The sequence below is a fragment of the Prenolepis imparis genome, unplaced genomic scaffold, assembly GCF_030444845.1.
Source record: "Prenolepis imparis isolate NDT839.2.m4 unplaced genomic scaffold, iyPreImpa1.0 SCAF_23, whole genome shotgun sequence".
NCBI classification, from domain to species: domain Eukaryota; kingdom Metazoa; phylum Arthropoda; class Insecta; order Hymenoptera; family Formicidae; genus Prenolepis; species Prenolepis imparis.
The window spans coordinates 387,723-459,811 of NW_028141181.1; the positions used below are offsets into that span (position 1 = coordinate 387,723).

Consider the following 72,089-nt stretch of genomic DNA (forward strand, 5'->3'; position numbering starts at 1 on the left):
GTAGACCTTCCAAAAATAGAGCTGTGACGACGGAAAGCCGTACCTCGCGAGAATGGACGATTACGAGTACGGAGAAAATGGAAAGTTCTGCGATATCCGATGGATCAATGGAAAGGGATCTATCGGAGGCTAAGCTTGCATCCTCGTCTCCTGAAAAATCCAGGATGATTACGAGATCCGCTGTTAAGGTTAACGAGGATGTTTCAGCCAAATTCAAAGAGCTTATCACAGAAAGGATGGATAAATTAAACAGGAGTGTTAATAAAAGCCTTCAAGAGATGGATGCATTAAATAGAACATTCACATCTATAATAGATAGTGATTCGCCGGAAAGAGAGCCTGAACTGAGCAAAAAAATTAAAAAAATAAAAGAAAGAACTGTAGAAGAAATTCTAAGGAAGAAACCTATTGGAGAAGAAGAGATGACAGAAGAGGAAGAAATAGAAGACAATAGCGAAGTCACATCAACAGACTCTAAAAAACAAAAAAGAAGAAAAAATGTGAACAAATCTAAAAGAAACAAGAAAAATGAAAAGAGAGCAGAAACATCAACTGTGGAGAGCCAAGAAGAGGAAATTGTGATTTTTTCAGAAAGTAGCGATGATGATGATAATTATAATAAAAAGCGAGACATAAAAAATAAGAATGGAAAAATTAAAACTAGGAAGGAAGAAACGATGACAAGAGAACCTGCAAGAAGATCCCGCGTCAAGAGACACATTCCTGAAGTTGTCCCTAAAGATGATGTGGCAATAGAATTGGGTTATACTAGGGAAGCTTGGTTAAAAGTGGACGGTGCCAAATTAGGAAGTAGAGGTCTAGAATATCTAGCTGAGATAGACAAAGATTTCTATGTGGTTCGCTAGCTGGAAGAGTAGACGGCATGATTAAGAACTGTGTTATTGTTGCTTCGGAAATAACCAGGGCAATCATTGAAAAAATGGAAACAAAGGGTGATGTTTTGTTTTTAAAAACGCAAAATTTGAAACTAACAGAGGAGCTTAACGAATCTAAAAGAAGAGAAGATAGACAGGAAAAAGAAAACTACGATTTAAAAAAAAGAATTATTAATCTAGAAAAGGAAGTACAAGCACTAAAGGAGGGTTGTGGCCCTTACCCAGCTATCAATTCGGTTCCTCCTTCAACAGCAATGGAAAGAAACAAAAAACTTGATAAACAGAAAATAGTTAAAAACCAAATTAACCTAATGGAGGGAGGTACTCCTGGCTGTTCTAAGGACCAGGAGTATATGAATAGAAACGACTGGCAGCCACAAGACGGTGAAACGATGGATTGGGCCGTAACATTGCGACCGACAGGCGCTCACAGCTCGAATATTCCCGTTTCAGCAGCAGAGCCGAGACCTGGCTCTTCCAAGGAGTGAAGCCAAGCAGCAGAGCCGAGACCTGGATCTTCCAAGGAGTGAAGCCAAGGTACCTGTAAATAAAAAGAGAGAAATGTATATAGTTAGTTATAAGTTTATTTAAAATAATAATTATAAAGTTTAAAAGGAAAAAAGAATTATAATTAAAATTATAATTGGAAAAGGAATAAAAAGTTAAATAAAGTTAAAATGTAAAATAATATAAATATTTAAAGGTAGATCAAAATAGACTTAAGTTTTAAAGATAGAGTTTTGAATAAAAGAATAAGTTGTTTTTATTTTGTTTAGCAAACTTTAGGTTTGATAAGATTCTAATTATAGAATGCGCAAGAGCAAAAGTTAATTGAAATAATAAGAGCGCAAAAGCAATAATTAATTTTGATTTAGAATTAAAAGGAAAGATGAACCCGATAGTTATTTTGAGCTGAAACATTAATTATAATATACGCACGATAGAGCGTACGAACAGAGGTTCGTAATATAATTAATAATAATCTTTTAATAATTAGAATAAGTTTGTAACGTTGGAAGAAATTGGAATATATGAAAACAAAATAAAAAGAAAAGAATTAGAGAACGATCCGTATGATCAGTGCGAGGTCAATAAACGAAAGTTGACGAATCGTTATAAAACTCTAACAACGTAACCTTATAAATATTTGAAACACATTCCAATCATTAATTCAGTTAGGAAATTAATTTGAGTTAACGTAATGAAAAACCAATCATAAACAGGTGTTGAAAAATAAAGACACTGATTGGAAATTATTTTATAATTTAAAGCAAGCAGACAGATGCTATTTATTTTTAGTTTTATTAAAATTATTAATTGACGTTATTTTTAGTTGTGAAAAATAATCACGGTTTGTAGTCAATTAATAATATTATTTTATCAGCATTATGTTCAAGGGATGAATGATTGAAGTGTGTAACTATGTAAATATATATGTACAGTTAGTTTTAAGCATTGTAATATACGCGAAGCGTCCGCTAAGAACGCGAAAAGGGAAATGACACGATTGGCTAGCGCGAGCGTGGTGGGGATAACTAGGTGACTACCAAGCGGCGAGCGCGGACCATAACGAGACGCCTGACGCGCTATTGGCGCTGAACGACTGCCAGCGCGGAGGACACGGATTGGCCGGTGACCCAGTAGTGGGGAGACATAGTATAAGAAGCGGCGATCCGAAGACTCGAGAGCTTTAGTCTCAACAACTCCCGACGCGTAAGGATCGCTTGGCGAGGGGGCTTCCGCTCACACCCTCGTACCGCGTAGAAAAAACACGTTCAAGCTCGTTGACGCGAACGCGAAATAACTTGTAACGAAACGTGACGTGATATAAGTGCGAGAATTGTAACTGCGTTATTACCTGCCATAGTAAAACAGCGCGAGCTAATTTAATTGAGATTCCCTGTAACAAATCATAATTTCATTAAATATATATATAACGTATTAGTGACAATAAAAATCAAGTGTTACTTACCTGTGATACTTACCCAATCCTAATCGGTTGAGTTGACCATCCTTGTGAATGGTTGTCCTGTCGATGAATCCGGATCCTACGGGCGGTGCATCGATGTCCAACGGCGACCTGAAACAGAAAAAGAAGGAAGTCCAAATCGAGGAAATAGGGAAATTGGCTCGAAGAAGGATCTTTGGCCAAAGTTGTCCATCGTTACTTACCAAACAACCAAACCTTGGTATTTCCACTGGTTAAAATACCTGGCGACCGATGAAACTTGGCGAAAGCGTTGCAACCTGGGGACTGGTGAGTGATACGTACCACGCGTTACTCTCTAAAGACCGGTCACAACATCTCCTCCGCCTGTGAGCAATAGTAATCTAGACAACAGAAGCACTAATTCTAATATTTATAATAAGAAATTCAGCAATTATCAGGATAAATATACTAACAACCAAAACGATATGCCGTGAACGAGCAAAATTAAAATACTAGAAAATAGACAATTAGTTCCCCCGCACAGCAATAGAAACTTTAGGAATGAAAATCCTTGGGTTACTGTAACAAACAGCGGTAAAGGTAAACCTAGACCCCTAAATAGAACAATTATTAATAAATCGTACATGGTGCAAAATAAAACTCCCAATACATCCGATTCGGGATCAAATAGACGAGATGGCAAGATTAATGTAGTTAGAAATAAAAATATTAATACGATGAAACCGAGTGCGAGATTTATAAGACCTGCGGTAGTGACCATAACTGGAAAACCTGGGGCAAGTTATGCGGAAATACTTAGCAAAGCTAAAGACAGTGTTTCCCTGAAAAATCTGGGAATTGAGAACCCGAGAATGCGCCGTGCGATGAATGGCGCCATCGTAATTGAAATCCCCGACCCCAACGGAAAACAATTAGCAGGAACTCTTCGCTCCAATCTTGAGACGGCTTTACAAGGCGAGGCAAGGGTGAACAATCCGGTTCCAAATGGCGAACTGAGGATAAGAGGTATCGACCCCGCGACATCAAGAGAGGAAATTATGAACGAGATTCAGCGTGTTAGCGGATGTCCTGTCAATGACTTAAAGGTCAGTGCTGTAACTACAATGCGCGACGGAATGGGTATCGTCTGGATACAATGCCCATTGGAGAGTGCGGTCAAAATTGCTGAAATAGGTAACATAACGCTGGGCTGGACCGTAAAGTAAGAATAGAAATGTTAAAGAGGCGTCCTATCCAGTGTTTCCGGTGTTGGAAATTTGGGCACGTCAGAATGAACTGCACATCGGAAACCGATAGAACCGGAATGTGCTTCCGTTGTGGCGGTGTGGGCCACTCTTCCGGCGGTTGTAACTCTCCGCCAAAGTGTCCAGTCTGTCTGGAACTGAATAAAGAATTTAGACACAGACTAGGATCGCTGCGTTGCTTGGAAAACCAGGGATTTCCTAACAGGATTCAGAGGATCAGAAGAAGACCTGGTGAATCGGTTGGAGGAGCCTATCGCGACAACGAGGAACAAACCGACAACTAGAGAACGAATTAAATGAATGTTAAAATTCTCCAATGTAATATTAATAGAAGTTGGTTCGCATACGATCTTCTAAAACAATATGTAGTCGAAGAAAACATCGGATTAGTCATAATCTCGGAACCTCCTAGAAACGTTGTGGAGAGTAGTAACTGGTTTGCGAGTAACGACGGGTTAGCGGCGATTCACTGTAACACGGGGAACTCTAGTGGATACATTTGCAGATTAGCTAGTAGAAAGGGCAACATAGTAGCGAGCAAATTTGGGGACATTGACATAATATCATGTTACATCTCCCCAAATGTAAGAATTGAATTTTTTGAAAAATTGTTAGATGATATCGAAAGCTGCATTGACAATTCAAATGGGCAATTGATCATTGCGGGAGATTTTAACGCTGCATCTGTGCACTGGGGTTCTTCTAGAACAGACCGACGCGGAGAACTCCTAGAAAGACTAATAGCTTCTTACCATCTAAAGCTCTTAAATAGAAACAATAGTTATACCTGCATTAGACCCCAGGGTAGCTCTATCGTAGATCTAACCCTGATATCATCAAGCATGATAGAACGTGTATCTAGATGGGTGGTTCGCAATGATGTGGAGACCCTCTCCGACCACCAATATATAGAATTTACATTACATGGTACGGGCCTGTTTAAAGAAAATCGTATTCCTGTAAATAAGAAATGGATATTTAAAAAAATGGACAAAGAGCTGTACGCAATTACGCTCGAATTCATTTCAGATTCGATAGTATCCGAGGAAATTAAAATCAGTCCAGAATTGTATGCCAAATGGCTTGTCAGGATTATCAAGGATGCTTGCGACGTTTCAACACCTAAAGCGTCATCCAAAAACAAAAAGAGACACGTATATTGGTGGTCGGAGGAGATCTCCAGATTAAGAAAGGATGCGATGAAAATCCGTAGGCGATTAACCAGAAGTAGACGAAGGGGACATGATGTGCTCAATAGGGAGAGAGACTATAGATTTGCAAAAAAGGCCTTAAGAACCGCGATTAAAAAGGCTAAGAACAAGTCGTGGCAAGAACTGATCGCGACAATTGATGAAGATCCTTGGGGTCTTCCATATAAAATTGTTCTGGGCAAGTTGAGGAAATCCAGTCCCACCCTATCCGAAACCCTAGGTAAAGAACAACTTGTCAAATTGCTCGACTCGCTCTTCCCAAACAACATGAGCCTAAAAAAGGTTCCAGCAATTCCTGCGTTGGAAAATTGGGAAGACGAACTAAACGTTAGTTATGCCGAGATAATGGAGTTTGTTAAAAAACGGACGGCGCGTGACGCAGCTCCTGGTCCAGACAATCTCAAGGCTGTTGCCTGGAAAAACTGTCCATATATCATATTCGGACACCTGGCAAGCTTACTTACGCTCTGCATAAAAGAAGGGGTATTTCCAAATTCATGGAAACGCGCTATTTTAGTACTTATTTCCAAGGGTCCGGTTAACTTGACGGGCGAGATTAAAGATCGGCCTATATGCTTATTAGATGAGGTCGGGAAAACGCTTGAGCGTGTTATCGCGTTTAGAATAAATACGTGGCTGGATAATAATCCGGAATTCTCACTCTCTGAGAATCAATTCGGTTTTCGTCGAGCAAGATCTACCGTGGATGCATTAATGCGTGTAAAAAGTTATACACAAGCTGCATTGGAAGAGAGTAAAGTGGCGATAGCGGTGGGGCTGGACATCACCAACGCTTTTAATTCGATCCCTTGGAACGTGATACTTTTAGCGATGGAGAGGTTAAGGATACCACTGTATCTGCGACGTATTGTTGCCAACTACCTTCCATGCAGATCTATAGTCTTTAGAACCACGGAGGGCACATTAGAAGAGAAATCAGTGAGGGCTGGTGTTCCACAGGGGTCGGTCCTAGGACCACTCTTGTGGAACATCGCCTTCGACTCTACCCTGAGACTATTAAAAGAGGACGGATGTGATATAATTTGTTATGCGGACGATACGCTCGTCATCGCGACTTGCGACAGATTATACGGGGCTGTGATAAGCGCAAACATCCAGCTGGCGCGCGTACATCGTCACATAACATCGCTCGGTTTAACGGTTGCTGAGAAAAAGATAGAGGCAGTCGTCTTTATCAATAGATTGCCTGATAGGATGCCTTCGATTAGGGTTGGCGATTCCTCTATCCAGATTGGTGATTCGATGAAATACCTCGGTAATGATCGACAGTAGAGGGAGTTTTAGGACACATTTCAATTACGTAGAGCAAAAAATGTCTAAAGTCTCTAGAGCACTAAGCAGATTAATGCCTAATCTGAGAGGTCCTGGAGAGAGGAAGCGCCAGCTCTACTCGAAGGTTATGTCTTCAGTAGCGATGTACGCGGCGCCAGTTTGGTCGGAGGCCCTGTCAAGGCACAACGATAGAGTGTTAAGATCTCTGCGCAGAATTCAGAGAACAATCGCGATACGAATGATATCGGGATATCGAACCATATCATTTGACGCAGCTACACAATTAGCGCGTATGCCCCCATGGCCTCTGGAGGCGATGTATAGGAAAAGGATATACGATAGGATAGCCGAGCTTAAGCGATGCGAAATATATACAGTGGACGCGAATAAAGAGATTAGAGGTGAGGAAGGTGTTCTATTGACCCGTCAATGGGACATCTTCCTCAACCGGACGGGAGCCTGGGGTCAGCGGACCATTGTTGCAATTATGCCGCACTTTCAACGCTGGTTGGAGAGAAAACACGGCGGCGTGACATACCATATGACGCAAATGTTATCCGGTCATGACAGTTTTGGCCATTTCTTATGGAGAATCGGAAAGAGAGAGGCTTCCGCGTGCTTTCATTGTGTAAATGATGACGACACAATGGAGCACACGTTGATCGATTGTCCGGCGTGGAATAACTTGCGAACCGAACTTGCGAATACTTTACATGTAAATAGAATAGTATTAGAGGTCATAATAGATTGTATACTTAAAACGGACGGTAATTGGTCCGCTTTCGTAGGGTTCTGTGCAAATGTAAAGCCTAGTCTACAATGGCAGTAAGCAGTATAGAGTAAGCAGTAAGCAGTAAGCAGTATGAAATGGGAATTGCCCATTTCGTTACTCCCGGTCTTTACATCCACTAAAAATAGTATACAATGGCAATAACAAGGCTGTAGAATAGAGAGTATACTGTTTTTAGTGGATGTAAAGACCGGGAGTAACGAAATGGGCAATTCCCATTTCATACTGCTTACTGCTTACTGCTTACTCTATACTGCTTACTGCCATTGTAGACTAGGCTTAATGCACAAGAAAGAAGAGGAGGAGAGAAGAAGGGAGAGAGACGAACAATCTCCAATCTCCTCCTAGTTAGTTATTTTAGAAAGGCACTAGAAAAATGCATTAATATTCCTATACCTTCCTTAATTTCCCTATCCTTCCATTAATAATATTAATCTTATAGAGCGATAACCCGCCATGTTTCGGCTTAGGTAGCACAAGCGGGGATGCTTGAGCATACCATTGCACGCGCCAAACATGGCGGGCGAGGACATACTGGCATTGCACAGTGGCGCCGGGATGTCCTCTTATAATTAGTAATTAATAGTTGGCTAACCGGGAACTAGCCCGCCATGGTTAAAGTTATTAGAGAATCTCGACTAGTTAGAGCGCAATGCGCGCAGACGCGAGACAGCCCTCCGGAAGTTATGCGCAAGCGGTTCCCGCAGGGTTGTCGTTAAGCGTTAGGATGCCACCGGTGAGGTTTAGTTGGTAGTCGGTCAGGTCGGCGGATGCGTCACTACCGGAGTCCAACACTACCCAATGCTTCCCCCGAAGCGGCGGGTGTCAATAAAGACTGTGATTCCTCATCGCAAAAAAAAAGGGTTAGCATGGGTGAGTCTCTCGTGTGCGCCGAGCCGTGCGGACGTGTCTTGATGAGCTCCGTATATGAGGAGTATTATTAAATGAAGTTTCGTAGTTTTGGCTAATAAATTGTGTTTCACGGTATATTGGAGTGACTATCTGTCATCTGATACAGATAAAACTTGGGTGCAAGTGTTCTGGCAATTATAAACAGTTGTTAAAATTTATTGTGGTAGTGGACTCTAACTTTCCGTGCCACGTATGAAAGCCACGTGTGCAGAAAAGTGAATCATATGGATTTCTCAGTACATACGGGTATTTTACGGATGGTTCGTGGGTGTTATATGCAGAATAGTATTCTGCATCTTTATATATAGTTTTCTTATGGATTATTAGCAAGGATTATTAATATTTTGTGATAATTCTGCTCTTAAATTGAGCAGAGATTCTGCTTAAGATAACGCGCATGTGCGTTATTGAGCAGGAATTCTGCATTAAGTGGGGCGCATGCACGTCTATGACGGACAGTGGTATTAAGTGAATTAAGGTGGACTATAATGAGATTTAGCCTTTAGACAGACACTTGATAGTGATTTGTGTTCTATACGGAAGGTTTTGCTCCGTTTAAAGTGGTTGTTATGAGGTATTAGTTATACTAATATCTTAAGGAGGAGATACTTAGAAACTAATTAAGCAGAGTTTCTACATGGTGTAGTGCCTGCAGTCATGAGCTGCCTGGAAATTGAGCAGTGATTCTGCTTGGAGTTAGCACATGGGCAGGGACGGAGCTAGCAGTTGTTCTACATGTGACATAGAAGGATGGCTAATCTTTCACTTATGGTGTATTAGCGTGCAGCTACTTATGGTGATGTACAAGCTTTTATGTAGCTATACATGTGTATACTGCATTTCGTAATCTATGCTGTTGGATTCTATTGTAATCTTAACTGGTTGTAATATTTAACTTAACTTTTAACATTTATTCTTTGATAGTAAAATAGTGCCTCATATTATATATATATATATATATATATAAACTCTTAATGATATAGTGACAATTGAAGGATATAATGCCCTACAATCTGTTTTAAATGCACATATTTAATTATTGGCAAGTGTATAAAACTTTTGGGAGAGATTGTACTCTGGCGTAACGGCAATGTTGATACATTGGCGCTGCTGTCTTATGTACCTTCGATGTACTTTTGTTGTACTTCCGGTACTTAGTTTACACTGTAAATTAGCTGGAAGGCATATTGACAGATGTTATTTTGTTGGGTGATCTAATAGCGTTAAAAAGTTAATCGAAACTTGAGTGTGGCTATAATACACTCCTTATTAAGGATTTATATGATTAAGTTGTTGCCCTGGTCAATGTGAGGAGTCGTGTGTGTGCGTGAGCTGATTTTGACTCGAATGGAGATACGGTGCACGTGTGCTTGTGGCTAATTAAGGGGTGCCTTAATTGATTAACTATTGCCTAATTACTATTTAAATCATTAATTTTTCTTTGGTTTGTTATTTACAATTAATATTGGAGTTGATGAACACGTGGTTGTATTCTGCGCACTGTTGTGCGCAGTATCCTGTATATACTGATGAAGGCAGGATCTCGCCTTAATTTGTTGTGCGTCGGAGTGTGCGCGAGTTGATTCTATACGCAGTTGGTAGCTGCGCAGTTCAGAGGCTCACCTTAATTTAATTTTCACTTTAATTTTGACTTGAACTCGAATAGATACAGTGCACGTGTGCTTGTGGTTAATTAAGATGTTGCTTTAATTGATTGACTGATTAACTATTGCCTAATTCTATCTAAATCATTAATTTTTCTTTGGTTTGTTATTTACAATTAATATTGGAGTTGATGAACACGTGGTTGTATTCTGCGCACTGTCGTGCGCAGTATCCGGTATATGCTGATGAAGGCAGAATCTCGCCTTAATTTGTTGTGCGTCGGAGTGTGCGCGAGCTGATTCTATGCGTAGTTGGCAGCTGCGCAGTCCAGAAGCTCACCTTAGTTAACTTTTCACCTTGATTAGAGATACAGTGCACGTGTGTTTGCGTTAATTGATTGATTAATTAATTATTGCCTAATTTTATTTTAGTCATTAATTTTTCTTTTTATTATTATTTACAATTAATATTGGAATTTATGTACATGTGGTCGTATTCTGCGCACTGTTTGTGCGCAGTATCCGGTATTTTGCGCAGTTCTCGTACGCAATGATTAAACTTCGCCTAAGTTAAGGAGATTGTTACTGTTAGATAATAACTAATAATTTTTCATTGTCATGGACGCACAATCCTCGAGTAAAAGTAAAATTTATATCTGTAAGGAGTGCAGCTTTGACTGTAAAAATAAACAGTCTCTCAATAATCATTACTTGAGGAAACATACACAAGGAAAAAATTATGTATGTGATTTGTGTAAGAAGACTTTTAAGACTAAAAGCAATATATATATGCATATTAAGTACAATCATGAGAATGGTGGTGACAAAATTTGTGACTCTTGTGATAAAACTTTCAGGAACTTACTTGCTTTAAAAAAGCATAAGAACCAGAAGCATAATGACTATAAATTTTTCTGTATGGTGTGCAAGAAAAAGTTTGCAACTAAGGAGTCTCTGGAGTCGCATACCGGTCTTCATGTTCGACAGAACAATTTTGCGTGTGAGATTAGTGATAAAACATATAAAAGAAAAGACACATTAGACAGACATATAAAGATCCACTTTTACATAAGGCCGTTCATTTGTAAGACCTGTAAAAAGGCATTTAGGAATAAAAATGCGTTTAAACAGCATTTGCTAATTCACACCCGAGCAAAGCCGTATGCTTGTGATGTGTGTAAAAAGAAGTTTAAGCAAAGAACCGGACTATTAGTGCACAGGAAGAAACACCCTGGACCACTGCCGTTTCTTCCAGTTGTGGTTATAGATGACTTTATTAGACATTTGTTTTGATCTGATTTGTTATTGACTATTTTGTTTATTACTGTTCTATTTTGATTATTCGTAGTGTTAGATTATGTGAATTGTATGCGTGCGGTATGCGGTATCCTTTGCGGTCTCTTTGCAATGGTTGAGCTTTGACTTAATTTTAGTTTGCTATCTGCCTTAATGTTTGATTATTCTGATTTGATTTTGCGATTTATCTATTGCACTATATGAAATTATAGTTATTTGTTTTTTATTATATGAATTGTATGATGTGCTGCTTCTACATAAATTAGAAGTTCACCTTAATTTAAGTTCTAACCTAAAAATTTAGTATTAGCAGTGACATCTGTTAATTAAATCAGAACATCGCCTTTATTTCTATAATACAGAAATCCGCCTTAATAATTTAAGGAGTTTTTCTATATATATTACTGTAAGCTATTGTTAGAATAAGGACGTTTGGTTACAAGTAGATTTTTGACATATGCTCTCTCACTTCTCCCTCATTATATTAATTATTTGAGAATTGTGAATTATAGTGGTATATGGACAACTATAATAGTATCGCTAATAATAATTATAAGAGTGTATATACTCTTGTAGGATAAGTGATTTTGACTTTTATAGTTATATAATAGGTACTGTGCGTAGCTTTTGTGAAAACCAGAAGCTCACCTTAATTTGGTTAAATTGATTTACTCCTCCTTAATCTAAAATATAAAATTGAGGAGGTATTCTATTATTGGATAGTGCAGAAGCCCACCTTAATATTAACTAAAGATTTAGTGAACACGTGTTATAAGAGCATGGTATTTTGAATATATAAGATTCGGGATTTTCTAGTCACTTGGAATCCAGTATAGTGGCAATAATTGTCTATGCTGAGTAATGGCTGAGATCTGCTTTATAGTTATGTTGATCTCTCCTCCTTAATTTGATTCAATCTGTAGTTCTCCGCCTTAATTTTGTGTTCTCCTCCTTAATTGATTTCTTTTGAATTCACTTTGGGGAGACAGGATATCATTATTGTTGGACATTAATTTTAAGAGATATTGTGTTTAGATATTATACTATTTTGTTTTGGGCCTTATTATAAGCACTATTTAAATTGGATCATGATTATATGATTGTAAAATAGCGTTTACTATATAATTATATATTTTACTGCATATTATTTGTATACTTGCCTCATTTATGCTGTGCGATAGCATAAAGGCAATTAGAACTAAGCGTGATCTAAGTAGTAGTTTTTCTATATAGCTATTGTTAAGCTATAATTACTAATTATTATTGTGGCAGTGTCACATTGTTTATTATTGTCATTTGACAATTTTATACTGTAGTGGAGAGTATTTGAGACTCTCTTTTTGCGGCGTAGTGTGTTATTTTTGTTGTTCCTATCCTTCCTTAGGTCGGAGAACTGGAATTTGAGGAGGTACGGCTGTGTAAAAGTTAAATTTTAATTCTAATTTAACTCTATCTGTTCTCTTATTTTCTTTTATTTTATTTTCTTCTTTTCTTTTGTTTTTTCTTTTCTTTTTCTTTATTTAGCCAACACAGTCTAATATACAGGTATATGCAGGTTTGTACAAAACTGTGGTAACTACCGGTAACTTTTACACTTTTTGTCTCTAAAAATCTAAAATATCGTACATAGTAACACGTAGCGATGGGGAATGAATTTTATCCTCCTTAAAGTCACCTCTTTTATACCATTTATAAAACGGGTAGTACTTGTCTTTTTTCGCTTGCGTGTGACTTCATAAATAAGTTTAGGTATATTTAGTAAATTAATATAAGTTTTGATATGATTCTGTGATCTTGGGGGGAGAGTTTGAGTCCTATTTTGTTTTGCATTAACATATTAGTGATCTTGGACCCCTTTCCTTGAGTAAACGGAATTATTATTAATTATACGAGGTTATATGGATTATTTTTCTCTTTCTTTTTCTTTTCTTTTGAGTTTCTTTAAGTTCTTTATATCTATACATTCTGTTTCTTTAATATAAGATACACAATGGCGAGTATTTTAGATATTGAAGAATTAATTACTAGATTAACTAGAGGTAATATAACGCCTGAAGAACTGATTGGTAGAACAATCAGAAACCTATACTCGTTGGAAAGCATGACCAGAAATAACATCGTTACTAGGAATATGATAAGAGCCACAATTGGATATACGAAGGTGATGTATGATTTTGAACAAAACATGTTTCTGGCAAAGCAATATTGGATGCAAAGAGTTAAGGTTCTGAAGGTGAGAGAGGATGATTTAAACCTAGAAGTAAGGACTCTTAGAGAACAATCTTCTTCCTCCTCATCAGCTGGAAAGGTTTCCTTTCTCTCAGCAAAAAACACGAGTGAGGAAAGTAATAGGAAGTCAGTAAATGATAACTCTGTTTTAGAAGTTATTAATGAAACGCAGGCTAAGTTTCTTGAGCTTAGAGAGGAACTGGAAGCTGAGAAACGGGCTCTAATGGATATAAATAATAAAATTGACGGAATAACTTGCAGCCTCGTTATTGGAAATCGAGTTGACGATCATTTGATTGCTGCACCGTCAAATAATGAGAATTTTTACAACCTGAATTCTATAGGAGAGGGGCATTCGTATGTACGAAAAGGCTCTAGGGTTGGGGGGCCCCGAATGAGTCTCCCAAAATATAATAAAACTATGATGATACAGATATAGGAATAGAACTTTCTGAGGGTTCGGATACTCAGAGCGGGCAGGGTCGTGTGCTACCCGGCACCACTAGGTCCTTATTATGCAAGGGGATTTCGTCTGTGGGTGCAGCGTGCGCAGACGGAATTATGGCTACTGCTGTGAAACAAATAGAAGGAGAAAAACAGAATACTCCTGATAATGAGGATAAAGAAAAGTTGGCTGCATTGGTACAGCCTTCTATTCCGACTAAAAGGAAAGCTACATCGTCGCTCTCTCCTCCGGATAGATTGAGAAAAATTGGAGCCTCTGATGAAAAAGAAGAACAGGAGAGTATGGATGCTTCTGTAGAAGAGATTGAAGGTGAAGAGGTTACCGTTGAAGAACAGAATAGCGGAAGGTCTTCTGTAGTGGAGGAAATAGAGGGCGTTGCTCAGAGCTGTAAACTGCCGTCTTCTTCTTCTCCGGAAGATAAGAATGTAATTATTAGAGATGGTAAAAAAAAAGGACGGAAAAATATGGCTACAGTTTCTGAAAAGAATGAAGAAGTTGAAGTTGTGAGTAAATTCTTGCCACTAATGAAGCAGAGGGAGGATAAAGCTATGGGTATAAATAATAAAGAAAGACTGAACAGAGGTATAATTAATGATAGAGATATAGAGAGGTCTCCTGAGAAAAGTGAGAGCAAAGAACCGGCTAGAAGGAGATCTTCAAGACAGATAGTTAAACAGATAACTGAGAATTTAGGTAAATCAGGCTATGGATACTATGAAAGTGAAGAAGAGGATGATGACAAAGAGTCGATAGAAGGTAGTAAAGAGGAGTCATATGATTCGGATATAGGAAGGAAGAGAAACTTGAAAAAGAAACGTAATTGTACACCTGATGTTAAACAATCAGGTGAGGATGATAGTGATAACGAAGAAGGAAAGAGAGAAATCAGGAGAAAGAATAAAGTTAAAAATAAAGATGTTACGGTTAAAAATCCCACGAGTTCAAGGAGAGGAACAAAAATACCAATAGTAGTAGATAAAGAAACTTCAGATACAGAAAAAGCGTATACTATTGAAAGATGGTTAAAAATGAGTGGAGCAGAATTAGGTGAACGAGGTTATGACTATGTTAGAGAGATTGAAAGACAGAGAGGAATTTGCACCAGATTATCCGGCAGGGTTGAAGGAAGGATGAAAGATTGTGCGTATATTATTGGTAAGATATTGGAAGCTTTTACGGAATAAACAGAAACATTAGGTGATTTATCTTATCTGAAGATACAAAATACTAAATTATCTGATGAAGTGGATAAACTTAGGAGACAGATGGATGCAAGAGACCAAGAAATGCAAGAAATGAGACATATTATTGTTGAAGAAGACAGTTGAATGTATTTAAGGAAGGAAATAGTATATATGAGAGAATGACGCCGAATAAGAGAGGAAAAGAGGAGATTCATACAAAGAGGAAGGAAAATAATAGAGGAGGAATCAGTGTTGTGAGAGGGGCCGGGTGTTCTCGCGCATGCGCGGCCATAATGGCTGTTAGCAGTGATGTATCTATCTGTAGTGAAGAGGTGGTAGGAGATAGGGCGCTGACGGTTGACACTCTCGGCGGGAAAACTGAACGGACAACACAGGTTAGGTATTAGTTGATAAGTTAATATTAATATAATTAATATAATATGGATAATGAAATTGGAAAAGGAGTTATTAAAAAACGCAGAATTAGAGACTTCCAAAATTCTTGGTTAGATGAGAATATTTTTAAAGGATGGTTAACTCCTCATCCTACAGATAATAAAGCGCTTTGTATTGCATGCAATAAAACTATCAAATGTTGTAAAACAGATTTAGTTCAGCACTCACAGACGGTCAAACATATAAAAAATTTTAATTCTTCTAATTATAAAGCCACCGATAATAATAATAATAGTACTTTAACGCATAAAAATAAAGTAAAACGCGCGGAAATTAAATTATCAGTTTTTTTGCAGAGCATTATGTAGCTTTTTATACCGCGGATCACCTTATTCCATTGATAAAAGATATTTGTATAGAACCCAAAGTTGTGCAAGATCTTACACTTGGTCGAAATAAGTGTGCAAATATTGTTAAACACGTAATTGCGAAACGCGAAATTGAGAAAATTGTTGAACATTTAAAAACATGTAAATTTTCCATTTTAATTGACGAAAGTACAGACATAACTGATAATAAAGTAATGTGTTTGCTTGTTAAATATGTATCGCCCGTAAATAAAAAAATTATAACACAATTATTAGAATTGTTACCCTTAGATGCTACTGATTGTTCCGCGAGTAAAATTTTCCAAATATTTAAAAATTTTTTAGAAGATAAAGAAATTCCGATTAAAAATATTGTTGGAATGGCGTGCGATAATGCATCCGTTATGATTGGATGTAATAATTCTTTTATGTCTCATCTTAAAGTAGAAGTTCCACACTTAATAACGTTAAATTGTATTTGCCATTCCTCCGCGCTTATTGCTAGCAAAGCTTGTTCTAAATTACCTTCTTCTTGCGAAAGTTTGATTAGAGGAGTTGCCACTTATATTTCGGGCAGTGCAAAAAGATGTGCAATTTTGGGTGAATTTCAAGATTTTTTTGAAGTCCAAAGATGTAAAATATTAAAATTATCAGAAACGAGGTGGCTTTGTTTGCATAAATGTGTTGTCAGACTTCTCGATAACTGGGAAGTTTTGAAAAATTATTTCGTTTTAGCATCAATAGAAGATAAAGTCAAATCTGCCGGACTTCTTTTAGAGTACTTCAATGATAATTCTGTTAAAGCCTATATGCTATTTTTAAAATATTCATTAAATTTTTTCAATAATTTTAATGCCTTATTTCAGTCGCGTAATATATTAATACATAAATTATTTGAAAATAGTCTGCAATTAATTAAACAGATAGCTCAAAATTTTTTAAAAGTTGATCTTTTGAAAGATATTATTAATTTAGATATAAACGATAAAAATAATTATCAAAGTTTAGAAAATGTTTATGTAGGACCCGAATGTGAGAGCTTTTTGGAAACGTTATCTTTGGAATGCGCGGAACAAATTAGAGTCAAATGTTTGGATTTTTACATTACTGCAGTTCGAGAAATGCTTAAACGTTTGCCTTTTAGAGATACACTCTTCCAGCAATTAACTTTTTTGGATCCTAAAGTTGCTTTATATGACGAAAGTAGATTAAAAATTAAAGATTTAACTTTTATCGCGAAACGCATAAATCATGTTGATATTACAAATTTAGCTTTCGAATGGCGAATTTTACCATCAGTTTTTAGTGAAGAACAAAAAAAAGAATTAGCTTGTTTAGAAATAGATGAAATGTGGAAAAATATTGTAGAATTTAGAAATTTTGATGGAAAAAAGATGTTTCCAAATTTAGAATCATTAGTTGAAATAGTTCTTTCTTTTCCTCACTCAAATGCCGAGGCGGAACGAATATTTTCTATCGTAACGGACGTAAAAAATAAAAAAAGAAATCGATTAGCGAATGAAACAGTTTCATCAATTTGTATAATTCGGTCTAGTTTTCAAGCTCAGAATATCAATTCTATTAATTTTGAAATAGATTCTAGACATCTCGAACTGCATAATGCACTAAATTTATATGGAGAAAAACACAAATCTGATAGTGTTTAATATTTGCTTCATTATTTTTACTTTTGCTTTTTATTAATTTTATTTTGCACAATAAGTTTTAATTTCAAGGAAGTCAAGTAGATATTTCATAATGCATGCTATATGTATATATATTTTATTATTAATAATTATTTTTTGTTTCAGATATATCTTATTTGTTGTATAAGATTATAAAAAATGTGCAATATTTTTATTAAGTTTTTTAAATTTTATTATTTAATATTTGTTGTTTTATTTTAATAATTAAAAATTATTTAATTATATAATATTTAAATATAATATAATGTTAAATATAATATAATATAATTGTTGTGTATAGTGATTATTAATTTTATAATACAATACTTTTATTTTTTTTAATAATTATAGATATTTTTTGTTTTATTGTAATATGCGTCTAATTAATGTGTAGTTATTTTATTGTAACATGTGATATTATTTTTTTTTATTTTAATATTAATTAATATGAATTATATTTTAATATTTAATATAAAATTATTTTTTTTTATCTAAAGAAATTTATTTTTAATTTTATAAATATATTTTTGTTTCACGAATACTGATAAGGTTTTTGGCAGTTTTCCTTATCCTTGCAACAAATGTTGGTATTCGTTAATTTTTTCTGCCAAATAAAATATTTTATTTTGTTTATTATTAATTTGGCCTAAAGTTATTTTAGTAACCTTCCCGCATTTACTACACACATACGTAAATACATATAAACATACGTGATTTTATTTGTAATTTGAAGAAAAATATGTAATATATATTTAATAATACAATATATATGTATATATATATATAATTGTGCATATGTATGCTGTATTATTAATTATATATTACAAATTTTTCCTTATATTACAAAATATTTTGCAGAATTATGAAATGTGATCATAGTACATCTTTTTATCTGTACATATACCTCACTGATGCTATGTCCGCCGCGCATGCGCGAGAAAACCCGGCCCGTCTCACAACACTGGGAGGAATTAAAATAACAGCTGAAGAATCAAAAAATGTAGAGATGGAAGTAGATACAACGCCGGGATGTTCATCGGATATAAATTATATGAATAGGTCAAATGAATGGCCGAAAGGAAATGATTCTATGAGTTGGGAGCCTGTACAAGAGAAAGGTGGAAGTCAGGAAATTCAGTATGTAAATCAAGATAAAGATCGAGATCAGGATAATAAATTCAAACAGAAGGTGTATAGATATAATGAACGAGAGGCTAGAATTAGATATGAAAGAAACCTGTAATTAAAATTGTGGATGACAGGCAATTTGTGCCTCCTAGATTAGTGAAAGATAAAGGGTCTAAAGATGGTGATAATGATAATAAAAATTGGATAAACGTTAATAGAGGGGGCAGAAAGCAATCTTTTGCCTCCGGAAAGAATACTTATTTAAATAATGCTTCCCAATTAACGAGAGATGATATTGGTCAATCTAAAGTAAATAGAGATAATCGTAAAAACAGTGTTACTAGAGTAGGTAGTAAAAGACTTAAAAGACCGGCGGTAGTCACGATTATCAATAGGGAAGGTGGACCTTCATACGGGGACATATTAAAGATTGCGAGAGAAAAAGTAGATCTTAAATTGTTAGGAATAGAGGATACTAAAGTAAGATGGGCAATGAGCGGTAGCATGATTATTGAGGTCCCGGGACCTAAAGGTAAAGAGTTAGCAAGTGTATTATGTCGTGAACTAACTGGCGCATTAAATAACGAAGCTAGAGTATTCAACCCGGTGGAAATGGGAGAGATCCGGCTTAGGGGAATTGACCCATCAACATCGCATAAGGAGATCTCCGATGCTTTATTAAAAATTGCGGATTGTTCACCAGCGGATTTAAAGATCAGTGAAATAAGAAGTATGTGTGATAATTTAGGTATAGTATGGGTTCAATGCCCTATGGATGTTGCGGTTAAAATCGCTGAAAAGGAGGTTGTAGCACTGGGCTGGACGAGAGTACGTCTTGAACTTCTAAGGAAGCGTCCGGTTCAGTGCTACAAGTGTTGGAAGTTTGGACACGTTAGGACTAAATGCCAGGCAGAGATTGATAGAATGGGAACATGTTTTAGATGTGGCGGAAAAGGACATAGAGCGAATGATTGCGTGAATGTTCTAAATTGTGTAGTATGTAAAGAAATGGGTAAAGACTGCAGACATCGTATGGGAGCGTTGGTTTGTTTAAATAATCAAGGTTTCCCTGCTGGAGTCCAGAAATTTGGTCAAAGAAAGGTAGATTTTAACAATGATGGAATTTAAGATTGTACAAGCTAATCTAAATAGAAGCTGGTTAGCCTTGGATATGTTTAGACAGTATGTGATAGAGACTAATATTGATATAGGTATCATCTCTGAACCCCCTCGGGGCATAGGAAATGACTCGAGATGGTTTTCCAGAGGGGATAATCTTGCGGCGGTTATGTGGGGTGAAAAAGGTACTGGTAATGCGGTCTGCAAACTCCATTCAAAAGGTGACAATTTTGTGATAGTCAGGGTGTCGGATATTTTCTTTGTGTCGGTTTACATATCGTCGAATATATCAATAGAATCCTTTTAGGATACTCTGGTTGATCTGGGTATTCAAATAAGGAAAATAAGGGGGAAAGTAATCGTTGGGGGCGATTTTAATTCTAAATCTGTTCTTTGGGGTTCAACTCGGACCGATAGAAGGGGAGATCTGTTGGAGGGATGGTCTGTATCTAACGGTTTGTTAATTGTTAATGAGGGAAATGTGCCGACGTGCGTTAGACCTCACGGTGATTCTATAGTCGACCTTACTTGGTCTACTAGTAACTTGATTCGCCAAATAAATGAATGGAAAGTTTTGGAGGATGTTGAGTCGATGTCCGATCACCAATATATTGGCTATAAAATTGGGAACATGGCAGTTGATAAACCAGTTAAAAAGAAAAGATGGAATTTTAAAAAGATTAATGTTGATTTGTTCACAGAGACACTTAATTTTCTTGCAGGGACTAAGAATAGCGAAAGTTACAACCCTATTGAGTACACTGATTGGCTAAATAAAATAATGAAAAACGCGTGTGATGTGTCCATACCTAAGATTACAATAAGTAATATCAAAAGATGTGTATATTGGTGGTCGGATGATATCGCGGGCCTGAGGAGATTGTCCATAAGTGCGAGGCGCGAATGGACGAGATCCAAAAGAAGGTTATACGATGCAGACACAATAGAAAGCAAAAGATTGAGGTATAAAGAGGTGAAAAAGACCCTAAAAACGGCCATTAATAAGGCCAAAAGTGAATCATGGTACGAATTGATTGGATCGATCGAGGAGGATCCCTGGGGTCTTCCGTACAAGCTGGTAATGAGTAAGTTGCGGAGATCTGGTCCTGCCCTATCAGAAACATTAGACAGGAATGATTTGAATAAACTCTTGAACTCGCTATTTCCTAATAGTGGGTTTAGGAGCAAGAATAGTAATTATGCACAAGTTGAATGGTTAGATGAATTCGACGTTACTCCTGGTGAAATCAGGGAACACGTCAAGAAACGTATCGCGAAAAATAAGGCCCCGGGGCCTGATGGGCTTAAGAGTAGGGTATGGAAGATGGTTCCTGAAATTATTATTAAGCATATGGCCGCTATTATGACGGAATGTTTAAGAGCTGGGTGTTTCCCGAGAACTTGGAAGAGGGCTTTATTGGTTCTTATACCAAAAGGAACTATTAAGCCTCCGTTAGAGGTTAAGGCTCGTCCAATTTGCCTATTGGACGAGATAAGTAAAACGTTTGAGAGGGTAATAGCGATGAGGATGAATAGATGGATGGATGGAAATCCGGGGCATGCTCTTTCAGAGAGTCAGTTTGGCTTCAGAAGGGGCATGTCTACCGTGGACGCTCTCTTCCGGGTCCGGGAGATAACTCGTGGGGCCTCTAGGGGTGACGGTTTCGCAGTGGTGGTAGGGCTAGATATCAGCAATGCCTTCAATTCGATTCCGTTTGATGCCATTATGCAGGCGATAAGGGTTAAGCGGTTTCCACTATACCTGAGACGCATAATCAAGGATTATCTTTCTAACAGAGTTATTACGTATCGTAATGCAGACGGGGTCTGAGGAACGAATAGTCAGGGCAGGTGTTCCACAGGGGTCGGTCTTAGGACCACTGCTGTGGAACATAGCCTTTGACCCGGTACTGAAGGTCTTTAGGGAGGAGGGTTGTCACGTCATATGTTATGCCGATGACACCCTCTTGATCGTAGCTTCGGATAGACTCTTTAGTGCGGTTGTCAGAATGAATGTCGTTATCGCGAGAGTTATGCGTGTTATCTCAGAGTTGGGTCTCAAAGTGGCAGAGGAAAAGAGGGAAGCGATGGTGTTTTGCGGTAAACTCCCACAAAGACTGCTTAATGTAAGAGTTGGGAAGACGTTGATCCCTTTGAAGGATCACATGAAGTATTTAGGGATCATGATCGATTCTAGGTGGAAATTTGTCCGACACTTTGACTATGTTATAGTAAAAGTGGCTAAAGTCTCTAGGGCTCTTTGCAGGTTAATGCCTAACCTCAGAGGTCCTAGAGAAAGTAAAAGGAGATTGTATATGAACATTGTGACTTCGGTTATCATGTATGCGGCTCCTGTTTGGAGCGAGGAGTTATCATCCTCGAGGGATAAAATAGTTAGTTCTCTTAAGAGTTGTCAGAGAGTGATTGCCATAAGGGTTGTCGCAGCGTACAGGACTGTTTCATTCAATGCGGCAACCCTTTTGGCTAGAATGCCACCATGGACGCTTGACGCTGCAATGAGAAGAAGTGTTTATGTAAGAGCCGCCGAAGTAAAGAATAGGACGGATTATACAACCAGCGTACTTAAAGAAATTAAGGAGCAGGAAGTACTAATAATGCGTAGACAGTGGTTCATTCAGTTGGATGGGGACAATGTATGGGGACAGAGAACCATCAAAGCGATTATGCCTCAGTGGTACGAGTGGTTAGATAGGAAGTTTGGGGGGCTCTCTTTTAGGGTCACTCAGCTTTTAACGGGACATGGCTGTTTTGGCCATTTTATTCATAGGATAGGTAAACGTGAAATTCCAGAGTGTTTTCACTGTAGCGCGGAAGACGACACTGCCGAACACACGTTAACGCAATGTGTTGCCTGGAATGTAGGACGCGATAAACTAGTGGAAGAATTAGACTATAATAATTTAAATATAGTATTAAGTTTGGAAAACATTGTTAAAACCATGTTAAAAAGTAAGGACAAGTGGAATAGCTTTGTAGTTTTTGCGAATAGTGTGATGTTTAAGAAAGAGGAGGAGGAGCGAAGAAGGGAAGGACTCCCTGATTCTGTAAGCCCTCCACCTCCGGATCCTCCGGATCCTTGAATGATGATACGAATGTAGGAATGTATGTATTTTCTCTTTTGATTTTGCACTTCGCAATTAGTTCGTATAACCCCATACCGACTCTTCAAAGATGAGTGAGCGGGACGTCTCACTGATCATTGCACGAGAAGGGTCTGTATGGGCGAGATGGATCGGCATTGCACGAGGCGCCGATTTCATCTCTAATAGCGAAACGTCCTCCTGAATGAATGGTTTCGTATATACACACATGTATAAACGGACCATTACTTAATGACTATGAGAACTCCAGAGGGTAACTCCTTCTGAGTTCTCAATATTAGTAATGAAATCTTCGAGTCAGTGCGTCTTATACGCGGAGCCTGGAGGTGGTCCGGAAGTTATGCGAAAGCGGTTCCCGGGTCACTTCCACTTGGCATTGTTGGCCTCAGTTGGGGTTTAGTGGGTAGTCAGGCCTTCCGCCTGGAGTCCCACACTATCCAATGTCTCTCCCGAGGCGGAGGATGTGCATCAACCAACAGACCTTCAGTCTGGCATTCCCCAACTAAAAAAAAAAAAAAAAAAAAAAAAAAAAGGGTTAGCATGGGTCGAGTCCGGGATTGCACTAAGTCCGTTGTGGTATGTGACTAATTTTGGTCCACATAAAAGTGTGGTTTAATCGACTTAGATTGTGTTGCTGAGTGTTTTGGGGCATCGATGGCGATAACCCATATTGTCATCTATGATGGTACATGGAGAACAAGTGATTAGTGGTCTAATTAATTAACAATTAACATTTTACTGTCGATCGGACTCCGTTACCTCTGATTTTCTGCCTAGTAGCAGCTAAATTTACTTTACAAGTGTTTTCTGAATTGTGTTTGTGGTTTCGATAATTGATATACACTTTGGTGATATTAATATCGGCTATGACTATTTTAAGTGCTTTTATTAATTCTATATATTTAATTTTCCTTAATTTATGTGTTATAAATTCTTACTATAGCTATCTTTGTCGCACTCATGGGGAATTTTGCTCAGTCTGATTTCTATTAATATAAATTTATTTACTGTGGGTATTAAGCTACACTCTTTGTTCGTACACGAGCATTGTGTAAGGAATACAGCGTCTTTTGTTTGATAATTACTGAGTAATTAATACTTTAATAATTGAGTGACTTTTCCTGTGCGCATTCTCTCGCGCAGCTGAGTGTGACGTCACTTGCGCTCGCGTGTGCAAAAGTATGGTGGCAACTCGTAATTTACTGAACACGTGACTGGCGAACGTGTTTGGGTTGTTCTGCGTGGATGTCTGCGCAGCTTGTGGTTGCTGTCGTCCGCTACAAATGTGCTCGCGTGCTCAATACTGGGATGGCATCCCTGTATAGGCAGAAGGTCTCCTTAGTTTTGGGGCGCGGGCGCATGCGGTGATTTCCAGCTGTCACGTCGGGGTCCTATACTTGGGTGTAGCTGATATTTGGTGATGTATTGTTTATAGGATATTGTATTTTACTTGGTCTTATATAGACTCATGTATATGCAAGTCCTGTATGTTATTACATAACTTTAAAGTGAGATTGCTTGTGTCAATTCTATTATACGGTGTACCTAGTGCAGATGTACATGAATTTTGGTTCAATCTTTTGTAATAATTCTTACTGAAAGTTAAAAATTATTATTTTTCTTATCATTTACATTTTTAACGAATTATTGTGAAATGTGCGGGCATATGCCGTTTGGTTAAAGAAAACTGTGTGAATAAACAATTGAGTATTTAATTATTATTCGTCTGAGTGCTGCTGTTCGGTTGTGTAGCTACACAAGTTTGAGCTTTTTCCGTTTTGCAGCGCCACTCGACTGAATGGTATTGCATACCGGGTGTATTCTTATTAAATTCACCGGAGTTATAAAAGACTTGTTAACTTTAACGTATATGCTGGCGGATTGATCTTATTTGACTTTAATTGGAACAATGTGATACTACATGCATTGCTGTTGTTATACTGGATTTTCCAGTAACAATTATACAATGGTTTCATTTAATTCTGAAACATTTTGAGTGAATTGATGAAAAACAATTCTGTTTGATTGACTAAAATGAGGAAGAGTCACACAGATAATTTGCATAACGATAAAACTGTATAAAAGATTTTGTGACTGTAAATATTGTGATGATTGTGATTTTTTGACTTATAATATAATTATTTAGGAAGTGATTTAATAGCAAACTCTATTTTCTAGTTGCTAATCTCTTAAAGTTATTAAGGAACTCAATATTGGTTGTTATATCTATCAATATTGCTTATTTGGGAGAATTAACTTTGTACATTGTTTTTGAGACACTCGTATGATTTTGATGGTGAGACCTGAGGTTGTGGCGCTAGTGTTGTTTTTACGCTTGCAGCGCCATCAGATGTCTGAGACTCACGAAGTCTTAGCATAAGGGGTGTACTATTGAATTTAACTTTTTCCTAAGCCCATAAGACTGTAGAAACAATTTGAGAATTTTTTCTAATTAATGATAAGTTTAGAATTGGCATATGAGTGTATTGTGATGCCTCATATATGACTTTACTATTAAACCACTGATTTTGTTATTCTTCAATAATTTATAGTTTAATTAATATTTTTTGGACACACTTTGTGTAGGTCAGTGTAATATCTGGCCTCTGACTGGTACAGTAGGTACAGAAGTGTATATATAAGTGAATTGGAAAATTTTATTTGACTTATAAATAATTATTAATATTGTATGCTGTGGATGTCAGATCATATATATATTTAGATATAGTCATTACCAATTGGAAGATTTTTTGTACCCAATTCATATTTAAAGCGATTTATTTCTGTATTTGATTCATACGGATTATTGGCAAGCACGTGGTTGATATTTTAAATTACTTTAGTCGCGGACTGTACTGTACGCAACGGCGACGTGCGAAACTTTGGCGCTGGTGGTGAGTGGCACTTGGTGGCGCTTTCTGCACTCAGGTTCTACACTGAGTTGTCGGGAACGGTATAGACACGTGCTCTTATAGTTAGTGAATAATTTTGATTATTTATTAACATTGTCGACTGATGGGAGGCCTCGACACCCTCCAGCGATAGTGCTGAATGAATTATAGTGATCTATACATTTTTCCCGTAGTGACCAGTGACTGTATATGCTGCCTGAAGACAGTACTAGTTTCGATATATATCGAAGTTAGTCTAGGAGTAACTTTCGTTAATTATTGTTGTAATTAGTGTCTATTACCGTGTACCAAGGGGCCGGTTAACGTTGTGGCGGTTCCCTGAGGCACGGGGGGCGTATCACATGCTTTTTCGTGTACTTATGATACCTTAGGCATGTATTAAGCCTGGTTCACGGGGCGCTTGAGGGGTCATGTTCGGTTCACAGGCCTTGTGAACAATAAGTTAATAAACATTTCTACGCGCTTCTGGCGATCTTAGGATTGAGTTTTCTGAACGTTTACATAGATATTTAGCATAAATGATATTATTATTCTATTCTTTATATGAATGATTTATACTTACTTAATAATCAATGAAATATGTACTTAGGATATTCTAACAATAAGTTAGTATAATTAGGAAATTTCTTGCGAAATTTGTGTTGTGTGATACTTTGTTGGCATTTCAACATTAATAGCTTTATATATATATTTATATTTCTGTATATCGTATGCTATAATTATTATTATTATTAGGAATAACTGTAGACGACCCAACTGGCTTAATTGATTTTTATTAATTCGATGTCATTTAAAAATACAGACTACGTTTCGACCTTTGGTTCAGGTGCTTATCAAGTCTAAAATTATATAAAAAATAATAATACGAATATATCAAAAAGAAAATCATTTTATGGATGTATAGCGTAAACCAAGTGAAACTAACGATTGGTATAAAGTAAATCATTTAAACATACCTTACGTAACATTTAATAAAATTTCAACAAGTTAAACTTCTCTAAATACATATGATGTGTCAACTAACGTTTCATAGAGATGGTAAAGAACGAACTAATGGCGAATTCGATTGGATGCACCAGTGCGCACTAGTGCGCACTGAGTGCGCATTCTTTCAGTATTTTGTGTTCGGTTGGCTTGCCCTTCACTGGTTCAGAATCTTAGTGTATTCGGTTGATAGTTCACTAGAAACATGTGCTAGTGAAAACGTATTCGACTGAACTGCATTACCCCAGTTCAGTGTTATTTGTACATTCGATTAAAACACATTGCACTAGTGGAGAAGGCACTGAATTGCACCGAGATTTTCATCAGTGCAGTTCAGTGCAAATTGGAGTTTGGAATATTCCAATGAAAAAATATGGCAGCTAAAATATTATTATTAGAAATGTTAAATAGTTCGAGCAGTTCTAGCGATGAAGAAACGATGGCAATATTAATGCGACATGAAACACAAATTCCGAAAGTTCGGAATATGATAAATATCATAAATGAATATTCTGATGCAGAGGTATTATCACACATAATAATTTTAATTTATATTTTAAACATTTATTGTATTATTTCATATTTAAAGTATCTCTCTTTTATTTTTAGTTTCAGCGACATTTTCGTTTAAAACGAAGTACATTTGATAAATTACATGATATGTATGTAAATTCCGAAATTTTTCATGCAATGCAAGGACATGGTGGACGCAATATTATAAACAGTGATACACAGTTATTATCATTTTTATGGTATATTAATATATATAAATATATGTATACTTCTCATTATATGCTTATGTAATTCATGCATAGATAAGTACAAAATAATGTTAATATTATATTTGCAGGTTTGCAGGAAATAAATCAGTGATACGAGATGTTGCATCTAGATTTAATGTAGCAGAATCTACGTTTCATATCATCATAACAAATGTAATGGAATTTTTGCAACATATTGCTCCAAATATTATAAAAATGCCTGATACAGACGATGAAAGAAGAGAGGTTGCTGACGAGTTTCAAGAAGTAATAAATATTATTTAATATTAAATTATTATTTAATATTATTATTTAATATTAAATATTATTTAATATTAAATATTATTTAATATTATTATTTAATATTAAATATTATTTAATATTAAATATTATTTAATATTAAAAAAATAGATATATAATAATTATTAAATTAGTAATTATTATTATAATGCTAGGTATAATTAATTATTATTAGTTAATTATATTATTATTATTAAATTAAAAATTAAAAATATATTATTTATATGTAAAATTTATTTTATTTAAAATATCTTTCAAACACAAAATTATTTTATTTTAGATAAGTGGATTTCCTGGAGTTATTGGATGTATCGATGGAACATATATTAAAATTAGAACTCCTGCTCATAAAATCAAAAGCACTTATGTTAATAGACATGATTACCCATCTCTGACATTACAAGCAGTTTGTGATGCCAATAAATTATTTTTAGATGTTTTTACGGGTCCTCCCAGTAAAATACATGATGCAAGAATATTTAGATTATCATTTTTAAGCGATGCAATAAAAACTATATCAGAAGATTATCACTTATTAGGCGATGCAGCATATCCTTTAAGAAAATATTTATTAACACCATATAGAGATTATGGTAATCTTACAGCTGCTCAACGAAATTATAATTACAAATTGTCTACAACAAGAGTTAAAATAGAGAATGCGTTTGGATTACTAAAACAAAGATTTAGGCAATTAATGCAATTAGATTTTATTACAGTTAAACGTTCTGCTAATTTTATTATTTCCTGTTGTGTGTTACATAATATATGTATTATGAATAACGATTACTTATTAGATTTAGATGTTGAGAATGAAGAATATAATGAAACACATATCAATAATGAGCAGAATATGAACGATAGAATGGAGGGTGAGATAAAAAGAGATATTATTTGTAATTTATTAGCTTTTAATATGTAACACTAATTAATTTATTATAATATAAATGTATGCATAAATCAAACTTTGTACGAAACAGAAAAGTTATTTTACTTATAATTATATAAACTTAAAATTAAAAATATTTAAATTAACATTTTAAAGAAAATTGTTTTAAACAACAACAGTACTCTACTACAAACATCTGATGTATATTATAAATATGCATTTCCATTCTTTAAATGCGGCTTCAAACAATGTGTTTCCTCGACAAATATTTTTTAATAAATACAAATACAAATAGTATAATTATAGCGAGATAATTTGTATTTACATGATAATATTATTTGAATCAAATAAGACACAATCATCTAATAAATATTTGACTAATAAGCACAATGTTTGAAGATAGCATAATATGTAAGCTTCAGAAGAAGATAAAAGGTGAAAGTTGTTGTTTTTGTTACTTTCAAATATAGATAAGCTTTTTATATAATGCACATATCGTACTTATAAAAATTGTTTTAGTTAAAAAAAATTGTTGTAAAGATCTTTTAAAAATGATAATTTCTTTTATATTAATGCACTTTAAGCAAGTAAACTTGAAATTATTTTAAACTGAAATCATTTTTTCTAAATTAACATAAAATTATTTAATATTGTAACTATTAAATAACAAAAACTATAATATATTATATATAATGCAAAGAAACATAAAACTGAAAGCAGCCATTACATAAATTATTTTTTATATTATATAACAGTTGCATATATATATATAAGCACTCTTTATATCACATAATGTGATTTAAGTAACATATAATAAAAGTCTTTTGTACTATTTAAACTACGAGACTTGTAACTACTTAAACTTTCAACAATCAGGAATGCATGCAAAACGAACAAAAGTGAAATACTTGTAACTTTGGAGAAGAAACAAACAAAAGTGGAGTATTTTAAACTAAAACTTTCAGAATTTGTATCTACTTAAATTTTTAGACATACATAAAGCATTTCAAAGTCAAGTAAGAAAAGTACACTCTGTTTCTATTCACTATCTGAATCAATCGTATCATTGCTTTTTGAAAAGATTGTCATAAAGTTACGTAGTATTTCTAGTTTTTCTTTATGTCTCTTTTCTCTTTTTTCCTCTTTATCATTTTGAATGTGCAATAAAGTTTCACTTATAGACTTTTTTTTCGTTGTCTTCTCCACTCTATAATTCATTGTATTTTCTTTATTCATTATTTTTTTATGTTTTTCAATGAGTTTTCCTGGACCTTGCAATATCTCAGGTTCTACACTATCATCAATAGCCTTTATCTTGTTTAATTCATCTTCAAATTCCACTTTTGTTCGTTTTGCACCTGATTGTTGATTGCCTCTAACAGATTGCATTTTACGTTTTAAAATAGTTTTATAACGATTTTCACATTGCACACTGCTTCGTACAATATTTAATTCTGTTGCGATATCATTTGATATTTGTATCCACATTGATTTTTTACATTTAAATTGCTTCATTGGCCCAACTACAGGTAAATATTGCTCATATTTATCTAATAATAAACGTGTACTTTCCTCACACCAAGTACTTAGTTCGCTCCTCTCTTTAGTACTGGTATTGGTACTCTCTGTACTGGTATCCATAATTTATCTTTTAAAATCTATAACTAATAATATAAAGTATACAATATAAAACAAAGTAAAAAATCTTAAATTGCTTATATTTTTGTTCTACATACTTTGAAATGTTTTACTTTCCTTCTTCTGGATGGTTCAAGCTCGTGCTTTTTTCTTTAATATTTGGGAACTTGATGTAATCAAAACTGTAAAAAGAACAGAACTTACATTGAAACAGAGAACAAACAGAATACGCAAAAGTAAAAACTCGTTTAAATATATTAATGTTTTATTTTAGGTTATAGGTTTCTCTCTGCTCTCTTGTCGAATACAAGTCGCTTATTGCACGGCACTGGCACCGAAGTTACTAAATGCACTATGTTGGATCAGTGCTTATAACCGCTCCCAGGTCAGTGCAAGTAACCGCACTCGGGTCAGTATAAAACTACGCGCTCCAAACATGTGCGTCTAGTAACAAAAAGTTACTAGCCACTGAAACGGAGCGAGTGCACATCAATCGAATTCGTCATAAGTTAAACATCCTTTATTATTCTATCATAAATAGGATTTAAATTCTCTGTGTCTTTATGTAGGTTAATAATGTTGCTATATTTTTTTATATAAAACATTTCGGCTATCTCTCTTTTCCTAGTATGTGTTTCCCGATGTAAAATATTAAAGGTTGTCCAATTAAAGTCATGTAAATATTCATTTCTATGTTTGCTTATAACGTTCTGGTTACTACTATGCAATTTTATGTTATTCATATGTTCTTTTATCCGAGTATTTAGGTGTCTTTTAGTTTGTCCAATGTATGTAGCGTCGCAGTCGTTGCAGTCGATCTTATATACAATCTCGGTCATATCCGCTTTAGGCAATTTGTCTTTTCCGCGTTTAATTACATTGTCTAGTTTTTTTTTGGTATCGTGTAAATAACATTTAAGCCTGTTTTCTTAATAGATCTCGCAATAATATCACTTAAGTTTTTAATATACGGCATTAAAATACAAGAAGAAATATCAAAATCATTCTCTTTGTCAGCAACGTTATGAGAGTTTTTAAAAAAAACATGTTCTTTAATAGATATAACGCTCGATGATCGTCATAGGAAAGCAATTATTAGACAAGATTCTTTTTACAATATGTAAGTTCCCATTATGGAAACGATCATCAGATAACAAAATAGCGCGATCAACTAAGTTATTGATGGTGTTCACTTTGTATTTAAACGGATGATTGGAGTAATAATTTAAATATCTACCAGAAGAGGTAGGTTTCCGATACCAATTCGTCATAAGTTTCCCATCGTTTCTAATAACCATTATGTCTAAAAAGTTAATCCTGTTATTTGTTTCAATTTCATGCGTGAATTGCAGCCGGTGATGATAACTGTTAAATGTAGTCAAAATAGTGTCAATTTCAGTACGCGGTACTACCGCAAAAATATCATCAACATACCTGCAATAAACTGAAATATCAAATTGTAAGGAGCTTAAACAATGTGTCTCAAGATCGTCCATAACTAAATCGGCTAAAATAGGTGAGAGGGGGGATCCCATCGGAGTACCATGTATCTGTTCGTAGAATTGATCATTGAAACAAAAACTTGTTGACTCTAATAAGACTTCGATTGCATATAAAAATTGTGCTAAACTAAAAGTTGTGTTGCATGAAATGTCTGTCCAGCGTTTTTCAATGGATTTTAAAACTAATTCTTTAGGAATGTTTGTGAATAGAGACGTAACATCAAGTGAAATCAACATTTCACTATCGTCAATATTAACGTTCTTGATTTTATTCGCGAAAGTCCAACCATCTTTAATATGGGAAACAGGTTTCGTAACTGACTGTTCCAATATATCATGAATAAAGCGCGCTACATTGTAAACCGGACTCCCAAGAGACGAAACAATTATACGTAAAGGAACGTTAACTTTGTGGATTTTCGGTAAACCATAACATCGTGGGAGATTTCCGTTAGTGGTATTAAGACGTTTGTATATTGTATTATCAATCAATTTGTTATCACGCCAAGATTTAATTAAAGAATTAATTCTGCTGGATAGTTTCCTAATAGGATCTTTTTTCAGTTTAATATACGTAGATTGATCATTAAGTGACACATTCATTTTGTCAATATAATCTTTCTTGTCTAAAACTACTGTAGTTTGGCCCTTATCGGCATTAGTAACTAAAATGGCCTCGTTGTCACGTAAGAACTTATGACATTGCTTAGAGCTATTGATAATATGTCTATCTATGAAGCTAGTGTGTTTCTTTTTACTAAGATATCCATGTACCGCATTTGTTACTTCGTTCCTTGTCGATTCAACAAGATCTTTGGGGATCTTAGAGCAATTAATTTCTAAGTTCTTGGCAACCTCAATAACAGTATTAATGCGGTCTTTCTTATCATTCTGTAAAACGGGCATGCCGAATTTTTCTCCTAAGCTTAAAATATCTAAAATATTCTCAGGGATTATTTTATTACTGAGATTTACTATCCATTTCGATCTGTCAATATTACTAAAGGGATTAAGTGAAACTTTATTCTTTCGAATTAGATTGTCGAACTTTTTGATAGCGTTAATCTTTTTTGTTTGATTAAAAGTAAATAGTTTATGGTAATTAAATTCAAAAAATCTATCCAATAAATTCCGTGGAAGAGAATCAAACATTCTTTTTTCAATGATATGTAGTTTAGAATGTAAGTACTTTAAGTTAAAATTTAAATCTTTAATTTCTAAATTCAACAATCTAAGTCGAGTATGTCTCGAAAAATAATCAAATTTTTGGTTTACGCTATTACTGTGAAAAAAGATGTTCATTTTCAGTTTCATGATGTGTGTTGGAAGAACATCAAATTTTCTGCAGCGTAGTAAGAAAACTAGTTGTTGTTTCGATGTAAATATCTTCTTCTTATTATGAATCCATGATTTCAATAATAATGTGTGGTAAAATCCATATTGATCTGAGATTGTTTGAAAAAAACCATCTATCCGTGTAAGCACCATCATTCGGTCAATGTGCAATAAAATATAGCAAATATTTTTGTATCGCCAGTGAAGAATAAAATTAGGAATAACTGTAGACGACCCAACTGGCTTAATTGATTTTTATTAATTCGATGTCATATAAAAATACAGACTACCAAAATGTTTCGTTCGCGATCGGGCTCGCTTTTTTTAAAGGGAGAGAGGCCACGAGAGACTGTGAGAGGAGAGGTGAGAACGGGAGCGATAATGTTTGGCGGGACCAAATCACTGTAACGCGACTTCAACTCACAAACCAACGTTTATTCGACTTCTTTACACCCGTGTTGCGACGGCGGAGCACCGCGACAATGAGAGAGCGAGCGACTCTCTCGCGCCGGTTTCGCGAGCGATGCGACGGGAAAATCCGCTAGCGACGGACTTTTGTGACTCGACGAAAAATGATATTGCAAACAGCTGTGTCTTATCGCGAGACCTCTTACTGAAGAAGGTCCCGCGCTTCGGGACGGCCCTTCTTAATAGTTCTCTCGTGCCTTACCTGCCAATCACTGGCGGTCCCGATGTCGCGTGCCGAAATTCTATTGGCCGTCAGTGACGTGCGGGTCTCTCTCGCGCTGATCGAGCGCGCGCGGCAATGAAAATAAACGCTGTCGCACATGTGTTTACGTTTGCCCGCTCAGACAACAACTCGCAAATTCGGTTATTTGTCAGCGTCTTCGATCTCTGTTTTTTTGTCGCGTTTACCGTGTGTCGGGTCGTTCGCGATAATCATTGCGGCAACCACGAAACTGTACACGACTCCTTGCCAAGTCTCGAACTTATCTGAGCGGGCGTCGCGTATGTAATCAGATGTGCGAGCTCGAACATCCCGCCCGCCTCGTTTGAGTCGCTCGAACGATGCGCTCGCCGCCTCTACCCCTCGGACAGAGATTTCCCCCCCTTTTTCTCACAACGCATGATGAGTTGATTTACAAATTGAACTAACATGAAACGAAAAAAAAAACGCAGGTATAATCGGTCAAGATACATTTTTGATACCCCCCCCCTTCTTATTCTGTTTTTATTCGCGCCTCGTCGTCACTCGTTGGCAGCAAAACAAGGCGGGTCACAGGTCTCTTGAACCGCGACGTCGCGGTTCGCACGGAGACTACGCGCACGAGTCCATCCTTGCCGGGGTGGACGTCGATGATTTTGGCGAGGGGCCATTTCGACGGTGGCGATGCCTCGTCGCGCAAGAGGCATACTCGCCCGATCTTGATGGTGGAGTCGCTCCTCCACCATTTCGGTCGATGATTCAGTGCTTGCAGGTATTCCTGGGACCACCTCTCCCAGAAGCTCTGCTTCATGCGCTGGATCATTTGCCAACGCGTCAGGCGGTTTTCCGCGGTGTTGAGGAGCGAGGGCTCGGGCACGGCATTCAGTGCCGTCCCTATCAGAAAGTGCCCCGGAGTCAGGGCTCCGGTGTCGTCGGGATCCTCGGAGAGTGCCTCGAGTGGCCTCGAGTTGAGGCAACCCTCGATTTGTGCCAAGAGCGTCGACATTTCCTCGAACGTCAGAGTGGCATCGCCCAGCACTCGTCGGAGGTGCCGCTTGAGCGCCTTGACAGCCGCCTCCCACAGTCCTCCAAAATGCGGCGCCGCTGGTGGATTGAATTTCCACCGGATGCGGTCTTGACTGAGTTGGACTGCAATCCGGCGCCCCTCCTCGCTGCTCGCGATGAAAAGCGCCCGCAATTCCTTGTCTGCACCTACAAAATTTGTTCCGCAATCACTGTACATTACCTCGCACAATCCTCTCCGGGCAGAACCGTCGCAGAGCCGCGAGGAAGGCGCTGGCGCTGTAGTCCGAAGCGACCTCGAGATGGACGGCCTTGGTGCTCAGGCATATGAACACCGCGATAAAGGCCTTGTAGTTTCGATGTCCTCTGCCCTTGGTAGTCCTCAGTGAGATTGGCCCGGCATAGTCCACGCCGGTGTGTAGAAACGGCCTCGACGGTGTGACTCTCGGCCGTGGGAGTTCGCCCATCCTCTGCTGCGCGGTCGCCGCCCGCCATTTCAGGCACGGTAGGCACCGATGGATGACTCCTTTGACCTCGAGTCGTCCTCGTGGAATCCACATTCGCTGTCGCAGCAGGCCCAGTGTCTGCTGCACGCTTCCGTGCAGGGTCTGCTTGTGACTTGCCTCTATGAACAGCTTGGAGAGGTGGGAGGCGCCCGGCAGGATGATGGAGTGCTTCTCGTTGAACGAGAGCAGAGCATGCTTCAACCTTCCACCCACTTTAAACTTGATTTTCAGATAAAATAATTATTTCCCAAACGTTAAGAACATTACACACGTGTTTCCCAAATAATTTTACGTTAATTACAATAAAAAAAATTTTTTTTTTAAATTTATGTCTGCTAACTATACGCTCAATTTATTTTAATTAATTATAAATAAACTACTATTTCCTAAACTATGAGAATCTATTCCTAAATTTGCCCAACTGATTCCCAAGCGATTGGTATAATAGAAAATAAGAAATCTCTAATTCGTCTGCTAACTATATGGAGGTGTCGTACACAGTGTTGCCAGTGATGGTACAATTGTATCAGATTCAGTACAATCGATAGTAGATGGTACGCTAGTACATTTCAATGATTTTTTGGTACTTTTTGAATTTTTCCTGCACAAAGTGATAAGGTGCCTTTTCATATGCAGCATGCTGCAGCAGCAAATCAGTCACGTGATAAAAATTTACTAGAGCATATTTGTTGCTCATGAAAAGGAATAGCTGCAGCAGCAGCACGCAGCACTGGCCTGTAAGATTAGTCAGGGCTTAAAGAAGACAGCAGCAGCACAAAAACAAATTATAATTTAAAAATAATATTGCAGAATTGAGCTTAATTTTAACAGTTTATTTTTAATTTTGAGTTTAATAATGTCATACGATCAGAAATTGTATCAATGGCATAAAGAATGTGAGAAAACTATTCAAAAACATAATATTGAAACTTTGCGAAGATAAAAAATTGTAATTGCAGCAGCAGCTAGTGCAGTTGAATGAAAAAAATAAATAAATAAAAAAAGATAAATAAATAAAAAATAAAAGAATGTTTAATTTTCCATCGAGCAATTTGAAAGGTATGTATGAAAGCACAAATTAACAACCTCTGTATTTTTGTTCTCATTTCAAGATAATAAAAATGCATAATATACATATAATATAATATAATAAACAAATAAGTATAATATAATAAATATACATACCTGATTCAATGCCATTTTTTGTTATGATGACGAGGAGGAGATGAAGACTGTTGCTGTTGCGTGTTTTTGCTGCTTTGCTGTTCATTCGATTGAACTTCACAGTGCTGAAGCAAAATATGGTGAAATTTATTTTGCAGCATCTAGTAACAATTCTTCAACCAATAGCAACGAACTGCTGCGGCAACACGCTGCGCATGAAATGGTACCTATACAATTCATATTTTAAGGGCCACTTCGATGAAACTCCGTTTAACTTAGGCCGTGGCAGTGTGGCAGTAGTAAGACTTAAAACTTAAGCGAATCGACCAATCACGGTCAAGCACTAATCATGGCTGACTTACTGCTCGACTATGATTGGTAAATCTTACTGCTTACGTTTTTCTACGTACTACGGTCCTAAGGCTGTGTTCCGAAATTGATTGCCAGTGCTGAAAATTTACAGTTACTATAGATTACGTAACGTTACGTAGGTTAGATTACGTAAACTATAGATTTTCAATATTGGCAGTAAATTTCAGAACGCAGCCTAAAGAAAACTTCTCTTATCAAATACCACTTAACCTATATCTGTTATTTGTAATTATATCTGCTGCTAGCAGATACTTATATACGAATGCTTGAAAAGGCATTTTGTATATTATGCAATAAAGTTGGAAATGGTTATAAAATTGATAAAGTTGGTCTGCTGATACAGTTCTATAATATATGTTAGAACTATCAAAATGGATCGGTAAGTCTTTTTTTGTAGTAATTCTGTATTACATTGCTTTTTTTATATCATTATATTTATATTATATATTATACATATATTATTTACAGATATTTAAAAGAAACTTCAATTACCGCTACTACCACTATTGATACATCTTTGGATAGTGTAAAGATAACAGGTACTGAAATTACAATTAACGACGACGACGACAGTAGCAATGAGGAAAATGTTTGTCCGAAAAGAAAGCGACAATATAAACATATTTTTAATAACAATTGGACAAAGCAATTTACATGGCTAAAAAATATTAAGTCAGATTCAAAAGTTGGGAAAGCATTTTGCATTTTGTGCAATAAAACATTGTCTGGAAATTTCTTTCATATAAAGCGTCATGAAAATAGTTCTTTACACATAAAAAATGTAAACGCTCAAAAGATTACCCCGAGTGTTAATTTTAACTTATCTAAAATTTCACAAAAAGATTCTTTACAACTAAAGGAAAAAGAATTAAAAATGATAGCATTTATTGCAGAACATAACTTGCCAATTTCTCTAATGGATCATTTTCCTGCATTTATCAAATCAATATGTCCTGAGTCAAAATTAATTCAAAACATTAATTGCGGGCGCACAAAGGCTAATCTTATACTTAGAGATATTTTTCGTCAAGAAAATCTAATGGTATTATCAGAACAGATGAAACAAAATTATTTTTCTTTAATAATAGATGAAACGACAGACATTGGAACACAAAAAAGTTTAGTTGTGTGCGTTAGATTGGTAGGTGCTTCATCTGTTAAAGATCACTTCTTGACTTTAATGTCGTTAGAGAACTCAACAGCACAATGTATTACCGATAAAGTAATTGAACTTTTAAACTTGTTTGAAGTTCCTCTACAAAATATGATAGGTTTTGCAGCAGATAATGCCTCTGTAATGATGGGAAATATAAGTGGGGTACAAGCTCGATTGAAAGAATTTGTGCCTCACTTATTTGTACTTGGTTGCACCTGTCATTCTTTTCATCTTTGCTGTTCTGCAGCTTGTATGCAATTACCAAGAGTTATAGAACAATTTGCTAGAGATATTTATAACTTTTTCAGCAATAGTACTAAAAGATATTCAGAGTTACAGGAATTTCAAACATTTGTATATGTTAAACCTAATAAGTTACTTCGACCAAGCCAAACCCGTTGGCTATCTCTAGGTTTAGTGGTTAAAAAGATATTGATAAATTGGGAAGCATTGAAATTATATTTTCAGCATGCAATGCTAACTGAGAAACTATCGTCTACTGAAATGATTTTAGCAGCGTTGAGAAATCCAGTGTATAAATTATATTTCTTATTTTTAAATTATATGTTGGACATATTAAATAAACTAAATTTAAATTTTCAGTCGGAAAGACCAAAAATTACAACTTTATATTACAATATTTCGAGTCAATACAAAATGATTCTAAAATTTTTCTTAAAAAAGTCTATAGTTGATTCTGTTCCACTGAATGAAATAGATCCTAAAAATAATAAATTATATTTAGACATAAATGATACATATTTTGGAGCTGAAGTTGAAAATTTTATAGAATCGAATACCTGCATATCTGCAGATGATATCAAAAGTTTCAAACATAAACGTCTATCTTTTTACTCAGAATTGTGCAACCAAATAAAAAATAGATTTTTATTTAAAAACTCAGGTTTAGAAGTTCTAAATGTGTTACATCCTAATGTAAGTAAATCAGGAAACATATCATCATTAGTTAAGGTTTTGAACAATTTTCCAAAATTAAAAGATGTTATTAATATAGAACATTTAAATCTTGAATGGAGAAGCATTCCAGATGTAAAAGATTTGGAAAATATTGAAGATTTAGAAGAGTTTTGGTTTTCTATAATAAACAAAAAGTGTTCTTTAACACAAGAAATACTTTACCCGAATTTAAAAGAAGTTATTAAATATATTTTTGCATTACCACATTCTTCAGCTTCAGCCGAGAGAATTTTCTCTCAACTGTCTTTGATAAAAACAAGAGTTTGAAATAGATTATTAATATCCACATGTGAAAATTTACTTCATGCAAAGTATTATATAAATCGAGAAAGCTCCGCTTGCTATAATTTTATACCAAATGAAAGTATATTAACAAGAAATATAACATATGATAAGACTGATATGAATAATGTACCTGATGTTACAATTCAATATTTGGAAGATGATTTTCTTTAGTCTCCTATAGATATAATTATTATTCTAAAATTTGCAATGTATTTTTATTTTGTGATGTATTTTATTTATATGATTTTATTTTATTTTATCTATACGAGTTATGTATTGGATGTGTTACATAATTATAAGTTATAGTATAATTCGATATTTGGAATATATGTGATTTTCTTTAGTCTTCTAGATATAGTTCCAAAATTAGCAATATATTTTTATTTTGTGATATATATTTATATTCTATACAAGTTATGTATTGGATATTTACGTGTGTTACATATAATATGAGTTATGTTTATTATATGATCATACAAATTTTAAAACAACATTTTTGTATTATTCTTCCGCTGTTTTAGTATAATTTTATTTTAGTAAATAATTTTTATATATTTCTACGATTTCTATATTTTTTATTAAAATATATTGAATAGAATAGTAGTTTTAATCATATCTAAAATTGTCTTATGTTGGATTCATACTATGTTACCACGTATACCACTTATAGCGGCCAGTTCATAGGGTTTTTCAATCGCTGCTTAGGGTTTTTACTAGTCAGGTGAGGTTATATTGTTGGTGATACAAAAGGCACCAATCTGGTACATTTTTAGTACAATTGAAGTTAGATTTTCTGGCAACACTGGTCGTACACTGTTCGACGAGACGGCGGCGTGCGAACCACGTAAGACACCGACGGACGACAGTACATTGTAAGGCCACCACTTCAAAGTCTCGGTAAGAGCGAACTCGGCGGGGACTCGCGTCTTTAATGGAACGGCTAAAATTGTTATCTATGTATTGTTAACTACTTTCGTTACCGAGCACTCGGGAGTGTCCGAAACGCGAGGCCCGTACCGAGATTCGCCATTAATGTAAGAATTGCGCAGTCTCTCTCTTTCCGTGGAGAGCCGTACCGAGTCGACAGTCCAGAATTTTGTATATCCATGTTAGTCTAATTAAGTATCGAGTTTCGTCTTTCTGATTGTCTTGTGTCGAGTATTCGAGTCTTGTAATTTGGAGATGTCTCTCTCCCCCGCCTCCTCGATTGAAATGTAATACGGGACATGTTCCCCTCGGTAGCGATAAATATCAATCCACGATTGTTTTGTAATACCTCGAGTGTCGAGGATCTACCGAGTCACGAGGCCGTAAATTAGTAATATGAAACATTAATCCATTTTCTTATACGAAATATATTTTCTTAATTTTTATTGAAAGATTTCGAGTTGCTGATTTAATGACTCTCCTTCTCTCCGAAGCTCCGAGTACGATTCCACGTAATAAGAACCTCGCCCCTCTGCCAATGAGAAAACTGAGTTACCGAGCTTAAGCCGTCACTATTGTAGAACTAATTATCGTGTTATTTTGAGTGGTGCGGCCTGACCGTACCTGGCGCCCAAGCAATCTGTCGGATTTTTGTGCTTAGAGATACCGAGAAAAGTGATGAAGTTGCGCGGCACTAGGAAGAAAAGTCCGTTGCAATATTAATATTAATATATTAATATATATAATATATAATTAAAGAAATATAATATTAAATATTAAATAAATAATAAGTACAAGTACTAAATAATAAATTTGTCATAAATAGTTTTTTCTAACATAATATCTAAGAACATTTTTATCAAAGATTCAAAACATTATATATATTTTTTTTTATTTAAAATATTATTCTTTAAGAAAATGTATAGTTAAATATTAAATAATAAATAATGAACACAAGTATTAAATATATATAAATCATAAAAAAAGATCCTATAAATATAAGTCCAAAATTGCTTTTCTTTCAAAATACAAGGTATCAATGAAAAAAGTCTGAAAATTTAGAAAATCTAGAAATCGTTCAAAGATATTTTTAATTACTGTTATTTTCCATATAATAGGGGGTATAAAGGATTCTTACTAGTTTATTAGCCCTTACTAGTTCTTTATACTCGAATTTGTATTTTTATATTAGAGTTTTTTTGATTTTATTATTTTAAAATATTCTTATTTCTAATATTTAATATTTATTCATAATATTTTATCTATTGTGCGCAGGGCCTAAGTGACGCATTATATAGTAGTATTATTATGATCTTGTGAATAGCATTGTCAAGATTACATGAAGATCACCTTGAAATTTTTAAATGTAAACCTTCATTCTTTATTGCATATTCGTGTAGCTTACCTCGAAAGCTTTCCAAAACATTATATTTTTTCAAATCCAGTGCATCCAAGCTCTGGAATGACTTGCCGTCTGATATACGCGAAGCGCGAACTATAAATGAGTTTAAATGTAAACTATACGATTATCTGCTCAGAACGACCTTATTTTAGTTTCTGGCGGGGGATACTGCTGCCTCATTTTAAATTTTAAATTTTTTCTTTATTTTCATTTCTTTATTTTCATACCATACCATCATTTATTGCATATCCCCTCAGGGTTTACAAGGCGCTTTTTTCCAAAGGAGCGTTCCCGAACCTTTTTACAATACACTTCTCCCATCTCTTTCTTATCCTGGCCATCGGCGACCTTACAATTTTTAAATACAATCCATATATATATACTATACACTATACCACATTCAGCCACCCGTCTTCCAACACTCCTTCTTCCTCCATATCTCCCAGCAATCCTCCATCTCCTTCTTCCAATACTCCCCCTGGCTCCATTCTTCTTTTCAGCCTTTTCTCAAATTGTCCTTCCTCCTTCCATCCTCCTTCTTTCTCCCAGCAATCCTCCATCTCCTCTACTCATCTCATCCTGCTCTCCCCCCTTTCTTCAACATCATTGTCTCCCTTCTTCCACCGGTACCCGAGCAGGCATATGGGGTGTGTTGGTTCGAACTGGATTCGAACCCGGGACCTTCCGCATGTCAGCCAGATACTGAGCATGCGGGGCCACTTTTCACCCCATTTCTTTATTTTCATTTTTCATTATTTCTTCTCTTTAGCTCTTTATCTTGCTAATTTGCAATCATCGATTATCGTATGACATCACTCATTCCTCATGTACACTTCACTCATGCATAATATTTTGTATTTTTCATCCCATCATGACCATGAATTACGTTATCATATATTTATATAAATATACACACAAATGTAGAGGATGCATGCGCCAAGCGAACGAATGCTCATTCATACCTAATTGCTTATCTCTAGTGGTAGTAAGAATTACTTGAATTACTTATATTACACGACACACTGTGCATGACTTTTGTATATATTTGTTCTTATTGCTTGTATCTAGTACTTTGTGCGCTTGAGGGGACGTAGTCCCAGAGCGCTTTCAATAAATATTTGCTTTCTCTCTCTCTCTCTCTCTCTCTATCACCCTGTATAACGGCATATGTGTGTGTAAACATGTGAAGATGTATGTAAGCGCATGAGAATGTGTGTGCGCATGGGATGTATGTGTATTCATATATTCAAGGTTGCGTTCGAAAACGTCACACGAGTATATTCCCTCTCTCTCTATATCACTAATTTATTTATAACTTTTTTTTTATATTTTATTTATTATATATTATATATTTTTTTTTCAAATTTCTTATTTTATATCAATAATTACATATGAAAAAATAATAAGATGATAGCGTAACAAGAAAGGTTATGAAGAAAAGTCACATATATGTAAAACGAAATAGCAGGAAAACGTCTAAATTATTGTATGTCTTTTCCACAGCAAAGATCTGAAAAAATAATATATTTATTATATGAACGTCTGTGCATTATGTATATACAGATAATTTGAAGATTTGAATAATTTAACAAGAATGAAATAATTTGAACAAGTTCGATTATTCCTCTTTAGCATTACAATTAATCGAATGATCTCAAAACATAGGACTTAAACGGACTAGAATTGTAATATATTGAAATTAATGAATAGAATCTATTTATTGTGTATATATAATCGTTTATATATTGATTAGCTTGTACATTAGATACTAGCTTCTCATTTCTTGAAGAAAAGATAAAATATATGGAGAATACATTTACATATTTAAATTTCTTTTAAATTTTGCATTTCTTATATACATATGAATAAACCAGTTACAGCTGCGAGAAAATTACAGCTAATATTCATATATATAAGAAAAATACTTATTATCATCATTACATCAAGAATTCTCTAAACTATTAATATTTTCATGCTCTTTTCGTTGACTTTCCAACTCCTAATAAAAAAAAACCGAATACTGATTTGTCATAATTGAATATCAAATCTAAAATTAATAATAGTAAAAGTTGCAAAATTTTGCAAGGGTATTTCTTCAGCAAAAACATACCCTTTGAATAATGTCCAGTAACGTGATGTTATCGCTCGATTGGAAAAACTCGCTGATCTCTTGCGGAATGAAAAAGTGTGTAGGAGGCTTTGGTTGAATTCCTATATCCTCTCAGATAAAACGAAACTCTGGTGTGTCACTAATAAGATTTTGTAATTCCTCCTACTAGTAAAGAGCTTTCCTTTGGTAGACGATGCATCCATCGGACCAAAATATATTATTTTTATTTTGTCTTTTTTGCGTCGTACGACGTCGAAAGAATCTATAAGAGACAAACTCTATGAATGATACGATTATACGCATTTGAATCTCGTTAAGGATTCTCGCATTCTCTTAAAGATTTTACAGTATTCAAGTCTTTAGCAATTCTGTCAGAACTCTTCAACAATAAATAGACTTCCTCCAAGGTCCTACATTTGAGAGTTTTTGTTGGCGCAACCCATGTTGCATCCTACAAGATAATTATGAACAATTATAAAACTACAATTATATTCATATCATATTCATACAATTATCAAAATAATAATTATTATAAAAGTATATATTAAAAGGATTATATATAATGGAAAATTTATAAATACATTATTTGTGCCATTTTAATCACTTGAGAAAAAATTTAACTTTTATTATACATATAGTGTTTCTTCTTTTACATATAAATACATAAGTTCTTCATATTTTCATAAAAATAAACATTTCAAAAAGAATTTTATATTTTTCAAAAAATAAGTCATTCAACTATAAAAGATGATAATAATATACGGTGAAAGATAACTTACTACAGGTGAGCTCCAATTTGTTTTAATGAATATTGCATCATATTTGTCTAATACATCTTGTATTTTTTTACTGAATTCAAGAAATGCTGGTTGATAGTACGTTTCCTGTAATGATTAAAGAGACTTTTATAAATTAGGTAGTTATCTCTAGTTATAATTATAATTCATTGCATGAATTTTTCAATATAGAAAGGATAATGAACCTCATCCTCACCGGTCACCGGTGAACCGTCAGTCCATTCGGAATTCTCTGCTAACGATTTCACCGCCTCGATAGGCAACACAAACGCGTCGTGCTCCAAGTATTTTAATACATCGTCAGGAATGTCGAGAATCGTAGCCTCCAAGGCATCTTTCTTGAATGTTGGATACCAGCAGGAAATAGAGCACTTCGGTTTTAAATCACTCACCATCTTTCCTCGAAAGTTTTTACATACACTTGTATCTTTATATATAAATACTTCAATCTCCTACTTTATTTAGAACGTTTTACAAAGAGTTCTCGTAAAATGCTTTTACTTTATACATCAAAACTGAACCTATGTGTCAAAATATCAAAATATGTCAAAACTGATAACCTAAATAAATGACATTCATGGAGCGACATCAACGCTGTCTTGTAATGAATGCTCGAACTGGACATTTTCTGGTACATGCGCATTGAGAAGGTCGATGATGACGACGACCAAAACTTGAATCAATTTTTTAGAAAATCAAACTTTACATTATAATATCTCCGTTTTACAAAGCACATAGAGAAAAAGTAAAGACACTTTTATTATATAATTTAAACTCAATCTATCGATTGAGCGTAGTAAGAACTCGATCCCTTCAACCGTTATTGCGTATCAGAAATATATGATACTCTCAACTGTCCGACTCGCGTATAATAGAACGTTTTACAAAGTTACACACGGCATGCCTCGCAGTCGCTACGCAAAGCTACGCTCAGTAGACTTGGCGCGAGACACTACCGTGTCTCTTGATACTGCATCTTTTATATAAAATCAATATAATAAAAAAGGGCAATGAGCCGTAGCAAGTTAGCGCTCAATATTAATTTATATATATGTATATTTAATTAAAATCAATATATAACAAACGTTTCGATCTACAATAGATCATCTTCAGTGTACCAAAAATTAATAATGTACGTAAATATACAATCTTGTTGGTAGTTATAAACGCAAAACATAATTCGCAACGTATAATTAAATTAAATAACTAAAACACAAAAATATTGTAAACCAACTATCATTCAAATAAAATACATAAATATTCTAAACTAGCGGTCATATTAAAAGTCGCGATATAAAAGTAATCGTTAACAAATTGTCGAAACATCCCCTTAATCGTTTCAGTAATAGACTGTAATAAAATTAATTAGGTGAGAAAAGTGAAATAGTTATCCAAATAAGAAAAAAAATTGAAATCCATACAGAATTATTTCCTGAGAATCCTTCAAAAATTACTATTTGTAGAACATATGAGACGTTTGTTGGGTTGTCGTTATTACCACGAACAAAAGACACATAATTTGAAAACCGTCAAAGATATATATATGGAAATAAAAGGATGTCAGGAGTGGGGAAGAAGAACAAGAAAGGAGAGGGAAGGAAAAAATAGGAGGGAAGTTTAGGAAAGGAGTATATTCTTCAGATAATGAGTCTGTGTCACTTTGCTTATTTAAGCCCGAAATCTGACGCTTTATATGTACTATTTCTGAGATAATTCTATTGTAATATGACGTAATATGACGTATTGTATTCTGCGTCTAAAATTTTTACATTATCCCAGTCGAATTCGTGATTGTACTTTAAACGGTGGCTGGAAATAACAGATGGGGATGTAGCCCTGTTAATATCCGATCGATGTTCTTTTATTCTCGTTTTGTTTGTCCGACATAAGAAACACCGCAGTCAATGCAATTAATTTTATACACTACATTGTTGCGAGATCTGCTATCTAAAAACCTTTGCCCGTTCTAATAAATTTCTTTAGTGTATTATGACAGGAATATGCAATGTTAAAGTCATATTTTTTACCAATTTTGGAAAATCTCTCAGAAATGTTCTTCACAAGGAAGGAATCGTAAAAAACTTGTTATTCTTGGAATTATTAGGATTGTCAATATTGTTACAAGCAAAAATTAATTTTTTAATTCTGCTATTAATCGTGAAGAAAATAAAAGGTAGCGGATATCCATTTTCTAAAAGGATTTCGATAATGAAGTTCGAATTTTTTTCTTGGAATATAGGATCTAAAATCTGTAAAGCTCTATCAGTTTAATTGAGAATAACATCTCGTTTGTGTGAGAGAGGATGGTGGGAATAGAAATTGAGGAACCTACCTGAAAAGGTAGGCTTATGGAACCAATCGAACACCAGGAAATTTTGACTAACAATAATTGCGGCGTCCAAGAAATTAATTCTGTCATAACCCTTTTCAATTGTGAAGAATTTGAGCGGCATCCACCTTGAACCAAATGTCAAATTGGCTTCTTTGGATGTCGTCTCGCCCTTTACGAACGTTCCAATAGATTTACCAATAGATCTTAATTAAATAAATTAATATTGAGCGCTAACTTCTTGCTACGGCTCATTGCCCTTTTTTATTAGATTAATTGATTTTAATCATAGGAGCCTTGTGATTTATATCTTTTATATAAATTTTCAGAGCATTAAAAGTTATTTTGGAAAGTCCCTGTGGAATAGATATCTTTGAAGAGTACAATACCAAAGGATTTTTAAGTGAAAAAAGTAGAAGGCGAATAATTAACATAGTTGTAACTCAAATGCTTATTGTAAAAAAAGAATTAAAGTGTTTATTAACTTCAGTAGATAAGCGTTATTTCATTAAAATTATAGCGGAAATTTTCCCTAAATTAAAAGATCCAGAAATTGAATTAGGCTATGTAAATACATAATAATATTTAAACAGTATATTTTGAAATTTAAATATTCCATTAATTTTTATAACAATTTTTTACATTTATATTTTATTGTTTTTCAGGAATCTTTTTATGATCCAATAACTAAAACAGGCTATTTATCAAATAGGTTCTTCAATGTAAGAAGAGGCACAAAACGAAAAACGTACAATGAAAATTCCGAAAATAATAGTAACAAATCAAACAGAAGATGAAAATGAGAAATTAACAAAAGCTGAAATTAAGGATGCAATTCTTTTTCTTAAAAGTGCTACGCAAAATGAAAAATCACAAATTATTTCCAAACATAAAGACACATTTCAATATAGTAGAAAAAAATTTTGTTTGAAGATTTAAATTTGTCCAGTACATTTCCAAAATTCTTAAAAATCTCTGAATTGATTAGTTAAAAGTAATTTTTTTAATCAACATTTTATAACACAAATATATAAAATATATAAATAATAATAATATTAATGATGATTATTTAATAATAAATATATAAATAAATTATATAAAATAAAATATGTTAAATATAAAATATATAAAATTATGTATTGGTATTTGTAGATTGAAGAAGAATATAAGCTTTTATTTCTCAAATATGAAGACTACTTCAAAGAATTTATCAACTTTCACGAAATTATTTTGAAAGTTTTTTTTGAAAACTGACAACGAAATACATCCTTCATTGGATAGATTGGAAAAAGGTAATGAATATATTAAATATATTTCTAACCAAATATAAAATACAATATTTGAAATTTTCAGCTTGGGATAGACCTAGAAGAGTTATTTTAGCATTATGTCAACTTCTTTCTCCAACAGCTAGGGGAAAATATAAAGCGGCAAAAGAAAAATCCGATACGGTTCTGGAAAAAATTATTTTATTTAAAAAAATATATATCCTATAAATTAATTAACAATTACAGCTTTATCAGAATTGTATATACTTATATAATGCTATATTTTCTTATCTTTTTAGAACGGTATACACTTACAATCAGAACCAGAAGAAAAAACTCAACCATGATTAATAGCTGTAGGCTCCAATAAAGCAGCTGTGGCTCAATACTTTTTAAGTATAGACGATAAGCTTATTCTTTATGTGTGTGTGTGTGTGTGTGCACAGTGTTTTTTAAAGGCTTCTGATATTTTATTTAAGTCATTTCGTTTTTAATACACATTATGATTGTAATCTGGTAAGTTTCTACAGATTTTTGGAAAAATATTTTTATAAAATGAACAATGTTCTTGTAACTCCACGCATAAGAGAAGTATATATTCTGCGAAACCAACTAAAAAACTAAATTTTTTAAAGTAATGTATAATAATCTTGCTATTTTGTGAGATTACATTATTATTCAGTATTATAATTTGTTACATTCATATAATATTGATTACTGTTTTTAATAATTTTTTTAGTGGTAAAGAGATATTTTAGCGATTAAGCTATTTTTAGTGATTAGGATATTTTAGTGATTAAACTATTTTGGTGATTAAGATATTTTTAAAACATGCCTTGAAATGTGTACAAATTGTACTTTTTATATCGGAAGTTCAATTAATTATGTCGACAATAATGATTCATTCGTTTTATGAAAGTTCACAATTAAACTTACAATGTTGTTTTTCAAACTATTCTTCCGTGTTCAAAACTTATTCAGAATTTAGAAAACATTTAGCTAAATGTAAGTTAAATATTGAAAAAGTCAGTGCTATAGATAATTCAAATAATTCGACAGAGATTTTTCCTAATAATTGTATTTATAACATTGATCAAGATTTAAATACCAATAATAATATTGAGTCGAATATAAAGACTAATAAGGATTTTAATATAAATTATTGTGCAGATCATATAAATCTTTCTGATACTTCTGAAGATGAATTTAATGATAGTTTGTTGATTTTTATACAAAATTCATATTCTTTTAGGATACCTGATTCAACAATTGATAAAATATTACAATGTATATCAGTATATCTCAACTTGTCAATCCTGTATATTAAAAAAAATTTGGATAATGTAGATGAGTCGAACGTTATATGTTGGCACACAAACTATCAACATTTTTAAATTCTCACAATTAAGAATTTAAAATGGTACCTTCAACTTGTACGTTCACTTATGTACCAATTATTAAAACATTAAAATTTTTATTTTAAAACAATTCTTTTGAAAAAGTGTTTGACTTTAAAATTTATTAAACTGAGACATTTATATATTTCAGTGCAATAAATTCTAGATAGTATGTATGATAAATTGTAATAAAATTAGATCATCAGAAGAGATTCATCAAAAAAAAGATAATTTTACATACATTAAATGGGAACAATTTTATGTCGTTTATTATTTTTCTTTCCTCTTTTTAAACACGTTACTTTTATAACTTAAGTTCTCTATCTGTAAAGTTTATAATAAACACCACATAATTTGTTATAAATATGATTGTGTATAGCAATTTCTTAAAAAAAATGTTTTAATATTCAGTTAAAACATGTAATCACACATATTTAAATACTAATTTCCACTTTGACGAGTACATAAATGTTAAAACCAGATGCATGAAAATAAAAATGAAATCAACGTTCTTTTATAAAAACCTTGAACATCAAGGCATCAATCTAACAGTTTGATCGTCTTATATACTCTCTTCACCTGTTTTCTTACTACGGAAAGACTATTCGCTGCGGAGCCATCTCGCGGTAATAACGGTACTAACTGTACCAGTGTAAAGCACTCGCAAGAAACTCATTCTAAATACTTGACAAATAATTGCCGTGGGTCCAGACAGATTTACTTAAATAGTAAGCAATCTAAAATATTAAACATAAATTAAAATGCAAAATAAATCTGATATTAAATTTTTAAACAAAATATTGAAGATTAACTTCAAAAAGGATTTATTAAATATAGAATTGGAAATAATTAATTATAACTCTAAATGAACTTATTAAAGTTATAAATTTTTCTAATAAAAATAAATTAAAAAAACAAACTTAGAAGATTCAATAAATTCATTACACATTTAATTCCAAAATAGTTGGATGCTCTGCTCTAATGTATTTTACAAAGACACAAGACATTTTTAACATGCTTCAAATATTAAAATTATTAAGTCTATATTAAATGTATACAAAAATAATATAAAAATAAAATGTTGAATTTGTTAAAATATTAGAAATATTAGAATATATGAATTGCAATATAGCCTAAAGCTATTATTTTTGAATATTATTTTATTTTCGAAGATTCGAAGCTTTAAATATTTAAAAAGTTCAAGATGTTTTTAAAATTTCAAAAAATATATTTGTGTGAATGACAAGTGTGACAAATTGTTTGAGTGTGAATTCATTCAGAGAGTACTAAAAATTTGTAAATAAAAGAATTAACTGATATATATATATATATATATTTATTTATATATATATTTATATATATATTTATATACACAATTTTCTTACATGCTTATAAGCATGACGTCTTTTAAATAAAATGTATTATTAATAAGACGAGGGACCAGGTATGTCGGCAACATCAGCGTCTGCAGCATGTAGCTTTAAAATATTTTTATTTTTTTTACAGCAGTAGCATATAATTTGTCCGCCGACATAAGAAACAAATGTTTTTCATTAACTTGCATGTTTATAGCTGTTTCTCCCCTCGTCTTTAATGCAGATTTAAATACACAAATAGCATTAACAGAAGCCGACGAAAATTTATTACGTTTTTTTGTTTTTACATTATTTAAAAGAGAAAACATTCTCTCCGGATCGGCATTAGAATTTGGAAGCGATCTAATAGTATTTATAACATTTTTTAAATTAGGATATTTAGCATTATTATTGGTGTCTCGACGTTGTAAAATTTCTTTCCAAGCATTATCAAAATTTAATTTAGTGAGGCTTGTTTTTCTTCCATTGTAAAATCTGATGCTAATGCAATCCATTTTTTTTTTAAAGCATCTTCATCAAAACCGCTAATAGTTTTAATGACGAAAGAAACGTTATTGAATGATGTTTCTCTATTATAAAATAAGCTTACAAATGGTTGAAAAACTATTAATTGTGATAAAAATGTGTCATTTATTGGTAATCTTTTACGAATTTCTTCTGCAGCAGTCACATAAAATGTTAAACAATTTTCTCGAATAATTTTAACAATGTCTACGTGACCTTCCAGTAGTAATTCGTTAAGATATTCCTCACATTCTGAACCCAAAGTAACTTCATTAATTAAGCAATTATTGCAAACGACCCAACTGGCTTAATTGATCTTTATTAATTCGATATCATATATAAATATACAGACTACGTTTCGACCTTTGGTTCAGGTCCTTATCAAGTCTAAAATTAAAGGATAATACTAATAGAAGGAATCATTTTATAAAAGCATAGCGCAAACAAAGTTCAAACCAACAATTATTATAAAGTAAATGATTAAAACATACCTTACTTAAATTAGGAAATAGAAAGGCAGTAGGAATACAAGGAGAGTTCTAACTCAGGTCCTCCGAGGGGGGCGCGGGGCGGGGGGGTTCTCAGGGGCGAGGGGTATGACGTCACGCGGGACGGGGGGGATCTTGTAGGCGAGGGGGATGACGTCACGCGGGGCGGGGGCGCTTATCGCTGTGCGGGAGACGCTTATCGCGTATTGTTTTTCATAAGCAAAACAGCGTATTGTATTACTTTGAATTATCTAACATGTTTTATTATAAACAAAACACCGCAAAGTGAGCGCCGATATTCGGCCACCCTCGCGGTACTTCCCCTCCCCGCCCCCATAAGGGACGCGCTTTGACGGTACTTCCGCCCTCCCCCCCCTGCCCAAAGGCTGCGACGTTTCTTCCTCATTGTTTAGGAAGAATTCTTTTGCGATAATTTTGCCGACATTCGGCTACCCACGCGGTACCTCCCCCTCCCCCTCCTCCATCTGAGGGGATCTTGGGAGGTCGCGCTTATCGCAATGAACACGTCGGGACACGTGTTTTTTTTCGCGGGAAAAGACCGTGTTGCATTACGCGCCGATATTCGGCAGCCTTTGCGGAACCTTTCCCCTCCCCCTAAGCGGAATTCTTTCTCATTGTTTAGGGAGCGTCGATGTCCGGCCGCTTGAATTTTTATAAACAAAAATGAACGCCGATGTCCGGCCGCTCTGTGTCAAAAGCGATAACGTGATGAAGGGAGATCACCTTTCTGATATGTAATTAAACAATCCGTTAATCATGAAGAGGGGAAGAAATGATTAGATGAAATAAGGACTGCTGCCACTTCAAACCATAGTACGTAATTTGCAAGCGCACAGATACGTCGGTCGAAAAAAGTATAGCGGGTGTAAGTGCTCTATAGAACGTGATTTTAAAAAGTGTGGAAAAATTGTGCAGTAATGTGTCAAAAATGGAAAATAATAATTTCGAGGCAATATTAGATGAATCGTCTGATGAAGATGTGATTGTCATCGAAAATGGAGAAGAGGTCTTTGAGAATAATGAGGCCATTGAGGAAGATGAAGACATGTATATAGATGTCGAAGAAGTGGACAATGAAGAAGTTATGAACATAGAAGAATCATCCGATGATGATGATGATAATATAAGAATTTTAGAAGACTCCGATTATGATAGTGAGTGTAGTGCGGACCTTACTGAACAAAAACAAGTGCGAGTTCTAAAACGAGCTGATATCCACGATATTGACGAACTACAAATAATGTGTTGCATTTCTTTTTATTATGAAGTTAATAATGACAAATTTTGCACAGCATGTTTTTTGCGAGTCAATGACTTATTTTCACGTGCTCGTGCTGTGCGGAAACACGATACTGAAAGATACATTTTACTTTTGGGAGATAGATGCTGCGAATGTCGATTATCAGTGTCTCAAATAGTATCGTGCAGTCTGTGCCCTATTTGCAGACAATAAACTGTTTAAAAAAATTAAAACACTTAAAGTGAGAACTCTGAAAGTGAAGATGGCGTCTCAGGAAAGATTGAAGAACATTCCAGTGACTTCGATGGTGCATTATTTAAGAAATCGCGAACTTCATGTGCAAAAACCTCAAGCAAGAGATGTGACCCATTTTCTGCAATTTCATGAAAGGAAATTAATGGGAACTACGTATGTAACTGCGTATGTAACTGCGTCATATCATCTAAACACAACCGAATCGCGTGTTTTCAGCGTCGATATCAAAAGATATTGCATTTTTTAAGTGGAGAAATGAAAGTTTATAGGAACCCAATGAATATACCATTGCCACCATGGCCACCATTGCTATTGCTATCCAATCAGATCAAATCAGATGTGTTGTCAGAACATAATATTCCGGATGCGGACCTAGAAAACGATGAGTTGGATGTGAGGGGACCGAGAGTGTGTTGTAAGTATTTCTTTTTAATTTAAAAATTATTAAAATAATTAATAAAAAATTTTTGTCTGTCATAGAAGGAGCATCCACGGCGCAGCCCCCACCATCGCCCGACCGTCTCACCGCCACGCAGCTACCGCCGCACCTCCGCTTGCCACCCCACGGCCCGGCCACCCCACCACCGTTATCACATCCACTGCCGGGGGGGTCTATTTCATATTATTAATTTTTATCATTTATAATATTAATTCATTTTATTATCTATTACCTTTTTATATATTTTTTAATATTTTAAATTCTATACTCTTTTTTAAATTTTATATTCTTATATTTTAAATTCTATACTCTTTAAATTTTTATATTCTTATATTATTCCTTTTATATTTAATATCAATTATTTGATATATTATTTTTATATATTCCATTTTTTCTTATATTCAGATACACCTGTATTACACGCATATATAATTAAAAATTATTAATATTAAAAGAAAAATATATTTATTCTAGAATAAGACGTCCTTCTCCCTCATCGCGACATTATTTAAATTATTAAAATTTATTATTAAAATATTAGTAGAATTAAATTCTCTCTGCTTCGCGTACGCTTCACGCTCTCCTAAAGCGTTTGCTCTCTCGCGCTCCCTAGCGTCGCGCTATCTTTCTCTTTCATGTACCGCGCCGAGCCATCTCTTTCTTCTCTCGCGCGTCATCTCTCGCGCTCTTCGCCGCTACATCTCTCTCTCGCGCGTTATCTCTAGTAAACGCTTCACGCTCTCCTAAAGCGTTTGCTCTCTCGCGGTCCCTAGCGTCGCGCTATCTTTCTCTTTCATGTATCTCGCCGAGCCATCTTTTTCTTCTCTCGCGCGTCATCTCTCGCACTCTTCGCCGCTACATCTCTCTCTCTCGCGCTATCTCTAGTAAACGCTTCACGCTCTCTCTCTTCTAAGCGCTCTCGTGGTCCTTTTCGAGGGTATAAACAAAACAGTATGACAGTGAGCGCAGGCAGCTCGAATTTATAAACAGATATTTATCACTATGGTATTCCTTTGTGGAAAGTTTGAGATGGAGCTGAAGCTTATGGAGAGAGTCTGTCTCCACATCAAAAAGTCTCGAACAGTCGCCGAGCGAAGTGCCAGTGTAAGTGCTAGAATAAAGTGTTGTGAATAAAAGTGAAAAATGCCGTTTGAATTAGGAGGCATATTGGGCTCCAACTTTTTAGAGACCCTAATAACAGAATTAATTGGAAATATGCCCTTCTTAGGGCTGCAAAGAGTATTAGATTACAGGAAACCAAAATCATGGAAGGTCTCATTTATTGTCAGCATCATAAGGGCTCTGTTTTTAACGTGTGCGTTGTCGGTAAGTTTTTTATTATTTGATTATATTATTCAATTTTTATCTAATGAATCTAATAAATTTGTTAATTTTAGAACATGAGAGAGGAATTCCCAGACGACGACGAGTCGATAAATGGATTCATCGAAATCCATGGCTTTATAAATGTGTCGAAAATGAAAAAAGTTCGAATGTTGCGGCGACGGAATCGCCAAAACTTGGATGAATTGTGGGGAGATAGGGAGGAGGACCGCGAATGGGCGTATCTAAATGAGGTGTGGTGGACGGATATTTTCCGACTTCGAGAATTTTTTGAGGAGATCGAGATTATATGTAAGTATCTATTTTATAATAAAAAAAATGAAAAATATATATATTTGTCATGTATAATTAAGAAAATACTAATAAAAAATGATTTTTCTCTTATGCAGGAGTCCCGCTTCGCAGCAGTTCCACGACCGTCGCCTTGCCACCCCCACCATCGTCGGCACAGCCGCCCGGCCGCCTCACCGCCTCGCATCAATCCGCCGCCGTTCCACTATCGTCGGTTCCACCGTAGCCACCTCCACCACCGACAATTTTTATATATATATTATAATATTCATTTATATTCTTATCTTTATATTCTTATCATTATATTCTTACCTTTATATTCATTTATATTTTATATCCATTTTATTTCCATTTTATATTCACATTTATATATTCACATTTATATTCACATTTATATACATTTATATACATTTATATACATTTATATCCAATTATATTCTTTTAAACACACACACACACACACACACACACAAACACACACACAAATGTATAATACACATTTATTCATAATTAAAAATAATTGATATTAAATTAATATATTCATTTTAAAAATTCCTGTTCTTTTCCCTCACTGCGTCATCTCTCGCGTGCGCCTCTCGCTCTCTTTCTCTCGCGTTCACCTCGCGCTCTCTCTTTCTCTCCTAAGCGCTATCTCTCTAGCAGTCCCTAACCTCGCGCTATCTCTCTCTCTTTCATGTTTTTCGCTGCGACACCTCTCTTGCGGTCCCTAGTCTCCTCTAAGCGCTATCTCTCGCGATCCCTAGCCTCGCAGTCCCTAGCCTCTCGGTCCCTAGCCTCTCAGTCTCTAGCGTCACGTTCCCCCTTCCCCGCATGACGTCATCCCCCGTAAGGACCAAGCAACTATTGGGGAGCTATACGTATAAGAGCTGGGACTGCTTACGGGTGGGAGAAAGATGGAAATTGGAAATGTGTGCAAAGAAATTACATCATAATTTAAACTTAAAAACTCTTTTATTCTTTTACATATTTTTTTCTTACATATTTTTTTCCTACATATTATGAACTAAAAACTAAAGCTGCCAGCTCACAATCGATGAGCTGATGCTTGTTGAAGGCGTCGCTAGCGTGTATTACATTTAATACTTCTTTATTATCCTTTACAGTGGACGCGATATTTGAAAATTGCGTAAACTTGATATCGACTGTATTGGTAATTTTAACTAATCGGTCAAAAGTCACATCGATGCATGGATCGAGATCGAACATACGGTGTAACGTCGATTCGATCATCATCATGCATACATTTGAAGATTCAAGACTTATTAACTTGGCGTCGTTAATTGTACGAACTCGCACTGTTAGTGGTCCAAGGCTTATAAAACTGTAGGCTTCTTTAGAGTCGTTTCGAAGCAGATTCTGAATATTGTAACGTTGCTCGTAGAGTCCCTTCCACGCTTTGAGAGATAGTATCAGTTCCTTTCTTCGATGATCTCCTATGGCGATTTCCACGTAACTCGGTGGATCCACTTTGATACCAATTTCGAGGAATTTAAATCCCGTAGCTGTCAATGCATATCGTTTGCATAGTATACGAACCGCATGAGGCTTTAATGAAAAGATGTAAAAATGAAATTAGTTTAAAAATAAAACAATTTGTAAAAAATATAAAGACATAAAAATAGAAAAATAGAAAAAGTTAAACTTACTTGTCGCATTTGTTCTCAAACGATGGAGTTTCATTACAATTCGGTATGTAATTATTCACATGTCTGCCGGAGCCGCTGCTTCCTTCAGCGTAGTACATATTTCCAGATTTTAAAAGTGAAACCACCAGTACGAACGATTAACGCGACACTGATCGTATAAAGAAATTAATCGAGTATTGTACATGACGCTTATTTTTAAAAGTAGTGGGGTAAATGTGGTGGGAGATTCTAGAATACTATTGGCGCTATGAAATTTAGGAGAAGGGGAAACGGCGCTCGGATAAAAAGAATACTTAGAAACGATTCGTGAGGAAAGGATTGGGGAAGGGGAATAAGAGATAAAACACATTAATGTTTAAATATTTTATTTTTCCAAATCTTGCAATTCTTTCTGGCGTTGCGACCACCAGTTAAATATTTTGAATACATTTTGTAATGCGCAATTCTTAACATGTTTTCCACATCGCATAGTGTTTTTAACATCTAGATTATTTAGAGACTCGATATCGTCGTAATCAGCATCCAAGGTCTCAATAATGAAACCGTTTCCCGCACCATCCAATATATCGGCTAACCATTCTCGCTTTTCAAGTCCTTTTACATATACGAGAATGGATTCTTCTTCTTCTTCATGTGGTCCACCAACGATAGCTGTTGTAATCAAACGCTGAGCCATGCTATATGGAACGTTTCCATCATTCCATCGTAATCCATGATGATTTCGAGTCAACCATGAGGCTTGGTGTCTCTCCGATTTTATGAGCACATCCCATGGTACAGGACATGCGAAAAAATGTGATAAAATAAATCCTCTTCTCAGGATTGCCGCTTCCTATACAATGAATTGTTTATTGAGGATAAACCCCTGTCGATCCACAAACGTTGGTACGGACATGACGAAATCTCTCTCTTCGATGTATCAGTTTAAAAAGAAGAATGACAACCATCTCATAACACTTTGATTTATATTCTGCTATGCTTCCCCCTCTCTAAATTGTTGGTGCATTTAGGTGATTTTACGCACAACGTTGGTCAACGGGTTGTACTGGATCACGCGATCATGTATGATGAGACAGTGTGCAGAGGTATTCATCGGCACGTTTTCCTTACACTCAAATTCCAATCTCACATCCACGGTTGCGCTCTGTGATCAACATAGCTCTTGATCGATTCGTTTTGTCGAGAACAATCGATGATTACGAATGGGCCGTTACGTAGAAACATTGAGACGGTGAGACTCGGGTCGTATCCGTAATAGTTTTTGCAGAAACGCGCATACGTGTCGTACAGAATCGACCATCTGTTTTTATCGAAGTCCAGATTCATGTCGTCGTACGGATAACATTCCGAGTTCAGATAGAGTTTCACGTTGGTCAATTTACAATCGTCGAATCGACTCATATCCTCAGACATGACATTCTTCCGGCCTGTCTGCAGAGCAAAGATAACGTATCGTGGTTTCTCCAGCTGAGTCGCGGTTTTAATGGCCCACGAATGCTTGGTTGTACGCTGCAATAGCGGAAACTCATACAGATCCCACGAGCGAAAACTCATGCTGAGGTAGCGTCCGCTGTCCAGAGCGCGCAGCATAGACAGCGTCTTAATCTCGCTCAACAACACATGTGGCATTCGCCATTGTATCTTGAATATGTTGATCACAGGCTCCAGCGTCGAATCTCCAACCAGACAATTGTTGTCGTTGCGCGATCGTATTAAGATCAACTCGTGACGAGCGTTAATCACCACTTGTCTGTAATCCTCGCAAAATCCCAATAACATGTAGAGCGGCACGCAAAAATTGAAGTTTCCATTCACAGTAGTCGGATCACTCCAGCTGGCGTTTCTCATAATCACGCTTCTATCGGATGATATCGTTACATAGTTTTTGAGCAAACTTGTTATTCCCACGTTTCTGTTGCGATCAATCTCCACGCCATCGAGTTCATATCGAATCTCATCAAACATGAATGCGACGCAATTATTTCCCAGTATCACATCAGATCCTTCGGCTGGTCTATTTATCCTTAATTCTCCTTCGATGTATAGAAAACTGTCAAACGGCAACGTATACAGATCCTGTTGTTGTATGGGTATTCTTATCTCATCACTGTGTCCGAACGTGGTGTTGGCGAACGGGTTGTACGTGTAAGTCTCAATTTTGATGATGCGATCGTCGAAGATTGGCTCTTCCCCGATGTTGAGGATGTCGGTCATTGTTCAGAGATTTCGCACCGCGAATCCCAAAGATTGTAAAAACGCAACGTTTGATGCGTTCAGTTTCTTTTTCTTGGCGCAACCGGATGATTGGATATTAGCGAATGTCGACGTTGTTGTTGTTGTCGCTGGCTCCATAAAGATTGTTATCTCTCGTGTCTTTCGATCCGTTCAACACGAGCATCTCATACGCCGCACACGTACGTTATCGCTGTCGTCGTCGTACGTGCAATCTAATGGTGATCTCTTCTCCTCGAAAATCAAGCAATCGTCTGTCCTGGTCGACAACGCGTAACGTTAAATCCGTAATGCTCCGCGCGATGATCGGCAAGTAAATGATGTGCGCCGGTGTTTCCGATATCTTATATCCTGGTGGTACCCTCGGTGAAAATTCATGTATCGTATGAACGAGTTTGCTGTTGCTGTATGCGCCCGCGGTCACGTTACACTCTACGCGGATAATGTTCACGTTGATAATGTTAATCGGCATGTCCGACTCGTACCATTTTCGCGGCTGCAGTATACGGTTCGAGAATCCCAGCAGCGATCCAATGTTGTTAGGCTTGTTAAAATTCATTCTATAGGCGCATTTGATCTCGCTCCTCATCGTATTGTAATTAGCGCGGAGCACTATCGGGTATTCTTCATCTTCAAAGTCACCATTGTCAATGTGTTTTTTATCGTCATCACGAACAGCGTGTCGCGGACATTTTCGTGAAATTGCATGTTTCAAAAACTCATGTATCGCTTGCAGCTCGTACGATCCCTCGGGAATCGTAATTTCCGCGTCATCTTTGCCAAAGTAAAATTTATTATTCGAGGAATTCACGTTCGATATCGTGTGATAAGTCTCAAAATCCGCTAGACCGAGTTCGTATTCATCGTCGCTCAAATCTATGGCGGGAAAGTAGTTTGCCGCGAGGACGCTACTCTTTCCAGTCAGCGTGAATGTCATAGACATATCGGCAAAACTGTTTAACGAATACTGAGTTAAATAATGCAATGTCCGTCTTTAAATTCACGTGTATCGACCGTTCGGAGAAACTGCAAACACAATTATCCACAGATGCTCTGATCATAAGTTTGAACAGGTGTGTGATTATACTGTATCTTTGTCACGTTCCGCCCGAAATATTGCACCAATTCATTCGGTGATCGAAGATTGCCAAAACTGTCGAAATATATAGCGCGATTCCCCCTCTTTGCGTACGCCACCCAATGAGTACCTGATCCTTTAGCGTTATCCAAATTTATGATGCTGCTCTCGTTTTGATATATACCACCGATCGGTAGCGAATCACGCATGAAAACACCTCTAAAGTATCGAATGCGCATACGTTTTGCCAGTTGCAGCAATTGTATATTAGTAGTTTCGCCCTTTGGCATTTTTAGCGTCTCTTTGACGTTTTTTTTTTTTCTTTTTGAAACTCCTCGTCCACGTTTGTATGGAGCGAGATACAATCCGTGACCTTCCATGGCGCGATTGTGACGTAGCATCTCTTGCAACTGACGTTGTGCAGCTTTTCCATCGTTCACCATCTTTGCTATACCAACCGCTCCACCAATCATGGATCCAAGCGCGCCCAACATTGGTAGAATCGGTAATACACCCCCACGTTTCGCTACCGGAAGTATCCGTTTCTTCGTCGTCTTTTTCTTTGTCTTCGTCGTCGTCTTCAGGCCCATACCGAGCTTCGTCTTGGTTTTCATCGCTGCCCAGACAGCTGTGGCAGCGGCTCTTTTACCGAGAGTCGAATCTCTCGCAATGATACGAGTTCGCGCTTTGTCGGCGAGTACCTTATCCGCCACGTGTCTCTCGGTGAGATCGTTGCGCCGAGAGTACGCAATATCGTGTTCACGGCACGCCGTGTCCAATGGGTTGATACCTCGATCGCCTCTGGCTAATCGCTTTTGTAGCCGCGTGCCCGGACCACAAAACTGATAGCCGGGGATATGGAATTCGGTTGGAAGTGCGTTTATTGCGTGATTTAATAGTCCTCTACCTATTTTTTTCGCTGACATTCGCTGCAATCCTTTATCATCGGCGATGGACCGTCGATGTGCGTTCGCTGCCACGGTCGATTGTAATGTTCGAAACAGCGGCGGCAGGCCTGAATCTCTGGATCCGCCTTTATGTGTTCCGGAAGCTTGTCCCACACGTAGTGGATGTGATTTTCACATTGCAGTAAAACTGCTTTTGGCACAAATTGCAGCTGTTCGGCGCTTAAACCGTGAATATCGGAAGCACTTGTTAGCAGAACAAACATTTTTTCGTTACTGAGCGATTCGTGGTTTCGCGCAGCTATAAATAGGCAAGCGTTCGATTCAATCGGGGAGTGGGAAAATGAGATTCGTGCGACAACCTTTGACGATACGCGTGACGAATTGCGACGACAGATTACGCTCGGTGGGGGACAACGCGGAGATGCGCAGACATGGTACGATGTTGCCGACTACTATACGCGCGATCGTATGCGGTCCCTCGAATTGCGGTAAAACTAACGTCTTGATTAGTTTGATAGAAAGCCCGCACGGTGTTTGCTTCGAAAACGTGTACGTGTACTCAAAGTTACTGCAACAGCCGAAATATCGGTATCTAGAGAATTTGTTGACGTCGATCGAAGAAATCGGCTACTTTACATTCTCCAATAACAGTGATGTCATTCCACCGAGCGAGGCATGTCTAAACTCGATTTTCATCTTTGATGACGTGACAAGCAAGATACGATAAGAGAGTATTTTTCAATGGGACGCCACTCGAACGTTGATTGCTTTTATCTGTGTCAGATGTACGCGAGAATACCAAAACATCTTATACGCGACAACGCGAACTTAGTGATCTTGTTTAAACAGGACGGTACCAACTTGAAACACGTGTACAACGATCATGTGAATACCGACATGTCGTACGAAGATTTCAGTAAATTATGTCGTATTTGTTGGCAACAAAAGTATGGATTCCTAGTGATAGACAAGGACAGCTTGCTTACAAACGGGCGATACAGAAAAGGTTTTAACGAGTTTGCGATACCGCAAAACGATTAGTCGCTGCCGATATTCTGTCGAGAAGAGTGAAACGCGAGCACTCTGCAGACATGGCTGATCACCATAACATTCGCGAGCGTGAAAAGATTGCGAAGAAAATTGTGAAAACGAGCGAATCGATCCGTAAGAAACATCGTGCTTTAAAGACTGGTAAGATCGATGACGATATCGCAGTCAAGACTCACTTTAAACCTATTATCGAACACCTACAAAAGATTGTCGACAACGCGAGCTTGATCGCAGTGAAAAACGAACCTGAGAGTAAAGCTGACGTGAAAATTAAAACGTTACCTGCTGTTAAGCAGTACGAGGAGGAGGAGGAAAATGCGACACCGAAAAAGAAAAAACGACCAAACACAAATCGCTCACGTATATCGGACGGATTTTTACCGGATGAACCACCGATAAGTTCTACACCGTCCACCTCTACACAGTCCGCGACAACGAGAATCCTACCATTTACAATACGCGAATCACTCGCAAACGAAAATGTTTTCGAAACCACAAGCAATTCACTTGAAACATCCGTTCGAAACACGTTACAAACGTCGGAAGGTCAAGAAATGTTGCGAGAGCACTTCGGACCACTAGGACAAAAATACATGGGTGCTCTCCTCGGTGGCGAAAAGAAAAACGAGATCGATCACGTATATGGTGTCTATTTCGAAAAGGATGGAATGTTGCTCGGTAACAAACGATTTGACATGGATAAATATGATTCTATAATTATAGACAAAGTAAAGTACATTGGTACACCTGGATTATACGAGCTAGTCTTCAGAGGATTCCCGATGATGTTATTTACACGGAAGACGATATGCAAAAATACAAGAGCTTATTATTGGCGACGAACGCGCATAAACGCAAATATGATGCGCAAGGTCAATTACGGAGCAACAGGGGATACAAATACAAACAAATAATCGCACCGTTGATGTCAATTGAAAAGAAAAAATCTGGAAAGGATGTATTCATGCCTCAAGCGATGACGCTAACCAACAATAAAATTGATTACGTGCACTGGGACGACCCCAACGAGCTAGTGGATTGGGTACGATTGCTCGATGCTTCGCGCCGAGCTGGCCACAACGCTCATGACAATGAGATCCTGTCGATCATCGAGGAACTTCGCGAAGCAGGCATTATTATAAATTAAACGAGGTCTCGACAAAACTAATCAGTCGATCGGCGTCATTCGCATCGAAAAATGCCTATCAACAAATTTGGATTATTCGAACGGAGAAATGATGCAACTGGCACAAGCGATCATTGGGATAGATTGGTGAGAAGTTACGTGCGCGGAAACGCTCTGTGTCGTGTCGCTACAGATTATGATGCAAGATCGCGCAAGATTCGTCGTGTAGCGCAACCTGAAGCTGACACTGATGCTGTCAACAAACTGTATGTGGAATCCTGCGTTAAAAGATTGATGAATCAACAGAAAGAATCAGATGAGAAGTTGACTTCGTTCGAGAAGGACGTGCGAGCAGTACAGACTGCGATAAACGAACTTCAACGTACAGCTAATGCTAACTCAAAAACGACCTGAATGAGCAGCAGTGAACGGGTTAGGAGCGGCTATCGAACGGTAATCAAACATCTACGAAGGGTTATCGAACGGCTACGAACAATTATCGAACGGCTACGAAGGATTATCGAACTGCTATCTAACTACAATGAGTGGTAGTGGTAGTGAACGGCCTACCAACAACTGCAAACGAGGGTACGAACAACTCAAGCAGGGCTGCGAACGAGGCTACGAACAACTCAAGCAGGGCTGCGAACGAGGCTACGAACAAGTCATTAAAGGCTACATACAAGGCTACTATCAACTCAGGAACGGCTGCGAACGGGTCAGGAACGGTTGCGAACGGGTCAGGAACGGCTACGAACGGCTCAGGAACGGGTCAGTAACGAAAATGAGAGATAAAACAGCAGTAAACGACGATCGGGAAAAACCGACGAAGCGATGAAACAACATAGTTTGGAGAGACGGCAGTTGGTGAACGAACTGCACGCGCCGGCGAGAAAAAATTTTTCCCGAAGACATGTCATAGTGCGAGGATATGATGATCTGCGGCAAGCCGACATCGTCGAGATGCGTCCGTACTCTCGTTTCAACAAAGGTTATCACTACATACTCACCATCATCGATGTGTTGAGCAAGTACGCGTAGGCCGTACCACTCAAGAGTAAAGGTGGAAGCGAGACGGCTGACGCTATCGCCGAAATAATTCGAGATAGCAAGAGATGCCCGAAAAACATGCAAACTGATATGGGGAAGGAATTTTACAACGCTGATGTGCAACGGCTTATACGGAAACATGACATCAATCATTATTCTACATATTCTGTAATGAAGGCATCGGTCATCGAGCGATTCAATCGTACGCTGAAGAACGACATGTGGAAGATGTTTACGCTGAATGGAACTTACAAGTGGATCGACGCGTTGCCGCGACTCGTATCGGATTACAACGCGCGCAAGCACCGAACAATCGGCATGCGACCCGCCGACGTCACCCCCGCGATCGCTGATAAACTTTTAAAAACGGTATATAGTAACATAAAGATTGCCGCTCCAGCGAAATTCAAAGTAGGTGACTCAGTACGCGTTAGCAAGTACAAGAAACTTTTCGAGAAGGGTTACACGCCAAATTGGACGACGGAGGTTTTTAAGATTGTTAAAGTGCAGCGTACTAATCCCGTAAACTATCTACTCGAGGACTATCGCAAAACATCTGTCGCTGGAGCGTTTTACGAGTATGAGTTGCATCGCGCGAATTATCCGTACGTGTATCTTGTGGAGAAAGTACTGCGCAGGAGGGGTGACGAGGTTTACGTGAAATGGCTGGGACAATTCACACAATTCTTGGATACATAAGGACAATGTGATTTAATTCATATAGACTATTTATTTTAAGAAAAATATAATGTGTACAACGTATAAAATATATAAAATATACATGAAATATATGAAATACAAAATCTTTATTAATACATCCTTTCCTTTAATCGTTACAATATATTACACATATGTTACATAACAATATATCATACACACACACACATTATACTACATTATATTTTATAAGGGTATCTGGTAATGTGTCCCCATGGTAATGTGTCGGTCGAATCAGGTATAATATACCGCTTATCGTCGTACGGACTTAGAGCAATTTTTGTCTCGCGGATGGTATACACTTCGTGCAATTTCGATCTAATACATGACTGCTGACGTGTCATTTCAATCTCGTCATTCAGGCATCGCGTACAATCGTCGGATGTTATACTACGCGCTACGACATTACTTTTGACACCTTTTGCTTTTTTAGTGTCTTTTTTGCCGTCTACCCTCACCGCGTACATTTTTGCTCTAAGCCCGACGAATTCGGACATTATCGCGCCGTTATTCTCGTCTTTCATCAAGCCTGGCACCTTTTTGTTTGCATGCGCTATACCGTACGCGTTGTCAATTGGATAATCGCTCGTATCGAATCTAGCGATATCGCGTTTCATGTTCTCGTACACATCGTCGCACTCGATGTGATATATTAAACTGTCGGTGTCGGTGTACATTATCCGACATCTTTCCCGATAGAGCGGTGACATGTACTCATAGTGAAATTCGTACAGACACACTTTCGATATATCGAGTATACACATACCAACATAGATTGGTTTGTTAAATTTTACTTCTAGTTTACGTAATTCAACGGCGATTAAATTTTCCGAAAAGACGCTCCTGCTATGGAAATTTGGTTTCGCGATCATCGCTTCCGCACCGTATCGTCCGTCCCACTTTGTCAATAATTTTACATCTACATGATTTCGAACGTTTTCCATAGTTTTGCCGAATACCGCGTTGTTCATCAATTTGTACAAATTTTTTTCAAAATCATTTTTCGCTTGTGTTCTAAATTTTGTATTGAGTTCGATGTAATCGCGGAGCCATGCAGATTGAGTAAATTGTAATACGCGATGTATCTTTACGATACGAAGACCGTGACGTGTACACTGCTGCAGGTTGCGATAATGTATGACGTAACGCTTCTTGTCATATAGCGTCGCGAGGAGCTTATCTTCCCGCTTGCCGGGCGGCTTGTCGCGCGTCGGACAGAACGGTAGGTCAATGTGTGTGTTGTGTTTATTTTGTGGGTACTCTAGATCAACCTCGAGAATATAACCTGTGAGCGAATCCGGAGCGATCGCGTTAACGTCAAAGTTTGAAACGTCTTCGATCCATCGAAAATCGGCATAAGGCAATGGTTGACACATTGCCCATCCATACAAATTATTTACATCGAAGTACATAAGGTACGACGATGGTTTCGATGGATCATATGACTGCATGTACTTGTTATTAGCATGCGCGTATCTGTTGGAACATTGACTTAGACCACCGCGTATACCCCGTTCAATAAACATAACCATGTCGATATCGGTAAGCAATTCAAACGTAATATTTGTATGTTAGCATCGCGTCCCATATATACCCGGGAAGAGTATAATAATACGCAGGATCGAGTCCGTAACTCGCGATGCAAGTGTCGCGGAAATTTTCAAAAATATCTGTTAATAACAAGACATCAGTTTTTAAGTACAAATCGCTATATTCGCCTAGAGTTCGAAGGGAGAATCGATTCCAGACGTTCTCAGCGTGCGCGTAATCGCTCTCGGATACAGTGTCACCGGTTAAAGAACTGTAAAACGATTCGCGCGGTGGTAAACGCGTGTCCTGCAGCTTGTCCATACAGTCAATGTACTCGTACGGAAAGACACCTTTTCGCGTCAATAATTCAAAATTGTGAACGGATAATGTGGAAAAATTAAAACGTAAAATTTTTAACTTATCCTTCTCGAGGAAGGATGCCAGTTTGTCAAGACTGGCACTGAGAAATTTGTATGAATCGATGAATCGTAATTTTATGCAAGCTTTCCGATCTTTATCGTCGTCGTCAGTACTATTGACAGTCTTTGTAAATGAAATGTATTTTTCTTTTGTTATTGGAAGCACATCTACACGTCCTTCGTACGGTAGCTATTTCTTTTATGATAAAATGTGCGTCGTAACCGGATAAATTGTGGAAAACTACAGGAATGACATAAGAGTCTTTGTAATTTAGATTACAGTTTGAGTGCGCGGGACCCCTGTATCGCCCGGTCAGATGACAATGACCGCGTACGCGTGTATCATCCGGCGCCAACGGTTTTTCACAAATGTGACATTGCGTGGCGCTATGAAATTTTTCCACTCGTCTGATGTTAAATTTATCATGAGGACATTATCAGACAAAATACCCTTTATGCGATGCGCTAATTCCACGAGTTTGTCGGCGAACCACGCGACACAATCGGCACCGCGATAAGATCGGTATGCGGATAATGTTTCAACGTACGAGCATTGCATATAGTATCCAACGCTAAATACCTCATGATGTTGATAGTATGACATGTGTTCCGATGTCTTCCTCAGCACACACTCCAAGTCGGCGTACACTACAAACGGAAGCCGCTCCTTTCTGTTGTAGTTGTCGAAGCCGAGCCACTTATCTTTATCGCTTGGTAACCGGATAGCGCAATCGTTCATTTCTCCACAGTCTACCGTATATGCCTGCAACTTGTCCTCTGATCCGAAATAATGCAAGCATCTGTGAAAGAAAAAAATTACAATTTTATTTACAATTTTATTTACAATTATATATAATTTGCAATAAATATATACGTACCGATCACAGATATATTTTTGACCATTGTGTTTGCTCAGTTGCGAGCTTACGAGGCGAGACAGATTTTTGATATACGCGAAATGTCCAACGTTATCGTCCTCCTCCTCCACGTACAGCAAATTCACATGTTTTTTCCGATCGGCGAGTCGTATCGGAAGAATTGATAGTTCCTTGTTCCTCTCGATACCGTAGACGTTGATTGAGATATTGTTTATATTTTCAAACTTTTTTATTTGATTCAACGCCATCGGAAACTCAATGTTTTGTAAATTTAACACCGTCGTATAGTGCGGATATGAAAATTCCCGTTCCACATTTCTTTCAGCGGGGTACAAAGCGGCCACCACTGACCACGCGAAACATGCATTATCCGTTGATCGCACATTAATTACCGCTCTCTTCGCCATAATTTCTCGCGGTAATTTAATATGGCATCCCGCGCGCATAAGATTGCACTTGTTGACGTTGACCGTAAGATCGAGGATTCGTGACAATGCCCATGCGCTATCACGTTCCGGAAACTCTTCGAGAGACGTCAATGTGGTTTCGATGACATGCCGCTCATACCACTCGCGTAAATCGGACGTGCGAAAAAGTTCATAATTTTTTGTGTTAATACTTTTGTTGGCGCGCTTATCACCTGTCACAAACTCACCGTTGAACACAGTATTTACTTTTACACAGTTGTGTATTTTTATAACGTCTTACACTTGCTCGAGTACTACACTACTAGCATCTTCCAAAAATTGTCGCGGTTCGATATAGTCTGCGTTAATCACCGCACCGGTCAGTATACGATTTTCAAACGCGGTATCGATCTCTCGCCAAACGAGTCTTCCCGCGTTATTGTCGCCAGTGTAATTACCACCACTGGATATAAACTGTCTCTGCAATCGAGTTTTTGCACCCTCGAGTCGCGCGATTCTAGCAACCAAAGATTGTCTATATCCAATCGAGAGTCGCGGACGCTTGACACGACTGTTTTCTTCAAGCAGTTTGATAAATTCCTCGCAGCGCAGCGCCCATTCAAAATACTCGCCCAAGTTGGCGATTTGATGGGACCGCTCCAACAGGTCGCGTTCAGTCTGCTCGATGTTTTCCATTTTTCCACACTTTTTAAAATCACGTTCTATAGAGCACTTGCACCCGCTATTCTTTTTTCGACCGACGTATCTGTGCGCTTGCAAATTACGTACTATGATTTGAAGTGGCAGCAGTCCTTATTATTTTCATCTAATCATTTCTTCCCCTCTTCATGATTAACAGATTGTTTAATTACATATCAGAAAGGTGATCTCCCTTCATCACGTTATCGCTTTTGACACAGAGCGGCCGGACATCGGCGCTCATTTTTGTTTATAAAAATTCAAGCGGCCGGACATCGGCGCTCCCTAAACAATGAGAAAGAATTCCGCTTAGGGGGAGGGGAAAGGTTCCGCAAAGGCTGCCGAATATCGGCGCGTAATGCAACACGGTCTTTTACCGCGAAAAAAAAACACGTGTCCCGATGTGTTCATTGCGATAAGCGCGACCTCCCAAGATCCCCTCAGATGGAGGAGGGGGAGGGGGAGGTATCGCGTGGGTGGCCGAATGTCGGCAAAATTATCGCAAAAGAATTCTTCCTAAACAAGGAAGGAGGAAGAAACGTCGCAGCCTTTGGGCGGGGGGGGAGGGCGGAAGTACCGCCAAAGCGCGTCCCTTATGGGGGCGGGGAGGGGAAGTACCGCGAGGGCGGCCGAATATCGGCGCTCACTTTGCGGTGTTTTGTTTATAATAAAACATGTTAGATAATTCAAAGTAATACAATACGCTGTTTTGTTTATGAAAAACAATACGCGATAAGCGTCTCCCGCACAGCGATAAGCGCCCCCGCCCCGCGTGACGTCATCCCCCTCGCCGACAAGATCCCCCCGCACCGCGTGACGTCATACCCCTCGCCCCTGAGAACCCCCGCGCCCCGCGCCCCCCTCGGAGGACCTGAGTTAGAACTCTCCTTGTATTCCTATTAAAGGCTATTCGAGCCATACGCGGATGTCGGTGCGTCGATTCCAACGAAAATTAATTTTTCGTTGAAACTAACTAATTGTGCACGGGGCATGAATTTTTGCTTGGTACACCACCAAGACTTTTATTTGGGAATAAATCCATACTAGATTTTTAATTCCCATATTACCCTCTAACCCCCCTACAGAATTATAGGCGAGAAAAATATAGATCCGAAAGTCGCTGAATCGGGAATCGAACCCGAGACCTTTCGCTTGCCGGGCGACTGCTCTCACCATCTGAGCTATTCAGACCCTTCGACTCTATACTTCTCTCTGCCTTGATAAATATTTGTAAATAACGCCTTATTCAGCCGGCGTGAATTAAGCACTAAGAATATAAAGACTCTCTATATATCAAATATAAATTAGGAAATAGAAAGGCTATTCGAGCCATACGCGGATGTCGGTGCGTCGATTCCAACGAAAATTAATTTTTCGTTGAAATTAACTAATTGTGCACTGGGCACGAATTTTTGCTTGGTACACCACCAAGACTTTTATTTGGGAATAAATCCATACTAGATTTTTAATTCCCATATTACCCTCTAACCCCCCTACAGAATTATAGGCGAGAAAAATATAGATCCGAAAGTCGCTGAATCGGGAATCGAACCCGAGACCTTTCGCTTGCCGGGCGACTGCTCTCACCATCTGAGCTATTCAGACCCTTCGACTCTATACTTCTCTGCCTTGATAAATATTTGTAAATAACGCCTTATTCAGCCGGCGTGAATTAAGCACTAAGAATATAAAGGCTCTCTATATATCAAATATAAATTAGGAAATAGAAAGGCTATTCGAGCCATACGCGGATGTCGGTGCGTCGATTCCAACGAAAAATTAATTTTCGTTTTTGTTCGTCATTTTAATTGTTTCAATACCGGGTCTAAATCGTTTTGACTGTGCAGATGCATCATTCTTAAAAATACAAAGATGATTCTGTGATAAATTCTATATCAGATCAGATAATAATCTGCAAAATACACATTTATATTTGGCTGAGTAACTTTTTTTAAATATTTAAAATAATAAAACAAATAAATTTTTTATAAAACATAAATTTTTATTCTCTGTACTGTACTGAAGAATTTTTTATAGAACATAAATTTTTATTCTCTGTACTATACTGAAGAAGGCCTGAAATGGGTCCGAAACGTTTACATTAAAGAAATTATCACAATGTTCAACTCTTGTAAATTTATTGTTGATATTGACAATTATCATTAATTACGGTGGCTCTCATTAGCCGTTACACTCTAACATAAATTTTTATTTATTTGGCGCAATTTTTTGATATCATTATTTTTTTTAGAAATATTAAGTTTTTTTACAATAATTTAAAAACACTGTTTTTTGTGTAATAAATAGACGTGTAGTAACAGTAACCAATACATTAACCGTCTTCCGCCTCTTTTTCCTCTCCTCCATAACTCCTTGCATTCTCCTTTCCCTCCTTCTTTCATCATCTTCCTAAGCACCTCTATTTCGATTTCTCTCCTACCCTCCCTCGTCTCTCGTCCCGCCACCTTTCTCCTTTCTCTTTTTTCCTCCTTTCCTTCTCGTTCTCCCTGTCTCCCTTCTTTCTTCTTTCTCCACTCCTTTAACTCATCCTGCTCCCCCTCCTTTCATCGACTCCGTTTTTCCTTTTCTTCCACCAGTTCCAAGCAGGCATATGGGGTGATTGGTTCGAACTGGATTCAAACCCGGGACCCACCGCATGTCAAATACTGAACATGCGGGGCCACTTTTCACCCCAAATTATAATTATATAAAAACACAATTTATATAAAAAAAGCTTACTAAAAAATATTAAGACTCGATATCAGGGAAAGTTG

The 72,089-nt window shown here is 36.5% G+C and overlaps 3 protein-coding genes and 1 pseudogene across 3 annotated transcripts; 2 read left to right on the forward strand and 2 right to left on the reverse strand.

The window, feature by feature from the left end:
- The first annotated feature begins 6,635 nt into the window (after positions 1-6,635).
- LOC145946830 (uncharacterized) lies at positions 6,636-7,424 on the forward strand. The gene has a single exon (XM_083056585.1). The coding sequence runs from the start codon at positions 6,636-6,638 to the stop codon at positions 7,422-7,424; it is 789 nt and encodes a 262-aa protein (XP_082912711.1).
- Positions 7,425-34,396: 26,972 nt separating this feature from the next.
- On the reverse strand, positions 34,397-36,611 carry LOC145946831 (uncharacterized). Its single transcript, XM_083056586.1, has 3 exons — positions 36,597-36,611; positions 35,129-35,630; positions 34,397-35,094 (listed from the first exon to the last, which is right to left on the reverse strand). The coding sequence occupies exons 1-3, from the start codon at positions 36,609-36,611 to the stop codon at positions 34,397-34,399; spliced, it is 1,215 nt and encodes a 404-aa protein (XP_082912712.1).
- A 7,507-nt stretch (positions 36,612-44,118) lies between these two features.
- On the reverse strand, positions 44,119-44,997 carry LOC145946832 (uncharacterized). The gene is made up of 3 exons (XM_083056587.1): positions 44,788-44,997; positions 44,585-44,689; positions 44,119-44,256 (listed from the first exon to the last, which is right to left on the reverse strand). Exons 1-3 carry the CDS (start codon positions 44,995-44,997, stop codon positions 44,119-44,121), a joined length of 453 nt encoding a protein of 150 aa, XP_082912713.1.
- A 2,276-nt stretch (positions 44,998-47,273) lies between these two features.
- LOC145946833 (uncharacterized) lies at positions 47,274-48,823 on the forward strand (annotated as a pseudogene).
- Positions 48,824-72,089: the final 23,266 nt, after the last annotated feature.

Bases quoted from the DNA above. Each gene is read 5' to 3' on its own strand.
- LOC145946830 (XM_083056585.1), top strand. From the start codon at position 6,636: ATGTCTAAAGTCTCTAGAGCACTAAGCAGATTAATGCCTAATCTGAGA.
- LOC145946831 (XM_083056586.1), bottom strand. The intron at 35,095-35,128 runs GTAATGTACAGT...CAAATTTTGTAG, and splicing joins CCCGGAGAGGATTGTGCGAG to GTGCAGACAAGGAATTGCGG.
- LOC145946832 (XM_083056587.1), bottom strand. From the start codon at position 44,997: ATGGTGAGTGATTTAAAACCGAAGTGCTCTATTTCCTGCTGGTATCCA. The intron at 44,690-44,787 runs GTTCATTATCCT...TAATCATTACAG, and splicing joins CGGTGACCGGTGAGGATGAG to GAAACGTACTATCAACCAGC. The intron at 44,257-44,584 runs GTAAGTTATCTT...ATTATCTTGTAG, and splicing joins CAAATTGGAGCTCACCTGTA to GATGCAACATGGGTTGCGCC.